The sequence below is a fragment of the Coloeus monedula genome (assembly GCF_965178545.1).
Source record: "Coloeus monedula genome assembly, chromosome: 19".
Classification (NCBI taxonomy): Eukaryota; Metazoa; Chordata; class Aves; order Passeriformes; family Corvidae; genus Coloeus; species Coloeus monedula.
Window position 1 is genome coordinate 7558700 of NC_138799.1, and position 71872 is coordinate 7630571.

General features: G+C 44.3%; 2 protein-coding genes across 2 annotated transcripts; one reads left to right on the top strand and one right to left on the bottom strand.

The window, feature by feature from the left end:
- Window positions 1-34244: 34244 nt before the first annotated feature.
- On the bottom strand, window positions 34245-41773 carry TMEM100 (transmembrane protein 100). Its single transcript, XM_082294368.1, has 4 exons — window positions 41645-41773; window positions 38807-38977; window positions 35118-35623; window positions 34245-34305 (listed from the first exon to the last, which is right to left on the bottom strand). The coding sequence occupies exon 3, from the start codon at window positions 35559-35561 to the stop codon at window positions 35157-35159; it is 405 nt and encodes a 134-aa protein (XP_082150494.1). The 5' UTR covers window positions 35562-35623; window positions 38807-38977; window positions 41645-41773; the 3' UTR covers window positions 34245-34305; window positions 35118-35156.
- An 8528-nt stretch (window positions 41774-50301) lies between these two features.
- On the top strand, window positions 50302-60149 carry PCTP (phosphatidylcholine transfer protein). The gene is made up of 6 exons (XM_082293973.1): window positions 50302-50437; window positions 53601-53718; window positions 57308-57387; window positions 57722-57893; window positions 58554-58621; window positions 59149-60149. Exons 1-6 carry the CDS (start codon window positions 50405-50407, stop codon window positions 59212-59214), a joined length of 537 nt encoding a protein of 178 aa, XP_082150099.1. The 5' UTR covers window positions 50302-50404; the 3' UTR covers window positions 59215-60149.
- Window positions 60150-71872: the final 11723 nt, after the last annotated feature.

Here is a 71872-nt window from a genome sequence, read left to right on the forward strand (position 1 = left end):
CCAGCACCAGCATGGAAGTGACAAGTGCAGTGAATTTGGTGGCTCTGGCTCCCTGGCTCACATGGGAGGGGAAGGAAGAGCAGGAATTTGAAGATGGCTGTTGTCTTGGACGTGCTGAAGTCACTGCTGATTTTAGGCCAGGGAAGAATGATCTGATCTACTGTGTTCCCTCCTTGTCTTGGCTCCCACTCATAAAGGCACTTAAAAAGCTGTCTAGCTTCAAGTATGTGCTTAAGTGCTGAATTAGTGAATTAGCATATTTACTTGTCTGCAATCTCTTCAAAAGCCAATTGGAAGCCCTGGCATTTTGATGAACGCCTTCAATGGCCCCTGGAACAGAGCGCAGGTCCCAGGTTACCCTCCCTGATCACACCTCTGGCTATGGCAGTCCTGCCCTGAGGAGCTGCTGCATGAGAAGAAGCTGAGCTTGGCTGCTCCTCTCTGGTCATCTCTAAGCTATACTGAGGTAATTTTTGGGATGGGTTTTCTCCTGTCACTTCCCACACTCAGTCCCATTTGGAAAGGTCTGGTTTCATGAAGCAGAGCTTGCTGTGTCCCTCCAGAAATGCATTGATATTCTTATGCTTGGAGTCTGCTTTTCCTGCTAACTGAGGCTCTGAAGTGCAGTGATGCTTTTCCTTTGATTTAATTAGGGGAAGCTGTTTCCAAGGAATCATACATATAGCTCACATCAAAGACTCCACGAGCAGTGATGCACCCCAAGATGCAGCGGATGTGACTCACGGTGACTCACAGGCTGTGTCCAGCTGCCAAATGAGTCAGCACTTGCAGCAACCTCATCACAGTCCTGAGACCTGTGGTACCCTGTCCATGCCAGGTGGAAGGAGGTGAGCCCCACATGTCCCCTTGCTCCTCAGACCACAGCAGCAGCCCATCCCAAGCACTGTCCCCTGTGGGACCTCCAGCTCTGCACCATCAAACTCCCCAACAGGGAACTTAAATTCTTGCCTTGTTCATGTCTTTAGTTTGTCCATGGACACTTATAACAAGTAAGATCTGAGCTTCTGGTGAATATCAAGCCTGGGTGAAGAAGACCTCAAGTCTTCTCAGCTCATTAAAAGCCAGAGAAGCCAATTCCAAAGGAACTTGAAGCCAAATGAAGTGTTGAAACAAGCCATTTCTTTTAAAACTTCTGTGGGAGCAACATCCTTGCTGCTGCAGCCCCAGGGGAGGATCACAGCCCTGGCCTGTGTGCCCATTCCCCTCTCACTTTTGCCAAACTGCAGCAAATAATGGATTTTTTCCCCTTCTGTGGAAAGTCTAAGCTGAATTCTTGATGATTCTCGTAAAATCTGGAAGCTGAACAAGCCTGACTTCCCCACTCACACCCCCGTGTAATTTGTGATGCGGCTCTGCAGGCGCAGGGGAGGACCGTGACCATCTGTTTTTCTGGATGGGAGAGGGAAGGAGCCACAGGGAAAGTTCTGGTGGGGCAGCTCAGCTCTGGGCTGTGATTTATAACTGTAAATACAACAGATCTTCTCCAACTGCCCTGGCGGTGCTCAGGAACCAGAGTCCAGCTCACAGAGCAGGCTCAGGTCACTTGGGTTTAATGACAACTGACTTGGGAAGGTGAGGAAAGGCAGATAAATTGCTGCCCTTTGTCCAAGCTAAATCCCTGCAGGCTGCAGCTCTACAGCTGCCAGTTGGGATGGAGTGATGGACTGTGCCCTGTCCTGATGACCTGGCTCATAAGATGAGGCTTAAACTGCAAATGGAAGGGCTCATCCCTCTCCTCCCCATCCCAGAGGCATCGCTAGGACCAACAGCCACAGCAGCTCCATCCTGGCAGTTTCAGCACCTCCACTTGAAAAGAAGAGGCAAGATTGAAATTTTATTTTTGATTGACTGAAAACATAGCTCAAAAATCCAAATTTTTTTTCACATTTTTGAGGTCTCCATTTTTCCTTTTTTTAAGTTTATTTCTCATTTGGAGGAAATGCTGAAACTATTTCCACCTCTGTTCTAAGATGGGGCACCACCCTAATTTTGAGAATGTTAGAAGAGGACATTGAAGTTATTTTTAGAGGAAAACCTAAAAATCTAAACAAAAGCTTCAGCAAAACACAACATAGGCCCAGAAAACATCCTGATGTCTGCAAATCTGCAATTTTCACTGGAAAAAGATGCATGAGAAACTTTTGTCTGTGTTTACAGAGAGCTGATGGGAAGAGACTGGTTGCTGCTACCCCACAAGGGCCTGTTCCTGTCCCATCCCCTCCCAGCCATCCCCTCCAAACTGGGAGCACCCAGATCCTTTCATGCACAGCTCTGCTGGTGCAAATGGCAGCACCAGAATCAAAGAGATGAGTTAGAGGATCAGCAAGGAGCTCAAATTGCCCAGAGTCTCACCAGCTGCTCTCTGAGGACAATGTTGGCTCACAGCAGAGCACATCCTTGAAACCACTGTTGGAAGCAGCCAGCAGAAGCAAAGCCATCCTGTCTTCGGTGAATTCCATGTCCAAAACAACTGGGTGTGTTATTTAGCTTAAATGATAGATTAAATGTTCTTGGTTGTTTTCATATCCAGCAAGGCAGACTAGGTAAGTCAGAGCTAGGGTATTCACAAGTCAGTCCATTGGAATAAACACCTCTTCCCAGAGCATTTTCCAAATTGCACCAGGGAGACCCTGGGCTGGGTTTCCTCACGCTGCTGCAGTTGGGTGCTTCCCTCTGTGGCTGCGTTCCCCACAGGAGACACTGGGGATAAACACTGACACTGGCACCATGAGTGCCTGGCAGCCTGTAGGGATGTCCCACTGAGAGGGATAATGGGCACACTGATAAAAACCCAGTAAGAGGGGCAAAATCTCAGACATTGCTCACTCACTGCAGCCCTGCAGATCAATCACTGCTTTTACAAGGCATTATTGAATTCTTTGCAGGCTGACCATCCAGCCCCTCCACAGCCATAGAGCACACTGGCACTGGGTCGTGCAGACAGGATATCCTCCAGGGAACAGCCTCTGCACAGCACAGAACAATAGAGCCCTGTCTTTGGAACCGCGGATACACTGCGTGCCCAGCCTCTTCTCCCCCAGCCCTCAGCTATCTGCTCTCAGCACAGCACCACGGTATCAGATCTACATCAGCATCTATTTCCTGATGTTTGTGAGAGAGTCCCACCAGTGCTACAGGGAGCGGAGCAGGCTCTGTCCTGCATCTCTGCCCACCCTGTGGATGCTGCAGGTTTTGAGAGCTCAGGTATCTCCATATTTGCTCTCTGAGCTCCCAGTGCTCAATGGCACAGCAAACTCACCAGCCAGTCCCACCCATGGCAATGGCTACAGGACCTTCTGCAACTCCACTTCCATAGGTTCCCATCCCTGCTTTGGGATCAAGCGCATGTACATAACATCATACCAAAGTCTCACATGAGGGCTTTAAATAAACCTGAGGACTGAAGTACCTTCTGGTCCCCTTGTGCACCAGGTGGAGAACATTTCCAGTGGTCCAGGGTAAAACACCCAGCCAGTTGCTCACAGTCTCCTTGTTCCTGGCAGCCAGTTGCTGCCAGCTCAGCTGCCAGGCCCTACTCTGCTCTCAATTTTATAAATTTGGCCCATTTGGAACAACTTCACTTTCACAGCATAACCTGATTTAATGGAGAGCAGCATCTGGTGTGCTTTCTAGGTTCATGCTATGTAATAGGGAACGGACTTGAAACTCTGACTCATTAGCAAGGAAACATATATTGAAATTAAGCTCCCAATTGGTAAACTTCTCTTGAGCACAATTTTTTCTTGGCCTGGCTGTGGAAGCAGTGTGACTTAGCACTGAACTTCAGCCCGATGCCCACTGCATGCAAAGGGCAGCTTCTGTAGCACTGAAAAGTTTGTCTTCTGCTCGACAGTGAAACAGAGAAAGTCTCTTTAAAAGCCATTTCAGACTTAATGCAAAGCCCTGAGATCCTTTCCCTGGAAGTACGAGCACCCAGATGGGCCCAAAGGGATGGCACAGCTCTAGCTCCAAGAGCCCCAAGGATATTTCTTGTGGTGCATCATATCTAGTTCCTCCCTAGTAACTCCACTGAAGCTGAGTTTGATTTGTTTATGTATTCATCAGAGTGGACACTGTTTATACAGGATTTTGGGAAGAAAACCCTTTACAGAGGCATTTGTTACCATGGGTTGGCCATGTGTGGGACCAGGTGGCTCCTTGCTGGCTGCCAGTGTCCCCTGGCATGCCTTGCCCTGCAGCATCCACATCTTTCACAAGCACCTGAAGACAAAGAGCACAGAAAAAAGCTCCTTTTCTCCCACAGGCAAAGCAATCCCATGTTGCCAGCACAAGCGGGAGGTGCTGCTGGGAATGTCCAGGGAGGGGCACTCAGCCTGGATTTCAGCAATACATCACTAACTGGCCCACAGCCACTTATATCCCAAGCCCTGGCCATTGCTGAGGATTTTGATCCTTTGGGATCTTTGTCATCTTGAACCATACCCCAGTGTCCCAGCCTCTGCAGCAGACAGTGTACAGCATCATGTCAGTGTGTGTGCACAGAATGGAGTGAAATCCCTGTGGCTGAGGAACATGTCTCAAAAGACTTAAAAGGCGCTCAGGCAATTTTTTTAGCACTTGTTCTTGTTTGAGCCCCAGCAGCCACTGTGTCTCAGGTGTTCCCAACTGTTTCTCCATTCCCTTGGCCCCCCAAGGGGGAGCAGCCAGACCCACTCTCCCCACAGCCCTTGCTGTCTGAAACTCAGTTTCTGCTACTCTTTATGTGCAATCTTTTAGAAAATGTCTGGGTTTTGAAAACTATTCTTCTCCCACAAACTGATTTCTTTCTATATGCTGAGTACCCAGGGTGCTATCTGCACTGTGAATCACAAATAAGAAGCAGGTCACAAAAAGAATGTTAAAACCCCCTAAATAATCCCTGGTGACTGACTCCATGACAAACAGACTCCCAGCCTGTGCTGCTGGGTGCATTTCATGGCAAGAAAAGCCTTTTGCTTCATTCCAAGCAGGAAACAGTCATCCCAACATTTGCTTTCTTTGCTGGGTACTTGTCTTTCATTCTGCATCCCTGAGCCAAGGCAGGATTTGCAAACATTTCATAATTCCAAGAACAAGCACATTAAAGTCTCAGAGCAAGGGGAAAGCCCTTTTCCTGCCAGCGAGGCACATTATTGTCAATACCCCATTGTTGTACTCACACTCACCACCCCCTAAAGCAATTAATGGATAAATCAGGGATTTTTCTGTGGCATTTCTGTGGGTGGAGATTATTCCCATCCTTATCTGAGCAGCGGATCTTTCCCACCAGTAACCTGGTGCCAGGGTGTCCCACAGTGCGTGACGCCGGCGGGCGCTGCAGAACAAACAAACTCGATTAGGGGAGGATATTTACAATTGCTGACCAAACTCTCGATTTCCTTGGTAAGCTCCTCCAGACAATGTGCTCCGGCCCCCAATTGTACTGTCAGAAATTCATATGGGCCCAAGAATGAGAAAATATTGTGTTTAGATTTGCAATAGGCAAAGCAAAACAAGGGAGCAAAGTTTTTGGAGGCTTCTCCCCCAGCCCTATGTGTTTGTTTATTTTTACAGCCACAGGATGAGTGCAGAGCCTCCACTTGCCCACTATCCTGCTGCTATCCAGAGCCAGCCATCAGTGCTGGCAGCAGCAGGGAAAATTCCCTGGGAGAACAGAGCTGCACCTTGTGCATGAGGCTTGTTGTGGCCCCAAACTCCCAGCCTTCACTGGGCTCATGAAAACAGCTTTTCCCAGATCTGCCAGGATTCAAACAGGAGACTGTGGTGCCAACATGTGGGCATTCGCAACAGAGGATAAAACAAGCCTTCACCTCTTATCGCAGCTGTAATTTCCTGTACTTTCAAGTGCCCTGCATGCTGCAGCTCCCAGCCCCATCCCACACAGCACTTACAAGCTGAGATAAAATACCCCCATTTGCAGGGCATTTCCCCCCTCTGGGAAGCCAGACTTTGCTCCCTTTTAGCCCTGGTTTGTGTCAGCATCCAAAGCCCCTTGCAGGACACGCTCACCCCAGGCTGCTCTCAGGCATCAAACTCTTAAATCCCCTGAACTGAGAAGTCCCTCCTGAATTTGAGCTACCCTGGGACAAGCAAAATGTCCCTCCCAGAGAAGGTCTGGCAGCCATCCCCAGATGAGTGGTGCCATTCCACAGAGCCTGGCCTTGAGCTGCTGCTGAACACAACCTTGCAGAGGATGATGCAACCCTGGTTTATGCCTGTGCTGGAGCAAACTTCCTGGGGCCATGCTTCCCACAGGATGCTAAAAGGTGTCACATTAGGGGCAATGTCTTTGGGATTTTTAACACAGAGGAGCTCATGTTCAGCCCTTATTTTTGCCCCAAGCAAAAATCAACTTCCTAAACTCAGACTGACAATAGAGCTTAACTCCGTGTGGGCTGATAGTTGAATGTTTGAACCAATTCTGTTTCTTATTACATCAAGAGCAAATCTTGAGTGATGGCACTGCAAGCAGTGTTTTCCATATTTTCACCAGTTTAATGAAAACCAGAATTTGGCTCTACATCTTAAGAGATAACACTCTCTGTACTCGTGGCCAATATATTAATGTCTTCCAGCATTGTGTGTCTTCCTCCAAAACCCTTGTAAGCCTTCCTTTATAGGTTATCCAGGGATCAAGGTCTGAAAATCCATAAAATATACTGGCTGTGCAAGATTTGCATTTAATTTAGCATGGCTTTTCTTATCACTAGGCAGTCTTGTTTCACTGAAAGGCTCCATTTGTTATTTACGGGATTAGGACCATTCAACAAGAGAGGAGAAGGAGCTGATAGCAGTGGGACTTGAATTCAGTAGAACACAGAATTATAGTTGTTCCTCCAGATTTACAGCAGACTAACATCAACCTCTGGTTCAGAGAAGGAATATAAATTAATTGGTTAATAAGAACTGGATTCCAACCAGCTGGATTAGGATCCTGTAACACTCATGTATTCTACTTCTCTCCTCTTGCCCCGTTAGTTGACTGCAGGCCACCCAGGGTAACAAAGACATATGACAGAAGAATAGCATATATTTATGTTGGCTCATCTTGCTGTAATCTCCTTCAGGGTATGATCTGATTTTAATAATTCAGACTTACCCTATCACTTTCTGGCTCATTTCCTTGTGTGCTTATAGCTCATATAGTGCTTTTTTTGTCTGTTCTTTCAGCACATTCAGAAAAAAAACTTTAAAAAGAAACAAGAAAATAAAAGGCGAGAGGGAAAGGGAACCTGGCTACAAAAATTTGTTAAAATCCATCTCAGGGGCTCCTACAAATATTTATTAGCACAGATCACCTCTTGACAACGTATCCCCATGGCCAGTAACAGCATTTTCAGAACAACTGGAAGATGTGAGCACTGCCATCTGTTCCACCCTCAGTGAACTGAGAACTATAAACATCTCCAAGGCTGGGTCATTTATCATTACAAGAAATTATACAAAGAGGCAGGAGTTGAAGTAAAATCGGTTACATTGTGGGAAGAAATCTGATTGTAAAGGCACACCAAAATATCTTCCAATGTATTAGCCTTCCTAAATGCTTGCAATGGCTTGTATGTTCAGTTCTCTGGAGCAGAGACTGCTTAAGTTAATTTATACCTGACTGTTTACAATTCTTCGTGTACGTCTGATACTATTCATTTAGATAGTTGTGTGACATTGATACAGTTATGCTGCTAGAGTACATTCAGAGAAATTATAAACTTTAATAGGAATTTCAAATATGTTACTGAGATAAAGAGAAAGAAAACCTACTGAACCTCAGTTGTTTAGGATGGAGCAGAGAGGTATTTGGGGTGGAAATCTGCAATCAATGATTTTACCTAAGTCGGGGTTTTGGGAGTTCCCCTTCTGTTTTCTTTTTTCTCTTGAGGAATTTTTCCCATATGTGTTGCTGGGGCAACAAATTGCTGGGAGCTTGGGAGAAACAAAAGACCTGGCCATAGAAGGAGGGGTCCAGGGGCTACTCTTTTTCACCTGGGCTTGTGGGCTGTTGTTCTCTGAGTTGGGAGGGAGAGAGAGGCTGCGAGAGGCTACCATCGTTGTGGAGGGATTTCGTCTGCTGCGGGCTTCTGCTTTCGGCTGCCCTCCTTCTACAGTGAGTGGAGCCTGCTCACTGGAGCGGCTGTTGCACCGGGACCCTAACACCCCACCTTACTAAAAGAGGGCCCTGTTCACCATCTGCTCGGGTGCCTCAGGGAGAAACCCCAGGATTCCCAAGCCCGCCTTTCCCTGTCCCGCTGGGAGCTGGGCTTTGGCCGCCCTGCCCCTGTTGCTGCTTCGAGCCTTCGCTACACTGTGGCCCTTCACGTCCTGCCTGCTGAGACATCCCGGGGTTCCCGCTGCAGCTCCGCAGTTCGATACATCTCATCTGCCACCTGGGATTTGTGCTCGTCCCTGCTGTTCCAGCCCTGCTGTTCCTGAGAGTCCGGGATCGGCTGCCCAGGGGTTTGTGAAGCCTTTGTTCCATCCCTTCCCGGGATCCCAGGGCACCAGTGCCGCGTGCTCCCCGAGCTCGCTCCGGAGCGCCCCCTGCAGCCGCGGGGGAACCATCGCACCTGCCCTGCTCACCGGGAGCCGCCAGCGCCCCTGCCGGCTGCGAGCGGAACTGCACCCGAGGGGAAAGGGCCCGACAGCCGAGAAGGCTGGCACTGGGTTTGTGATTGTTTGCTGTTACTGCCATAGTTATTGTTGTTTGTTTGACTGGTTATACACATATGGATATATAATAGTAAAGACTATTTCCCATATCTTTGCCTGGAAGCCCCTTAATCTCAAAATTATAATAATTCGGAGGGAAGGGGGTTGCATTTTTCATTTCAAGGGAGGCTCCTGCCTTCCTTAGCAGACACCTGTCTTTCAAACTGAGACACCTCATGACCTTTTAGTTTCCACATCCTCTGTTCCAGACCATTTGTTCACCCTGTCTTAAAGCAGGTACTTCCTAAAGCTGAGATTAGAAGAATTAGAGTATGAAGAAAATTTAAGATGAAGGGAAGCTCATCCCAATGAGAGGAGTGAGAACTGCCAGCCAAAGAAAGGGAAAAAGCAGCTGAGAGTAGACTGAAGGAGAGATCCACAGGCACAGTTGTGCCTCTACGATGCAACAAAGGGTTCAAAGGAGCCAAACATCTTGAGGAAAGGAAACAAAAGAACTGGCCTCACGTGAACTTTAATTTTGTCCAGAAAGAGCTACAGTGAAAGTTTAGTTGGAAACAGCATTTTCCTGCACAGAAGTTCAGCTACAGCAAGTGGAAAACTTTTCCCCTCCTCATGAAAGGCTAGTTTTGTCAAAGTCCTGGCCTGTTCTAGCCTAAGTCCAAAGGAATCTTTTGAGGAAAAAACAAGTGCAAGCCATGTCTGGACTGTTATCTGGGCAGTCACGGCAAGGCACAGAGGGAACCTTTAGCAACTACTCTGCCAAAAACCTGGAAGTTAATTGTGGGTTGCAAAGAGCCAGGAAAGAAAGTGGCTAGTCCACAGGGAGATGTGGACATGTCCCTGCACCTGAACTAGGAGGATGTGAAGCACAGGGTGACCTAGAGATAGTCATGAACTTCTGAGATGTGTCTGCTGAGTTTGGATTTCCTGTGAGGAAAGGAGCTCCTGGATGATGCTGAGGGAAGAAGCTACTGCAAACACTGAGGAGAAGAGAATAGCAAGCAGAGACAGCTGTTTCTTGTGTGCCTCCTTGGAGTCATTCCAGTACAACAGGAGTACACGGACACACCTGTGAGTTGTGTCTTGTTGCAGGATGAAACCTCACATTTCAAAAAACCAAGAGCCATACCAGCTCTGAGTATTAACCACCCATGCTGCCCTCTGATGAGGATTTAATAATTTGGTTTAAAAAGATGAGACATGATAGATTTACTACCTTCTCTCCACAATTTATTATCTATTGATATGGTTTTCTTTGCAAATTCCAGTTTCCAATGACTTGCTGGTTTTAGCACTGGAAAAGCAAAGTGCAGAATGGTGCCAGTGAGCTCTGCTAGATGTGCTGTACATCACTCTCTGGCTGCTGCTCTCAGTTCTTCTGAATAGACTCAAAAAAGTCATTGGAAACCTAAAGACTTTTGTCCAAAGCTGGAATTGCTATCACTTGAGATTTCAAGGAACTGCACAGGGGGTTCTTTATAAAAATTAACTGGCAAAAATCTGCCTTTATCCTTTGAAATAGGAACACAGCTCAGGAAGGGGTCCTCGGCACTGCAGACATGTAATTGTTCATATAAACCTAGTAAACAGTTTCTTTCCCACAGTCCTTGAATGAAAGAATACTCTCTGATGGCTAGACAGACCTTCTTCCAAGAATATTTCACCAAGAATATTTATGGCCCATCTATACTAATTTATTCTTGTGCCAGTGTTGCCCTGTTTAAATAGTTCTTCCTCCCTGGTGCTTTACCCCTCCAAAGCATTTATAATCTTCCTGATACTGTCCAGTGAGGATGGCATGTACTCAGAAAGCTTTTACATCTTTCCCATTGGTTTCTCTCTTGCTGTCAGAGACTGTGAGTACCTGTCCCAGGGGCCACTGCCCCTGGTGACTCACCCCAAGGTGACAGTGTGGCAACAACTGGATCAACTCCCAGATTAGAAAGAGTTTTTGAACATTTTCCTATAATGTCCTGTTTGTTCACTGTTAACTTCTTTGAAAATGGATACAGGAAGAGGAATCTGACTTTTAATCACAAGGCTACCATTTAGTGACTCTTCAGCTATTGGAAGTCAGGGCACAGAAAGAGTCCATGGAGATCGGCATATAAGTGCACATCTTCATCCAAATATCGTTAAAAGCCAATTTATACCTTCACGGCAGTGACCATGACTGCAGACAGGACCTGATGGATCAGTATCCCAGCCCACAACACCTCCCCAGTGTGCTGCAGATACTCAGTGCTCACACAGCAGCTCAGGGCTCTGGCAGATGTGGCATTTCAGAAGACCAGAAAGTGATGTGTCATCCTTGCAAAAATTAGGTGACAAACATAGAGAAAGGCCAAAAAAAAGTCACACCACACATATCTGAATATTGGTTCTGCCCACCTCAAGTTCTGTGGATGTTTTCTCCTGAATGTTTTTGCTCAAGCTGAGGTTGGAAAGCAGTCAGTTTGGCACGTTCACTCTTGGTGTCTTTCTTTTGCAGTGATCCCATTGTTCTGAAACATAATGGGGCAGAGTTTTCTATAGTCCCACTGGGACTGTATCAAAATTGAAATCAGCACCGAAAAGTGTGCTGTGTAATGCTGCTGCCTGCTCTTAACACCGTGATTTCAGCCAAGAAACAGCAAGTTATTCACATTTACGCCCAGTGAACTGGAAGGTCTTTTATCCAGGCTCCACATTAAATTTCAGCTGCCAAAAATGGTCTCATTCTTATTCAGGTCAATACTTTTGACTTCTTAGGCTTGTACAGTTCCCAGGGCAGCTCAGGCCTGCAGCAGCTCTGAGGAGCTCTGTTCTCATAGTGTTGTTACTTGACAGCATGTTGATTTAAGGCACTGCTTTTCTTCCGACTCCTTCAATCAATACCCAGTAAAGGAGAATAGAAAACAAGCTAGTCAAAGGCATTGTATTCTCCCCAAAATTCTGAATTCTTATTGACATCCTCACCTTTAACATTAAATCTGTACTTGAGGATAGAGCTGATTGCAAAGTATTTTGTACTTTTCACCTTACACCAAACACATCTGTACAGCTGAGGTAAAACTGCCGGAAGTCAGACTAACAGACATTCTTCAGCACCATGAGCTGTCGAGCATAAACCCTCTATTAGCATCCTCACAGTGTCTCATTTTGCAGATTACATTTCTTTAGAAAAACCACTGACAGATCATCTCCCTGCCATTTATATTGGTGACATTCACTCAGGGACTGAATTCATGCTGTGTGCTGAGGAACAGAAGAACACCAGGAGCCCAGCGAGGATGCTGGGGGAGAGATGCCATCTCCTACCCTGATGAGAAAGGGCTCACAAACCTGCAGAGGCTGCAGGTGCTGTGGATCCATAGGGACTTAAAATTAAAATCTTGAAAAATAAGGAAAAAAGTGGGTCCATGGGAATCATGATAAAAGATGAAATATTATCAGACTGCTTGGCCCTGAGGAAATGATGTTTCTTCTCAGTGATTTGAGATGAGGTTCAGGGATATCCAAGAAGCCTGACTGCCTCTTCCCTCAAGTAGGTAGGGACTGAAAGGACTAGCAGAGAGTTAGTGCGGCAAAAAAACCAAGTTAAATTGCAACCATTCAGTAAGTGCTGCCTGGTCCCTATCAGCAGTGACAGCCATGTGAGCAGCATAGGACACTGCTGTGGTCTGCACCAAGCCCTCTGAAAAGGAGCTCTGTTTGTTTTTAATTTTCCCTTCCACAGAAGTTGTGCCAGCACAAAGCTGGGGAAATCAAGTACTTTCTTTGGAAATGCCTCAGAGATAAACTGGCTCTCAGAAAGTGCTGCAGATATGGCATCTTCCACACACACCTCAGCAGAGGGCTGAGGGAGCAGCTAAATGTCCCTAAGCACTGTTCTGCTCCTGCTCCATCCTGGGGCAAAGCCTCTCAGTCTTCATCTGATGGGGCATCCAACCTCTCAGTGGGTGCTGGCCTCCTCTCTCCTGGCAGCAAATAGGGAGCAACAGGCTCTTGTGGGTCTGTACCAGAAGATTCCCTGCTCCTGGACATGCCTCATCACAGTAAAATTCATTTCACCATACCAAGCTTCCCCCTAACTCGACACAGGCTCTATCAAGGGTCATTTCCTCTGTCCCCACAGGCTCTCCTGGGAGCTGTGTTGCTGTGGCCATCACAATTCCCTGCTGGGTCAAACCCAGGGTCGATTTGGCACCTCCACATAAAGCACCAGGCCAAAACTGAGCAAAATCCAGTTCACACCAGCAACAAAGGGCAGAAGGTGCTTTGCTTCCTTCTAAAGATCAGCCAAAAAACCACACCCAATGATAGGTGTGCAAAGGATGGAACACCAACACACCTGAGCTCAGTGCTCTGTCCTCCCCAGGTTTGGGTGTTGGAAACGCTAAAGAGACACACTGACGAATTTCAGGACCTGTGGATGTGTCCACACCTGTTAGTAAATGCAGCTAATCCAAAATTAGCCAAGAGAAGTGGAAGAATCATTTGTCAGCTCCTGGTCTCCTCAGCCATCTTGAAAAAAATGTCACAGATACATTGACACTTCTGCTGTAGATTTAAATAGCAGCCACTGGCCAGGATCGGCTGCTGGGCAAGGGGGCAACGTGGAGCTCCTGTCTCAGGCTCCTCCTGTATCAGATGACTCACCAACATGCCTGAGAAACTCCCTTAGACCACAGACTCCAGTAGCAACCCCACAACAAACACTGTCCGGGGCTTGCAGCTACCCTTCGGGGTTTAGGACGTGATTCTGGCAGCGTTCAGGGAGCGGGAGGGAGGTGGCAGAGCTTTGCTCTCTTCTACTGCTGCCTCATGGCCACGGTGCTGGGCTGGGACTCAGGTGACATGGAAACCACCACTTTGCCATAATTTCCTTTGATCCCAGTAAGTTGTTCAGTCTCTCAGTCCTGTTTTTACATGAGTATATTTGTGACAGTAAAACCTCCTCCCCAACCTTTCCAACTTTTCCTGTGAGCTCCTTGAACAAGAGGACGTTCATGCTCACATTTACCAGGGTATTGCTCACTGTGTTGGCTGGGTTCTTGTGCTGCCCCATCTCTGGACTATAACTCCTTCTGTGGGGTTCCACTGAAGTGTCCTGATACACAGATGCAGCCTCAGAACACTGGGTTTATGAAGCAGAAAAAGTCATACCCTGAAGCAACTCCTGCAGCCGCCCAGTACCTCCTGTCTGCAAAACAGGCTAAGGAGGGGTTTCTATTCCAGCCCATGTTCTGGCAGCATGACCCGCCAAGCCTGCCTTTCTCACATGGAAATACAGAGCTCCTAGGAGTGACTTGGAAAATCATTTCCTCTCCACCTCTCCTATCACACTGAGGGCAGGAGTCTTGATTGCAGTGCTCCCACCCCTACCCCAGGAGAGCTGTAGCTCTATCTCAAAATGCAAGTTAAGCGTTCTGCCTCTGCAGCTCCTCAGCTCTGGAGAGGACACTCCTAAAAAAACACTTCTCATGTGGACCAAGAGAAACTACAGAGCTTCCTATTAGCTCATTGTGATCCGCACTGTGACCCTCTGCAGCTGCATCAGACACACCTTCAGCCTCCTCTAAAAGCACTTCTTGTGCCCAATTCCAGCTTTACTCACAGAAGTAATTTCTGCTCATTCTGTATCACCAGAACTAGTGGGGCTGCACACAGTGAAGGGCAGTACTTTAATATGGGTTAACAGGAACAAGCACTTAATGGTTTAAGCCATCCCAGCAAGATCTTAGCACACCAAATATTTTCTCTTCATCTGTCAAGAGAACTTGGCCAATATCCAGGGATTTCCAGCAATGCTTGGAAAAAAACCCTGGAATACAGATGATGTATAATTTTCAATGCAAGAGTGAAACTATTGCATAAAGGACTTCAGAGCCAATACAAGTCAACATCCTATGAGGTTCTCATGTATCTTCCAAAAGAGATTCTGCTCTAGCCACACCAGTTCCAGTTTTGTTTTTTTTGTTTCAGTGTTGTTTTTTTTCCTTTTAAGATACTAGTTAAAGCAAGGGATTACCTACATTTTAATGAGATACAAATAATTTTGGTAGAAAACCAATTGCTGAAATAAACATCTACAAGTCCTAGAATATAACCACTAGGCTAAGTACCATGATCCTTCTTAACAAGACAAAAAAAGGGCAATCTTTTGTTGAAAACATTATTTTATATGTAATTTTAATATTGAACTTTTCCTGCTGTAACCTCACTTGTTCCATCTTGCCTCCGCTAAATTTTAATTCTCTAAACACACAGTAACTTGAGCTATTAGAGTTAGAAATTTACTTTGTGGGAGTTTTTAATGCTCTGAAGGTAATGCATGTTTATATCTGAAATCATGTCTTTATTTGAAACTGAACTCTTCAAGCACATAATTATGTAAATAGTTCTTGGCCAGGCCAAAAAAAAAAAAAAAAAAAATTGTGTTCAGGATTTGTCAGCTGTGAGCCAAGACCCCAAATCTCCTGTGGCTGTGTGAGGAGGGAGCCTACACAGGCAACAGGGCAAGAAATGCACACCCAACTTGGACTGGGGGGGCAATATTTGGCTGTATTTATTCCCCATTCAATGCTCACCTTTTTTCACACAGTTAAGGAGTCTGGTGGAGAGCCAGCCACAGCACCACTGAGTGTATTCCCTGACCAACAGAAGTGCCATCCTTGTCCCAGGGCAGACACAGGTTCTGCCAGCCCAGAACCCATCCCCAACAGCCACTGGTACCAGTGGCTGTGGGATTTGATGTCAGCAGCCCAGGAGCCAGCCCTGTAGCACATGATATATATAATTCATTGTTCTCACAGACTCAGGAGAGGGCCAGGGCTGTGTGTACATCCAGATGGAACCACAACCCTTCCCCACTGCTATCTACTGCACAATGTTTATCAGGGCTTACAGACCACTTCCTTTTCAAAACCCTTATTGAAATTCACACAATAAACAATTTACCCAATTTGGTTTAGGAAGCCCTCAGCCCTTTTCCTTTCAAGGCAAAAGAAAACAGATTTATTTATTATATAGAAGCAGGCTGGACTCTGGAGGGGCTGGGGGAGGCAAGCGAGAAAGTTCAAGGCTCTGGATGTGAGCACAGACATTAAGAGGGGACATACCTGCCCCAGGAGACGGTAATACCTCAAGAGACAAGAATATATAGCACCTACTCCCCAATCTAGACAGTAAAAGTCACCCAGATCACAGGTTAAAGCCACTTTGCTGAAGTGTGGCAGCAGCACAGGTACCAGGGTACCTGCAGGTACCAGGGTCAGGAGTCACACACACCATGGCCTTGGCCACTCCCTTCACACAGGAGCCTGCCCAGCAGGAAAGTCTGAGTTCCTGGAGACCCCATGGCCCATGTTTGCTGTAGTCAGAAACAGCTCTGACCTCAGTTCTGGTTTTGGTCCCCAGATTTTTGTTTTGTTCCCGAGGAAGCTGTGGAAGGCATCCCTGGGGACACAGGAGTTGCCAAGAAATCATCTCATCATATATGGGTGGCACAGCAGGGAGCACAGACACTTTCCCCTTACTGGGTTTGATTTTCAATTGTCTTCCACATCTTCCAGGGCATCACATGGGAGGCTGAGAGAGGAAGGAAGAAGGAAAAATCTTTCTGAACAGAAAAAGTACATTTTTAACACCATCCCTCCAAGAAGAGGGGCCAAGAGAAGCAAAGCAGTGCTTGTTCCTTGGGAGAAGATGCCCATTCAAATGAAGTTTTCTGAAAGCCACACAGATATGGGGAGGACTGAGGAAATCTGCTCCCAGCTGAGAGCTGCTGGGACCAAACCCGCACCCTAGGTGAGCTGTTATGGGGCAGTGATGCAAGTACAGTAGCAGGGGAAGCTTTGAGCCTGCAGCAGTCACCAGGTACAGAGGATTCTTCAAAGGGAGCAACAGCTTCTCTTATTCTTTTGACAAATAAAGGATTTCTACCAGCCTGAAGCCTGAACAGTTCCCTCTCCTTTTTCTAATATGAAAACCCTTCTGAAAATCCTCTGTTGGACTTTTGGTGGGATTTTTAGTTTTTCCATCTGAAGCTGCTTGTATTACAGAGTACAGAGGGGAGAAGACACAGTTATCACCCAGGAACAGTAGCTTTGATGCAAGATAGAAATAATTTATTTTCTTCTTTGAAGTGTCATCGTCTGCCAGGGGCAGAAGAGCCAGGATGCCCTTCCTACCCTGGGGAGGGCAGGCAGCTGGTTTGGGCAGTAGCTCCCACACTGCCTGGAGATTTTGAGCCTTTGACCAGCCAAGCAGTGGGAATACTTTTTCTGGGGAAATGCTGACCTTTCTGCAAGGCAGGAATTCATGGCAATGCTGTGAATATGAGAAGTGCAGCAGCACTTGGTATGAGATGCCACATTAATGATCCACATAACGCTGTCAGAGGGCTTTCATGTTAAAGAGCTCCACGCTTCTTTTAATGAACTTTATGCCACTGGCAGATCTGGAATGACATGCAGCCACATCTGGGGCAGAAGGAGTTAACCAGCCAGCATCAGGCATGCTGCAGACAGACAGAAGTCAGGAGTCAGGGATGGATACAGTGGCACCAGGCATCTATCAAGTGCAAAATCATTAGTGCTTCCAAAAAAAAAAAAAAAAAGAAAAAAAAAAAGGGTAGAGCACAGATTTTTGCTGCAGTGCTGGGTAGGAAGTATCCCAGCTGGAGCTGGGATAGCTCAGTCTTGCAAAATTCTGTTTGTATTCTCTCAATGCAATGAACACTTGCTGGGCAAGCCAAATGCAATTAATTCATGGTAAGAGCTGGCAAGTACAATTCCAGGACCAGATTTCCACCCTTCCTTTCCATCCTGATACACACATTCTGCCTCCAAGAAATATACTCTCATCAGGAAAGAAAGTGAGGAGGAGTTCTGTGTTCCGGGCTCCAGATCTGCCTCCCAACACTGAGCTCCAATATCCAGCCTTCCCAGGGCCAGTCATTTTCTCTCTCTGCTTTGGCTGTGGTTAGTTTCCTTTGGGGAGGGATGGCAATTAAATTCACAATTAATCACAATTTTAAAGCACTTCTCTACTTTCCAGAACAGAGATGCTGCAGATGGGGAAGTGTTAGAAGGGAGCAGTAAAAGGCTGTGATTAAGCACCTGAATGTCAGGGATGGCCTCGGTATGGAGGACGGAAAACTTCCTCCCCAGTACCCCCATCCCTTCTTGATAGCACAAATTAAAAACAAAGACAGCTGTTCAGTTGGGAGTGACTTTAGCTTAAATCTTTCTGTTTCTTGCTCAATAACTCTTTCATTATAAGCTTCCTGCTGGGGAAGTTTGTGAGCCAAGGCTTGCTACTGAACACGCAGCACTCTGGGGCTGCAGAGCACAAGCAGCCAGCCCATCCCTGTCCACACATTTCTGAATCATTACAGTTTCTAGATCTAATGGGGCAAATCCACAATTAAAAAATAAAAATATTTAGATACAAGCTGTTCTCTGAGCAGCTAATCCCATGCTGGAAAGTTCTCTAGCCGCTTAATGAGGAGTCAAGAAAACAGAAGTGGCTCAGGGATTTGTGTGCAGCAAGTTGTTCCTAGCCCTGCACAGATTACATTCATAAAATAACTTTTCTAATTGAAACAGTTTGATTATTTATAAGCTAGCTCCAAAGTCCTTTGAACTCTGTAGGAAATTCCCAGGATCTTGGATGGGCTTTTGCTCAAGTTCTCTATTGTTTACATGGAGGGAAAAACATGAATATTGTTATAAACCCTGCAGCTTGGAGGCCTTGCTAACAAACACTGGACCTGAACAAGGGACGATGAAGACAAATAAAACACAGTCAGAAAACTGACCTGGTCTGCTAATGGAATGCTTAAAACTGCTGTTAATGGCTTGGAAACACTTAAACCATTTATATTTGGTAAGTAGGTGCAAATCAAAGAGCATCCCACAGTGCCTCTAAAAAGCCTTCTCTGAAGCACTGCCCTCAGAAGTGACTTTATCAAAATCACTCATGAGTGGCTGGGTGATGTAAATGTACTGAGCAGTGTTATGTTCTGTGTCACCTGCCTGCCCACATAACTCCAGGGGAAGTTCACAGTGCCCAGACACCCCAGTGTGGGCTGTGACCTGATGGATGCTGCAGGCAGGGAAAGCTGCTTAGTAACACCCAGAGAGTTCCCCCGGGCTGGGAGCATCCAGATTTCTACCTTTCAAGTACCCCTAGCTCAGATATTTCTTCTGCTGAACCATAAAGTCAATGACTTCTTGTAAGCTTCAGACCTGTCCACGCAAACTTTGTTTATTCAGACTTGTCAGCAGTTTAGCAAACCATACTTAATTGGGCTGACTCCATCCCCACCAGAACACTGTGGTCATTCTTTTCTCTTCAAACACCTCTCAACCCCAACACGTTACTGACACCAGAGAGCCCACACCAGTCCTCCTCCCCCAAGCACTGCAGTGTGTGTTCCATTCCAACAGGTTCACCACCTTTATCCCCAAAACTTTTACTAGGTTACTCATTTTGGGTATATTTATTTGCCCGGGGCTGGAATATCCAGTGTCTGCTGACATAAGTGATTGCACAGCAGCAGAGGCTCCTCTCCCACACACAGAGTGTGCTTAGGCTCTTTCGGGGTTTGCTCAGACCTCACAGGCAGCTGGATCTGTGAGCAATCAATCAATCTTTCAGAGCAGTGGCTGACAAATTTGTTTTAACCCAAGTTTCTAAACAAAAAACCCTACTGCTCTTCTACTGCAAAAATTAAAGGGGAAAAAAATCCTTTTTTTTTTTTTTCCCTACAGTGAAACCTGAATACCAGGCCTGTTTCAAATGATAGAAAACATAAATGTTATGATTACAGAATTTAGCATGAGAGTGGAAGAGGACACTGCCTTCTACCTCAGAGTGAGATTCCACTGTGCAGCTACAAAAACACACAGGGAGGGGAAGGTAAAGCCAGTACCAAACCCTAATGACTTTCAGTAGCTCTGAAGTAGAGGCAGACTGTTACTCCTACAGCCATGATCCCTTGGGAGGGTAACACACCCCTCTAAGCTGAGCACAACACCATTCCCAGGGTTTCATCCAGTAACTTCTTCAATTTTCCTAAGGCCTAAGATAGAAAGTAACTTACAAGAGAATCAATCCTATAAAAGTTTTAGAGCAATAGCCCAGTCAGTTTAATCGCTCATCTGAGAGGCAGAACATTCATTAAATGAGCTCGTAATGTGCTAATTCAGGGAATATCTTTTTTCCGAAAGGCTAGCATTACAAAATAGCGTCACTAGGCGCTACCAGGAAAACAATCCAGTCCTCTCTAAAGTTCAGCAGTGTTCATGACGACATTCCTGTCCCGAGACTGCCACCAAGATGTCCTCGGACAGCCCAGGCATATGGAAATCATAGCTCCCACAGAACAGCTGTGTTTTTTGGAAGTGACTTCATATTTTTGGATGTTGTCTGCCACATGGAATCTAGCATCTTCAACAGCAAATAAAGCTCTTCCTTTAATCGTCTGCCATGTTTCCTTCATGTAATAAAAGTGGTAGATGATTTTTTAACTCCACAATCACTTTTTCCCAGCCTTTCCTTAGAGCACAGGGACTGTATCTCTGTAAGTGCCTTTGCAAGTTTCTGGTATTTCTAACAGGAATTGCACTGAGATTTTACCCAGGACTGGAAGGATTCTTCTTCCCACTGGCCTTACATCTGGGCTGATCTACTGACTCACTTCCAGTCACTCTGGCAAGTAAGTTCCTTTCCCAAAACTACGTTTCATAATGACAGTTCCACCACATGTTTGCCTGGCAAGCCACACACATTGTTTGCTACCATTTTCAGGAGAGCTCCAGACTCTGGGACATGCTAAAACACACCCTGGGCCCTGCCATGCAAACCAGCAGCTCAGAAGGCTCAGGGGCTGCTGATGGTCAACACTTTGGCAGCCTCTGGTTGTTAAAGGGGTGGTTGGCAAGTCCTGTAAGAGGGCAGCGAGAGAGGAGATGCCAGGCTGCAGCAACGGGGAGGGACGAAGGGCTGGGTTCACCTTCTTTAGAAAAACTTTGCTTTTCCTTGGCATCTGCCCTTTCCCAGCCACTCCCTGCAGGTACCATCCTTATAAGAGGAGGCAAAGCATCCTGGAGGCAACAATTTGTCCCCACACACTGGGACAGACAAGCACATGTACAGCAGCAGCCTGTGGAGTCACAGCATAGTCCCCACAACCATCAGCCAAGGCAAAAACAAACACTCCAGTCATCCCTCCTGCCCTGTTTTGTAAGATAACCAAGTCCCTCCTCAGACTTCCCTTCTTTGGTAAACAGTGCTCAAGCCTCACTACAAACAACGATGGAGAGCTGTCCTTTTGTCTGCTCAGGAACACACTTAACAAATAAACCCCAAACATTTCCATTTGAAATAATAACCATCTGCACATGCTGCTGCAGTGGCTCTGCCATTTCATCTCACCAGTCAGTTACTCACCCCTGGAAAGCAGCTGGATCTTCACAAGAGCCAAATGGACAAGCACCAAAGGCAGCTAATGAAGCACAGGGAATGCTGCTCCCTGACCCTGCACCCAGGATCTGTCCCAGCTTTTCTGATTTGAGAAGTTGTGCCAGTTGCTCCCACATCTATTGGCCTATGAATCTTGTCAGTTCAGTTCCTGTAGGTGACCATATTTACTCCTGGTGTGCCAGGAATTGATAAAAGAGCATCTGACTTAAGCATTTTGAAATAAACTCCAGACATACAGCAGGATGTTCAGCTGTTCCAGGCTCAGCTCATTTTTCCACTTCACCCAGCTCCCTCAGGCAAATTGCAGATTTCACAGAAGGGCTTGAGGATCCAGATGCTCAAAACAGCACCAGGTTCCTAAGGGGCTTTAGCAAAAAAATCCTTTTTGAAATTTTTAAATCCTTAAAGGCCATGTATGTACTTTAAAGTACCTTTGAAAGTGGGAGGTATGTTGGTGTAAGCAGTTAAGGCACTAAAGGCCTTCACTTCAAATGGACAGACCTAAAACATGGTTTTCCCTCGACATCTCCACTAGCTGCCTTTGCTTTCCAGTTTCCTTATGCTGAGAGCACTGCTCAAGGTCACAACTTGGTTAATAAATCTGGGTTTACATTGCAGTTCTGCATATAATGCTGGAAAGGTCCAAAAGTGATTATATATGTACATTAAAAAGAAAACAAACCCACACATAAAACATTTTTTCTATTAGCTTAAAATTAAAGGCAGCAAGAGAGTGTCTTAACAAAAGATAATAACTCAGTGAGGTAAATAAAATTATCTAACAGAGCCCAGGTGAGGAGTCTCAGACAGGAATTTGGAAGAGCTACAGACTGTTTTGTTTCCTTGGGTAAGCTCTGTCTGGAGTTGAAAATTTGCATACATACAGGAATATACATGCAAGCTGCTGCTAGTCAGGAGGGAAACAAACAAGGAAGTAGTCAGGAGTTGGGAATAGCAGGGTGTCTTTTAGTTACTTAAGGTATTAGCTGAGCCAATGGGCATGCTTTTCCTGTTTTAAATAAACACAATAAGATAAAGGTCAGCAGGGGAATTGGTTACATTTCTCTTTCCCACGTATAGGTATGGCTGTGGAGGATGTAATCCTGCCAGAACTCTTAAAAGATAAAGAATAATTCGGAGATTTTAGAAGCCTCACATTGGCTTCATCAGCCCAGAGCAGGGTGCATTACAGGTACCAATTCCCTGGGAAAGCCACAATAATTTGGGCCTTCTGATACTAAACAGCAAAACTAAATGTTATGCAAACTGTTATGCAAATAAGGGATCCCATAGGAAAAATTACTTAGCATCAAAGATAATTACCCTGTATGCTTATCTTTATAAAAGAAAACATCACATTGTAGGTAAAGCATATTTTCTAATCAGCGCTTCAGTAGATAATTGAATTAGAAGCCAAGCTCCTAGTGCACCAAGAGGCTCAATAAATACCAACAAAACCAATAATCGCTTAGGCCAGGCAACAAGATACTCCGTGACATTCTTCCAGATCTATTAACATGCAAACTTGATACAGACACCAGCCCACCCACAGAACCCGCCTTCATTTTAGTGACTTTCCTTCTTAATTTGTAATGAAACACGTATTTTTTTCAGTTCATTGAACAGCTCTTTCAGACAACAAGAAATAAAAGATATCAGTCTTACAAACCTGCATATCCCACTGGGATCAGCAAGAGCCTTCAGCTTACTGAGAGTTCAGGCTGACTTGAAATTACATTTTTAATGCATCTGGGTTCATTAGAAACCAGTTAAGGACACTGGCAGCTGAAAACAACTCAGTTAATCAATTGCTAGTTCTAAAGTGCAAAGAAAGTAATGCTTCTTATTACAAATTATTTTTAAAGATTATATGATTTCTTAAAGGAAGAATGTTAAAGGTTAAGAATTTTATATATATATATACACACACAGGTACACATTTACACACAGGCATGTAAATAAAAGCCCAAGAGAATTTTTCTCATGGGGAATTGTAGAAGGACCTTTACAATGGGCACAACGGGCATTCTGAGTGCTGCTTCCATAGTCTTCAACGTGAAATCGAAGACTGACAAATACCCAGCACACTGGCTGAGGTCTCAAGCACACTGTGTCTTGTATCCAGGTCCCTTTTCAGTTTCCTTATTGCCTTCAGAATCAATACTCTGGAGAACTCGTTGTTAACTCAGCAAAAGGCAGAACCCTGCTGTCAGGAGCTCAGGGAAAAGCTATTACAGAAGCCAAAGCATAAGGTGGGATTGTATTGGAATGTTCCTGAATAAGCAACTTTAAGCAATCAATTTGTTCCACTTTTGTTTTGGAAAGAGAGTAATGAACTATTACTCTTAGGGCCCAAAAGGAACAAGAGATCCGTTCCCTCACTTTGTTGTAAAAAGCCCCACATCTTGCAAAATCTGCTTCAATGGCTTAATTCTAGTCCAGGGATTTCAAAATGTATATGGCTGTCCTCCAAACCTTCCTTGAAATAAGACTGTATTTTGGTTTATGTTAGAAAAAAATATTCTCATTGCATGCAAATCCCCTCCCTGGCGTGCAGCAAAAATATGCCAGAGAGAGCGAGAGCTGTGAAACACAGTGGCTGGAAAGACACCTCATTGCCCCTTTCCGCTTGGCCACTTCAGCTGTCACTGAAGGGCAGAGGTGCAAGGATTTGCACAGGGTTTGGTTCAGGAGCCGCTTGCATCAGCTCAAGTTTGGTCCAGCAGAGCATCAGCATCCCAGCAGCCTTACCCACCTCTGGATTCTTTGCTTAATCCACAACAACAGCAGAAAGTCCCAAAATGCAGCCTGTTCTGTGGCTTTTATCAGAACAAATGTATTCAATGGTTTCCAAATCAAATACGTAGGCCAGGGAATAAGGGGATTTGATACTGAGCTTAACTGCTGTTCTTTGGATGCACTCAAATATTAGTTTTTGGAAAGGCTGCTTTTGCAGCTCATTGTGATACTACCAAGAACCCCTGGCATGGGAACAAACAAAAGGAGTGTTGAAGATGCTGGGGCTGGCTCTGTGAAAGAGCAATTTAAAGAATAATGGACCTCTAGTGACAAAGTCTCCATGCTGTGCTATTCTGCTGGCAATTATCGAGGAAGTTTGTTTAGGATTTAGGCCCAAATGTTCCTAAGAGAGGCTAGTAAACAGCATGGAAGTTGAGTTTCCTGTTGGTGATAGGAAGATTGACAGCTCACAGCAACCTTTTGCGTGGCAATGACAACTGTGATTACTGTGCAGTTCTACTGCAATGTGATTAGATTGTAATCAGACTGTGGCTCTGCTGGATTTCTTGATGGCTTAATTGATGGCCCCAAACCAAGTGACTTTCACCAGAAAGAAAAAGCCCTGAAACTTGAATTCCTTGACACAGAGTAGGTTTAATACACTCTAGTGCAGTTTCACACTTGTGGCAAATGAACCTTCTTTCCTTAGGTACTTTGAGTATAACCTATAAAAAGCATGGAAACATCCAGTGACAGATTCAATTTGATTTTGAGAATAGGTATAAATTTCTTTTCTCAGTTCCATAAAGTTGTTATGAAGATGAAACTCCCTTTAGAATTAAAAAGTAGTTGTCAACACTTAAACAACTGTGGGTACAATCTTGGGTTTATGGAAATCTGAAGGTTGGATTCTTATCACCAGTGAGACAAAGATATCATTTGGTGCATTAAGAATAAAGTAAGTGCTGTAGTTTCTTTATATTATATAATTTTAAAGGCGTTGCTCAGAGCACATTTCTAAATTTGGAGAATTAATATTTACAGATCATCTACTTTAGTCAAGAGTAAGGTGTAACAGGATGATTGTTTATATGCACAAGGATAATATGTTTAATTGAACAGATGTGAAAAACAAACAACAAAACAAATAATGTCTGTAAAAATAACTTTGACAAAACTAAATCAGAATTAATTTAATCAATTAGGAAAGTGTCTCATGGAAAGTGTAACTAATAAGCCCATCTTGGAAATTTTTAAATTATCCAGAAACTTGAGCCACAAACTTGTATTTGGCAAACACTACCAAAATGTTCCAACATCATATGGTAAGACTGTGTTATATAAACACAGCCCATGCATGAGAAAGTTTCCTATTTATACTTCATAAATCAAAAAGTATGATGGAAATATACCAGTATTTAAGAGACGCTATTAAAACATAAAGACTTCTCCACATTCTCCATGAGAAAGAGCAAACTCAGAGATGGAAGCTGAGTTCTCTTCTTGGGCCCACTATCACAATTTCCCTTCAAAAAAACAACACAGCTTTTTATTTTTTCCCTTTCTCACATCGAGGTTGCCAGTGATCACAGGGGAGTAGGCCACTCTGTGGGTGTACATGTTCATTTACAAATAAACTTATAAACCCTATAAATGAGCTGATGTTTTAGCACACGTCCTCCCTCTGTGGGGAGCCTGGAGTGTCTCTCTCCACTTCAATGCCTTCCATTAGCAGCTGCCAGCTCTGCTAGGCCCCTCTCTAATCACTCATTCCATCATCACTTTAGGACACTTGTAATGCTTGACGGGACTTTAATATAAAACTTCCCAAGGCAGTTGTCAGATGGCCGTAGGTCCTGACCATGACATAATTCACATGTTCAGGAATGTAATTTCATGCTATGCGTGTTGCTGAGCTGCAAGCTTTTGGTCCTGACTTCACGGTACTTAATGTCTTCCATGCCAAAAATTGCTTCAATAGCATCTCTTATGTTCAGCTGAACTGCTGCACTAGCCCAAAGGGAAAACTTTGTTTCAAGGTGGATTTAAGCTTTGCTGGAAAAAAAGAAAAATCTAATTGGACTATTTAATATAATTTACACTGTTGCTCCTTCTGTCTGTGATGTGCAGGGGATGTAAAAGGGCTCTGCCCACCTCAATGAGCAGACTGTTCAGCAAGGCAGACCAAAAATCACCATCTTGGCTGTGTTCCACACACCCCACGAAGACTGTAAGATCTAGAAACTAGATACAAATCCCCAAGCACTGTCATAGCCACAGAGCAACCCTCCCACTGCCACTTTTGAGCTGGAAAGAAAGTGAAGTCACTTTGCAGGGTGTCCTTCACCTGGCTCCTGCTCAGACTTGTCCCTGTGATGAAATGATCCCTCTGTACAGAGTTCATCCCAAAGCAGCTTAAAAGAGTGGCTGAAGGAGATGGAAATAGCAGCCATCCCCCACAGGTGGTGTGCCAACATCAGGGGCTAACAGTGCTGGAGTCTGAAGAGCAGCCCTCTAACTCCTGGGCAAAACCAGCCACTTTTCACAAGTTATTTGGAGAGCAAGCTGTGACTGCAGCTCCTCCCCCAAGCACTTCTCTGCTTCAGTCTCTCCAAATCATTCCTCAACTGGATGTCTGCTGCCCTGTGACCACACTGCAGCTTTCTGCAACAGAGGCTGGGCCCCCAAAGCCTGCTGTTCATCGAGGGCATGAAGCTGGGGAGACTGGTGGAACATTTACTTCTTTCAAAGACAGATCTGCGCAGATGAGAACTCTCCAAGTGCTCTGCAGAGCTGATGCCAGTCACATTTTCAGAGTTCCAGTGTACAACAAAGACTTCACTCTGGGGACAAAAGCATTGTCCAGCAGAGGAGGTGACAGAGACGTCAAATCTATCTGCCAGATGTCGGTGTCGTAACTTGTACCGAGCCTCCTTTCTCTTTGTACACTTGGCTCTGCCGCCTGCAACGTGCATTTCCCAGCTGGAAAGGCCTCGCACACTTCTATTACTGGGAAAAAAAGAAAACTGCCCAAAGGGAGAAAGTACAAAAGGTTTGCCTCTGCTACAGGAAACTGGAACTGCCAACAGTCTTGCTGAACTGAGTACGTCGGCAGAATTAGGGTTTAGCAAGGTATCAGCAGTGGGACAGACATGGAGAGAAAGAATTTCCCACGTCAGGCTATTTTCTCTCAAAACAAACTCCAAGGTTGTTCTCATTTTGTTACCTTCCCAAATCAGGATGCAAATCTCAGCCTCAGGAGTTTATCTGTGTATGGATTTAGGTACAGAGCTTTCATACTTGTGCATATTTCATTTCAGTAAGATGAAAATATTTCGTGTTATCTTGCTCTTTCTGATTTTTTAAAAACAATGCAGTTGAAAATTAAATGTGCTAATCCAATGATTACAACTTCCTGTAAAAATGAATAAGCAATAAAATTTACATTTCTGTGAAATGCTCTGACTTAATAAGATGATAGTCTTTCAGTGGAAGACTATTCCCTTGGGAGCTTCTGACCAGCTGTAACTGTAGCATTTGGAAATCTGTCACCCTAGGAAATGAAGGACTATCAGAACCGTGGGAGCATGACTAAGAGCTTGTTGTGAGGCTGAGGGATGCTCTCAGTTGTGGGAGCACCAGGGTGCTGAAGTCTTCCTTTGTCATTCTTCGCAATTTTAAATCCTTCCTAGAGGTGAACACAGAGTATTGAATTATTGAATCGATGTGCGAATATAGTGTGCAATTAGAAAACAGATAAAACTCCAGTAGATGGCGCTCAAAAATATCCCAAATTTGTGTGCCTGCTCGGCTCTCGGGACCTCGGTGCCGTGCAAAGGGCTTGGGGAGACAGTTCTGCCCTGGACAGCCTTGTAACCATCACTCTGGGAGACAGGGGATGCTCAGAGCTGCAGGGCCTGTAACAAAGGTGGGCTCAGCAGTGGCTGGGAACACAAATAGAAAATACACCAAAAGTGAGTGGATTAAGAGATATGGGTCCTGTAAAAACATAGCAAAGTTTTAGAGAAGGACTGCGAGCCAGGGCAGTTGTAAAATGTGATTTTCCAGGGAGAGGAATGCCTGGCTGCCAGTTCCTGTGCAGTTCTGTTGTTCAGTAATGGCCAGTTCTGGGGTCACTTTTAAATTTTGTAGCTCTGACTGGAAGGAGCCTGTTGTATTTCAAAAGCTGTTGAGTAGTTATTCTTCCACAAAAGCACAACTGATTTTACCACCACCAGGGGAATGGTTTTATTGACCATTCTGACCAAAGACCAGAGTGAAAGTTTATACCATCTGATTGAGCCCCTGGTTGGTGGCCTGTGGGAAATGATCTAATGGCCAGTTCCTCTGCGGTCCCACAAAGCCACTGCCAGAAGAGCATCAGCAACTCCACGCTGTGATTCAGCCGATGCTCCGGGGTGTCTGGCAACGCTCAGTGCGGAGCCCAGAGCTGCTGGCTGTCCTCTGCTTTATGCAGAGGAAAACAAAGCCCTTCACCTAGCCAGGGAAGAGAAGTTTCCCCAGGCTGGTTGCCAACATGCTTCAGTCCTCCTCTGCAGTACTTACCTCTGCTTTAGCATCAGTGTGAGCAAAACACACATAGACACAGGGATTCTCCCTGATTTTTCTGTCCCATTCTGAGCTCCAGGCTTCGTGCTTTCACTTCTGGTCACTTTAGACCAACTGCATTTTTCTGTGTCTGTAGCTAAGTCGCTCTAGTCCTGTCTGCCATGATGGAGCAGCCCAGGCTACAGTGAGGAAGAGGTGGCTGTGCAGAAAAGCCACCTTAGTTCCACTGATGTCAGCACACAGAGGGGCAGAACACGAGCAAAGCAGTGCCTGTGATGTGAATGCTGTGCCCAATACTGATGGTTCATATCTTTCACAATACTTGGAGCTGGTGGCAGTTGAGGCTACAGCACCTTTCGCGGCCCAGCTGCTGTGATGGAGGAACTGAAAGGTTTTGCCAAGGGAAGAACAGCTTGTTCTCTGAGTTGTAGGGGTTTTTCTTATACACATTTAGTCACTCATCTTGCAAGAGCTATAACATCAGCAATAACTTGACCATCTTTATGATCTTTCATATGAATTACATTATTCACATCAGCATTCTTGCCTTCAGGGAAAAAGGGAAAGGGGCGACAGGATGCTTTGCTTCAAGTCTGCATTTCATTAAACTTCTGCTGTACCACTTTTGTTCCAGATTAGGAAACAATTTTCTTCCAGACCCAGCCATTAGACTTTCTTGAGAAAACTGTTCATAGAGAAATGGTTAAGAGATCAGGATGTTTCTTTACAAGTTCCTTTTGCAATCCAGAGTGAAAAGCCCTTTGCTTATGTGACAGCAGAGGTTGTTCTTTGAAGCACCATCAGTTGGTAGGCAAAGAATGATAGTTTCTTTATCTAAGATAGACGCAAAGCAGAAGTGGCAACAGAGATGGTCATCCGTAACATACCCCATGGATTCCAGGGAAATAAGTCTGTTCAGGGAAATCTCAGCTAATTCACATGGAGGCCTACTTTGTCCTTTTTTACTGTGTGAAGCAGCAGTTTTCCCTCTGCAGCACAGCGAGGGTGCAGGGGAGAGAACAAAGAGCAGGCAGGCAGTGAGAATGTGACACCATCCCTTCCCACAGCACTCTGGGCTACAGCTCTGCTGGCTGGATGTTATTTTAGTGGCTGTGCCTCCCACCCATGCGCGTCCCAGGGCCCAGGAGCCGCGCGGCTCTGACGCCCGGTGAGCTCGAGGCTTATTCATGTTCAGGAATGGGAGGGTCAGGGCCATCGACACACACCAGCATCCTGCTGCCTATTATTTCCTGCCAGCCCTGGCGTTGCACCAAGCCCTAACATGACAGGTGGATGGAGTTCACAAGGAAATAATGTCATGGGCCAGTTTTCCAGGAAAGCTGTTAACTCTATTCACAAACTCGGGCCTTCAGATGGAAAGGGAACGTGGCTGAGAAGAGGCGGTGAAGGGCTGCTCTGCTGTTATTTACCTTTTTGTCACAAATTATTCACTGACATCTCTTGCTGCAGCACAGAAATCTTTACCTCTGCACAGTGCCTACCCCTTCAGGAGCAGACTGTGGCTGAATGCCTTTTAACTTAAAAAACCATGGGGACACTGCCTCTGCAAATCCCATGTGGCCATTTGATGTCAGTCAGGCTGCAAAAGATGGTAAAAGAATCTGCCTTTTTCTGAGCTAAACGGTTCCTGGGAAACAGAAAATAAATATGAGGTGAGTATCTAAGACTGATGTTAACCTGGGGACTTCAGGTATTTTGTAAGAATGAAACTACAGGATACAGTCCAGGATGTATCAGAAACAAGACATATACTTTTAAAATTCTCCATCAACAAGGCACATTTACTATCCTTCCATTCTCTATGCAGTGTCCAACATCTGCAGTTGTGTGTTTTTCTCTTTCCTTCCTCTTTTGAAGTTTTTAAAGTTTAATAATTTTTCTACTAGTATAGAAAACACGGAAGAATTAAGAAGAAAAGCAATCAATCCAAAAGAAGTGTTTTTCAAAATTGCCATGTTTACTACAAATGCAAATTTTAGGATGCACAGAGTCAGGACAATGGGACTCCAACTGGCTGCTCACAAGAGGAAGGATTAGGTCCTGTGTCATGTTAATAGTGACATCAACAACCTGAATAAAAGCCAAAAATTCAAGTTGATTTTGCAGTTAAGACCATTGTTCTCCCACATGGTTTAGCCTGTAAGATTTAGTCCACACATAGATTTCTGCAGAATCTGTATTTTTCACATCATACAGCGCCATTCTTGATATGTAATGTACTTCAATATATAAAAGCCCTTCATGACTGGCAAATATTTATATTGATATAGCTAAAATATCATACAACCTACAAGCATCAAAGGTATTGTAAATATAAAAGCAAAATTAAGTCTGTCAGTGCTCAGAGGTACTGGTAATATGTATGTAAAATGATGGATGCCAATATTGTTCTGCTATTATTATTATTATTAGTTGTAAAAACAAATTAGGTGAAACCTGCAACTTCTATCTCAGCTATCAAAGGAGCAGTAACCCTGGATTTGACTCTGGATAAGCAGATCTGAGGCAGAAATACGGGATACTCCAGAGGGCTTGTTCCAGGCCTGACTCTTCCGGATGCTGATGAGACTCTCAGGCCTCTCTTCGTTCCACACTCCAAGCTGGTTCCTGTTCTGTGGAGCTGCAGTAATACTGTACATTCAGTGTTTGGTAACAGGACCTCTCCCAAGTGTCCATGGCAGAGAAACTTAATTCTTGACACAAGTCCATGAAACTAACCTTTCTCTCTTTCTCTCTTGTTCTTTTTTTTTTTTTTTTTTTAACCTGGAAAATTATGATATTAAAGCCAGAGTCACGTACAAAACACAACACGTGAAATGACTGGGGAATTGTAAATTGGGTGTTTTAGCTTGAACAAAATCTAAGCATTGTCATACCAAACTGAGTAATATTTTAAAATACTATCCCCGGCTATAACTGTCTTTTTGTACAATAGCAATACAGGGTGTAGTTACAGACACAATTTCCTGTGCTTAGGTTTTGAAATTATTATTTAAGATCGTTGTAACATTTGCCCGGAGCACCAGCGCAATTCCTCCATTAGATAATTTTCTATCCTTGTGAGGGCAGTTTTGCTTGTGCAGTGCTGCCAGGGCTTTCAGGAAGGGAGAGACAAGCAATTGTGAGAATAAAATTTGCATCAGCTCCCACCCAGCCTCTCCCAGAACCGAAACACCATTTGTCACATTCAAAGCCTTTTCACACCAGAAGGAAAGGTGTTTCTGAACTGGAAAGTCACTTTGATCTCCACAGGGTTGCATCCTTCTGCTTCTCAGATTCCCATGAGAAACACCAAACAGCAATCGTGGAGTTCCAGATGGCTTTGTATGAAAGACTTGGTGCACTACAGCACCCAGCATCCAGGCATGAAACCTCAAATCAATCCAGATTAGGTCTTGGGGTTCAAAATTTGAAGCAGAAATTTTGGTTGGGCTTTAAGGGCTGAAAAGGGTATGTTGTTCCTGGGTGTGCAGAGAGAGAGGATAATAATGAAAAAGTCTGAAATATATAGATTTGCAAGAAGAAAAAAATATAGACTGTGAGACATGGGTCGGATGTCATCGCTGGTCAGTCAGAAAAGATGCTACTACTGCTTTAGACTGGCCCAAAATCAATGAAAACAAATCATGGGGGAGCAATCAGTTTCTAAGGCCATGTGAACACTTAGTGATGGAACCTTTGAAAATATCTTCAACAGCATAAAAATCTCTGCCTGAACTGCTCACAACCTCTGCTTTGCTCCTGCAGGACACCAGGATCAGGTGCTGGGATTCTTCCACAAAGGTACTGTTTTGCTCCTCTGAATAAAGACAAATAAGCCTGAATTCCTGCACAGCCTTTCATTTGCTTCTTGGTATGAAGATGCTTGTGCCATGTACCTCATCTCTAGAGGATACAGACGATGCTGCTGAGCTCAGCAGCCCGCTATCACCCAGAGGCCTCCCTGCCAGTCAGTTTGGTACTGCAGGAGATGATGGTGTGTCTGAAGCTTTGCTGTGCCAGGGGTCACTGCAATGTGTCTGTCACTGCTCACAGGCTGGGTAAGGCCCAGGTGCCTCACAATTGCCAAGGCAGAGGGTGGTCCAGGAACTCTGCTGTGTCCTTGCCTATGCACTGCAGATGTCAAAGAAAGCAGAGCAAAGGAAAGGGAAACCATCTCTAGTAGTAGCAGAGCAACTCTTACTCACTGTTATTTACCCTTCCTGAAAAAAGACTGCTCCAGAACCCCCCTTGTCTCCATTCCACTGAGTTTGGCTTTTCTTTTTTGACTTGGAGCTGAGCATCACCTTGTACTTCTACCTTCCTTCCACAGCAAGCTCAGCTGTATCACAGTGATGGCCAAAGGACAACCCATGTGTGGGAAAGACTTCTGGAGAGGGCAATGGGCTGCTCCTGCTTTGGGGTTAACCAAGGAATCACGGAGCCAAACTGCTACACAGGTAGTGGAAATCACTGCATCTCTACAGCCCTGCAGTTCTCTCCTTAGCAGCCCCCAAAATTCTACTGAGGAAAAAAAGAAATGGGGAGGGGGAAGAAGGAGTCAGAAAAACTATTGCGTTCCCAGGGAGGGAAAAAGATGAACAGCTCTATTTAGCTTATCTAGCTTTGCTGATGTCAATCACTTTTCTCATTTTAAACAGGAAAGACACCACTTTAGTCCACCTGTTCCATTATTTATCATGCTATGTATTTCCCATGAATTGTCACTCATGCAAAACCTGTACATCGTAAGGGGACACCCTAATATTTTTTATGACCTTAAGCAAAGTGATTGACACTAGACACCGGTGTCAGATGTTCTGGTGACGCAACATGTTCTCCTAGCAGCAGGAAAGCTTCCTGCCGTGATTAAGTGAGGGCTATGGAAGTGCTAAAATGTGTTGTCAGCTTTCCTCTGATGCAAGTGATTTTATTATAGCGTCTGGTAACCACGGAGTGTGGCAACGCAAATACTGACCCCAAACATCCCCTGCTGCACATATAGCTCACGCTATTTAAAACATGAGTGTACTTTGCAAATCCAGGGATAAGTTATGGCTGTAACAAGCTTAAACCATGGAGGGCAGAGGAAATGGTAGCACCTAAGCCAGAATTCCTTGGTGGTTTCAGCAGGAGAAGTGTAGGGATCCAGGATGAGCTGCAGAAGGAACCCCCTGCAGCACCTCTCTGGCAGGTGGGCTCTGCAGCAGCATCACCAAAGCTGTCCTGGCTGCCAGAGGCTCTGGGGGCAAAGAGAAAGCACAGGCCTGTCTCACCTCGGTAGTGGAAAGCAAAAGTCACACCCAGCACTATTGAGTCTGCAGAAAGTAAGGGGAAAAATAAAAGAGAGAAAAAATAGAAAAGGGCTCCATGCAGCCCCTCTGCCTTCTCATGTGGAAATCTGTGACTCAGCTCAGCACCACTTTTCCTTCAAGAAGGAGAAATCATGTTCTGGTTTGCTTCAATTTGGGACAAGCCCCTCAATAATCCATTAACTGAGAAAAGCTGGAAGACCTCTAGAACACAAGAGTTACAGAATCAACACCTCAGCCATACACAGGGGACACCTGGCACCTGCTTTTCATGAAGATTTGTAATCCCAAAGCTCAATCAACAAACACTACACATAGCTTTGCTTCCACAAGTTATTATTAAAAGTTGTGTCTCAGAACTGACTGTGACAGTGAGTGTCTGCAGAACTGTCTGCTGTGATTTTTCAACAACAGAGCTGTTAATCAAGCTGCAGAGGGTTGGACTATCAAACCAAAGTCCATAGGCTGCAGAGGTTTTTGTAGATCAGCAGTACATGTGTTCACAGTTATTGTCACAGGGGTTGTTCTACAAAAATAGAAATATAGAGCAGTCAGAGTTGAAGATACAAGCTATCTTGATAGCAATAAAGAAATATTTTCTAAAGGTCTAGCAGCACTGGATATTATTTTAATGAAATTTATTTTTTAGTTTTATAGCAAAATAACCGAAAGTGCTAAACCTGACCACTTTAATTTGCAAAAAAAGTCTCATGTTTTAAGCTATGATCATACCTCGTTATTTAGGTTAGACAATACACTTACACATTTCTACTGATTTCTATTCAATAATAAAACAAAATTAATATTAGTTGGTTTAAAAAAAAGGGGAAAGTACCACAGGTATTGGGAGGGGAAGTTACATAAAATATTAGAATCAGCTTATTGAGCAATTTGCAGTGTGTTCTTATTGCCTTTTTTTTTTTTTTTTGAGCTACAGTTTAAGTCCCAGATACTCTGGCCATAAGCTCGTAGTCACTTCAAATGCTATGACTTCTCCCTTGGTCAAATGTCAGTGTTTTAAGGAGATCTCTGGCATTTCAAGTCAGTTCAAATTATTTTCTCAGTTCTCACAAGCTCCCTTTCCAACACGATCAGCATGTTGGAGAACACGGTCAGGATGGTTGCAGTTATGATGACACAGTTTTCTGTGAAGGAAAAATGGGTTTTCCTCTGTCTTGGAAAGAATCACTACCAAGTATGCAGGAAGAAAAATATTAAGAGCACTTGCAGAGTTGTTATGAATATTTCTTAATCCATTCCATTTTCATTTCAGTTCATTTCCACAGTTAAATTAGAACCTGCAATCTCTCCCACTGATAAATAGCCAAGTTGACTTACAAAGGTTCTGCCTTCTGTCCAGCCTTCTCTTGGTTGTCTTTAACCAAACAAGGTTCGCTGGTTTGCCACGAGCGCTGTCTGGCTCTCCCGCCTCTTTGCTTTCTTGTTCTGCTCCCTGATCTTCCAGCACACTGCGCTGGAAGCCAGCAGAACGAGTCCTGAGGACAAGAGGACCAGCCCAAAAACGGAGATGATGGATCCATGGGAGTTGAAGCTGTATGCCACGGCAGTCACCACAATGCCGGCTATCAGGATGACCACGCCGAAGGGAATGGTGCAGCGGTAGCACGAGAGCTCTGCTCCCCCCGTGGCTGCTGTCAGCTGGCACTCGCTGACCAGAGGGATGGTGGTAATCACACAGTCATTGTTGTTACTCTTCTCTGTGGGTACAGAATCAGGATGTTTTGGAGTGCCCAGGATCTCTTTGATAGGTTCGTTTGTCATCTTGATTGTCTTGACTCAGTCCGTTCTTAGGCTAGAGCAGGCTCTGCTGAGCACGTGCTGCACTGTGGAGAAAAGAGCACGAGTTCAACCACTAATTACCAATTATTTATAAGACAAATGGGGACACAGAAGTATCCCCTTGGGATCACAAGCAACCAGACATTCAGACCCCACAAGGATTTATGCACAAGATCAACAGTGACACGACTGACTGTGAAGGATCTGAATCAATCCTTACAGTAGTATGTATGTAAGTGCTAGAAAGAACAGAGTCACAGACCAAGACAAACACCAACATTCAAGTGTTGTGGGCCAAATCCTACATTAAGTTACATCCTGAAGTCAGTATTTCTGGATGTAATTTAGACTTCAATGGCATTACATTTTCTCACAAAAAGGTAAAGTTCACACACTATTTTGATTTTTTCTCACAAACTTTTCCCAAACTGTTTCTTTATACACCTACACACAATACATTACACAGATTTGCTCCACTGCACATCACAATAACATGGTCAAGGTACTAGCCAGCAAAAACTAGGATGAACAGTGAGCCCTTTCCCAGTGCAAGTGCTACTTAGGGAAAAAATACAAATTGTCATGACAAGGTGGAGACGTGGGAGGAGTGGGGATGCAAACAGTTTCCCGCACTCAGCTCAGCTCAAGGTTGGTGAACCTCCTGTTACAGCAACATCAGTGCCAGACTGACAGCTTGCCATTTACACTGGCTTCATGCAAAAGCAATGGGTCTCTTGTAAATCCATGAAATTACATCCCTGTTACTGTATGGGAGGGAGATTTACCACCATATTCACTCATCTCAGATACAGCAGGTTGTTTTCCTCCTGTCTTCATACTATAAACACACTCTCAGTCCTGACAGCATGCACAGTTTGACTGCATCTGCACAGGACACAAATACCTTTTGGCTCTGGGGAGCCCAGGGAATAATCAGAGTCCACCTGATCAGAGCAAGAGGAGCCCACGGCTCTCCACCATTCCAGGCTGCCATGACAGACCTCAGCCTTACCTCTGGGGCTCTGGTGATGTGGGGTCACTCTGGGGCCTGTAGTGAGCTCTGCCAACACTGAGGCTGCCACAGATGTGCTGTCCTGGACCCAGCTCAGTGCACCCCAGCACACGCTCCAGAGACGGCGACACTGGGACACTGGGGAACCACTGGTTTTACTGCTGTGAGTAGCTCCCAGGACTCCTCCACCACTCTCTGGTGTGGGCTGTCCTGCTTTTGCTTTCATGAGCAGCATGATATACAGCTCAGAGAACAAAGAAGAGTGCTGGCAATGCAGTAATGCTTTTATCACTTTTATCACCTTCACATCTGTGACTAGGAAGTTAATTGCCAGATACTTGTATTCTCCTTTTCCTTTCCCACCACTCCACCCTTGTTGCTAAGATATATTCGTTCATTGTGGAGAGCCCTTGGTTTTATACCTCAGTACCTCCTATAACTGACCCTGGGTTACAAGAAAGAGGATTTCACTCTGTTTAAAAAAACACAGGCACAAACAGGCTAAATGCTGGATGTAGTCAGAGAGTTTGTATACAAAGTCTCCTTGAACCCTCAAGAGAGAAGGAAAGCTCAGGTCTGGTTTGCCAAAGCTTTAGTTCTACTGCTCTAGGGAAAAGTGCTCAGCTCCCTGTTGTATCTGCTGTGCAGAGCTGCCTCTGGGCTCAGCCCTGCCAGAGGAGCCTGTCCCTGCTGAGCACACACAACACACCCAAGCACATGCAGTGACAGCACAAGAGGCAACAGGTACACACTGAAACCCACTGATCATCAGGAAAAGCTTTTGTACTGTGAGCGTAACTGAGCACTGGAACATAGTGAGGTTTTGGAGTCTCTAACCCTTGGAGATACTCAAAAGCCATCTGCACAGTCCTGGGCAGCACTGTCTAGGTGACCCTGCTGAGCAATAGGGGGGTTGGACCAAATGACCTCCAGACATCCCTTCCAACCATAACCATTCAATGATTCTGCCTGTTTCTGTGAGAGTACTCGGTATCTCCAAGGGCAGGAAAGGGATTTCTTCAATGCTTATCAGACAAAGCAAATATAGCTGGGCTGACACCTTAGATATCCTGAATTCTCCTAGGTTCAGTAGCTTTGTTCTTTGAATCATAATGCGTGATTAAATGTCTTTTAAATCAGAAAGAGCCCAGGAAAGCCATGGGTTTGCTCTCAAGTGCCACTGATCTCTTCCTATGTGGATCTGAGCCCAAGTTCTGCATTTTCAATAACGACTGACAGAGCAGTGAGACAAACTGGTGCCCTTATGTTGCTGCATTTCTTATCCATAAAACATTACAGAAGTTCAGCACAACATAAGAATGTGGTCCCCAAATGTCACCTTTTTCCAATCTTACCATTAGCCATATTCAATTACTATAAAATTTTATTATTTGTTTGAGGGAGAAAAAAATTAACTATTTTGAATATAAAAGGTGTATTGGCTCAAATACACTGTAACAACTATTCAAAAATCCAACTACTCTAACAGTCACTGAAATAGGGAAACTTCCCAGTAACTTGAAAAAGCCCATAACAAGCATTATTATTCTGAAAAATTCTAACCTTCAATCAAAATGTATTTACTCCTGTCTCTAAAGTCCTTGTCCCTCTGCTTCATATACATCTTCATTGAGCATTAAAATCTCCTAGACCTCTTGGACAGAGATCTATGAAAAAAGAAGATGTATTTATACAGTCAAATCTAACAGGAATTAAAAAAAAATATTCTAATCTCTAATAATTAAGTAAATGGCAAAATACCTGTTGATTTCTGAGGAGAATAATTTTTGTCTGGAATAGGATGCAAGAAGGCAGGCATTCATATAAAATAAATACACAGCCCTCTATTGAAATACTACGAAATTAAATAAACAACAGAACCTATTTGAAGTGTGAGCAAAGGTATTCGTCCCTAGAAAAAAGGGCACTGGATCCTCATTGTCAGCAAAGTCACTTCTGACTTAGGCCAACAGGTGATTTGGTTCGAATTTCAGGGTAAGAAATTTAGGCAAAGATACCCAGCAACACCAGCATCCTCTCACTAATCATACCACAAGTACTATCTTAAGGAGCTACTTTGAGTTGGAGGAAGAATGTGCTTCTGTGGCAATCTGTGGCTAACCCTGGATAAAGGGGAGAGGAAATTCTTAGCCACTAATAAGTGTAAGTTGAGATTTATCAAAAAGAAATGAAATTCATCAGCATGTGCACCTACCAGATCCGTGAGAAATCCATGGTAACAGATCCTTGGCTCAGAAAGCAGAGGAAGAGTGCTGAAGATGTCTTGTGTGACAATTCAAGGCAGAAAGAGCTGCTCAAGGCTTTGAAGTGTCAGATGTTGCTGAATGATGAACTGGAGGTGACAGTATTCTAGCATGGAAGTTTCCTACAAGGAAAGTTGTTGGATATTTACCAGCTTCTTAAGAATAAAAGTCATGAGTGGAAAAGCTCCTGCTGTGTGCTGACTCCTGCTCCTAACCTAACCAAAGCAGAAGATTTCTCCCTCTGGCTCTCCTAGTGGCTTCTTTTCTTGGAACCAGCCACCCATTTCTGGCCCTGTGTAACATTTTCCTTTGAGGATGTGATGTCCCAGTAGTGAGTATCATAACCCAGTCAAGTCCCCCAGAAAGAGCCAGGCAGGAAAAAGCAATGCACTAGAATTTCTGTAGATAAAAGTCTCATTTAACTTAATTTCTATTACTCACTTCACCTATGGGAATATTGACTCAGAATATATGGGGGTTTGTCTCTTCTATGTGTCCAATTTCTTTGAGCAAATCACTCAATCTCCCTGTTCCTCAGATTTCCTAGCTGTGAACTGACTGTGACAATACACTTACCACTACAAAAACCTTTAAAAACTATTCCACTATAAAAAAATCTACGTAATATAATCCCAAAAACTCTTCTCAGAATAAAAAAACCAGACTAACAGAGTCCAAGAACTCTCTGTAGTAAACGTAAGTCCATTATATTTACTGTTGTTCATTTCTGTTACTGGATTTTTAAAAACAAGATTTGTAACTCCAAGAGGGACAAGATGGACTCTGCAGCAGGGCAGTGACGACTCCGCAGAAAGCAGAGCGATGGAAATTGTTATCAACTGCAGAAACAGCTGTGAAATCACCAGGCAGCTGGGTAAAACTCATGAAGCAGCAGAGATTTATGTTGCTAATCTTACTTGACATTCCCTTTCTAGAAGAGCATGATCATGGAAGATCATTTCAACACAGAAGCAGGAGTCTGAAGTGGGGATGAGAGTAAATGTATGAGAGTAAGTTTGTATAATGATAAACTTTGAGGGTTTTTCTGGTTTTAAGTTATTTAGACCTTACTAACATTTCACAAACGCAAACATTTACAGGTATAAACTGCTGCTGTTCTCCAGAAGATCCTTGGAATAAGCCTGGGACATAGCCAAAGAATATTTAGCTGATTATTGAAGTTAGTTAATAATAAGGAAGTCTACTTTTTTATCTCCTTGACTATATTCTTTTCCACATGACCTAGCAATTAGCTTAACTTTTTGAAAAGTTTGGAGGGAAATGCAGGAAAAAATCCTCACTTCAGATGAATAATTTAGATTTCATTAAAACAAACGCTGACCTCTGAAATGTGCTTGGAGTCAACTTCCACTTGGGTTACAGCAAGGTTACATTTGCTCGAAAAGCTCTTCCCAGTGCAATTGTGCCCCCTAAGCCACTCTGCCAGCATCTTGCTTGGAAAAGATTAATTGCTCTGTCAGTTATTTATTTGTATTTATCCTTGACTACACTCAGTTTAGGTATTTTTCTTTAAATGAACGTCTTTATCAAAAAACCTGACAAAACAACTTTTTAGAGATGAAATTTCTTCCCGTCTCCTTCCCTCCCTCATCACAAAACTGAGAAGCAGAAACACATGAAATCTCTACATGAAGCTTCCAGTGTTTTAACTCTGAATCATTTCAATGTTGTGCTTTCTCAGGAGGCTTCCCACATACAGAATATCTCTGTGCAAAGGCAAAGAGCCACTACAACCCATTCCCCTTTTTCACATTTTACTCAGAACCGGTGAGAAACATTTGAGTTTTCCGCCTTCAGGCTCTGAGCCAGATTCTCTCTGTCTTGCACAATGCTTCAGACACCCTTTTTTGCTTATGTAAAATCCCAATAAATCATAATGCTCACACTTCACACTATGGCTATGCATTAAAGTGAGTATGGCAAATAGCCTAAGGAGTCCTTCTGTCCCGAGAGGAGAGCCTGAGTTCATTCAGAATTCAACCGGCTACAGTAATCCTCAACACAATCCCGCAGCTCTGCCCCAGGTGAACACTCCTGGAAATACACAACCAGAATTTGTACTTACAAGATGCCAGGACCATGCCCTGAGCTACAGAGGCAGGAGAAGCACACACCACCTCCACCCCAGCTGCCTCAGGATGCAGTAAGTTTCTCTCACCAAGTTTTTATGTAAAATCACGAACAGATTTAAAGTCTCGCACCTTTTTCGTTTTCCCGACACAGCCGGGGGGTAGGATGGGAGCCACCCCATCCCCTCCACAAACCAACTCTGTTACGTGCCAACCAGAAAGCTTTCAAACGCGCCTGCTACACGCCACACGCACACCTGGGGTAAAACCCTCCGCGGCACGCCAGTCCCCGAGCACCTCTGCAAGAGAGCAGAGAGGCGAGGAAAGCCCTGTGCACGTACAGCCCTGCAGTACCGGAGAGGCAGCGCTCCGCGGGACACCCGACCTGCGCCCGGGCAGCGGCTCCGACTGCCGAGCCCCCGCGACTGCTGTAACCGGGGGAGCCCTGTGCCGGAGCGGAGGGAGCAGCGGGTCCCTGGCGTGCCCGAGCACCCCCGGCCGCCCCGGGGAGCCGCGCACCGGGAGCCGGAGCCCCGCGGGCACCGGGGGCCGGCGGGGGCGCAGCCGCGGGGCGTGCGGGTCCGGGGCTGCCAGCGAGCTGAGCCGTGCTAGTCCATGCCATGGGCTGGGCTAGCGTGCCATAGCATGGGCTAGTGTGCCATAGCGAGCCGTGCCTAGCGAAGCCGAGCCGTGCCTTACCTCCCGGCCGCCCGGCGGGATTGCGGCGGCCACCAGCCCGCAGCCAGCATAAGAGGGGATGCAGCTCGCCGCACAAGGGACTGTAAACAAAGTTCTCCGTGAGAGAGAAACAATTAAGGGACCGGAGCAAATTCAGCGGCAGGAGCAGCGGCGGGCGGGGCGGCAGCGGGACGGTCCCGCTGGGCGCGGGGGGGCCGGGAAGGGTGTCCGGCAGCGCCGGGCTGGGCCGGGCACGGGGCGGGCCTCCTCCCTCTGCCCCGCACTGCTTACACCCCGGCACAGGGATGCGCACGGCGGAGGCGTGCACGAGGGGAGGCTCCGCATCGCGCCCAGCCTGCAGCAGGTCACACACACGGGGCCGGGGCAGCGCCCTGCAGCCCCTCTTCTGCCCTCCTGCAGCCCCTCTTCTGCCCTCCTGCCGCCCCTCTTCTGCCCTCCTGCAGCCCCTCTTCTGCCCTCCTGCCGCCCCTCTTCTGCCCTCCTGCCGCCCCTCTTCTGCCCTCCTGCCCTCCTACAGCCCCTCTTCTGCCCTCCTGCAGCCCCTCTTCTGCCCTCCTGCCCTCCTACAGCCCCTCTTCTGCTCTCCTGCAGCCCCTCTGCCCTCCTGCGCACCCAGTCCCGTGTCGAGTGTTCGGCCACATCCCGGCTGCAGCAGTGCGGATGAGGGTCACTGCCTGTCCTGAGCCCGCTGGGGTGTCAGACGTGGCCGTGCTGGGTCACTTGAAAGCACAGTCCATGCCGAAATCCAGATGAACCCCTAGCTCAACTGCTCATAAATTAAAGGAGGAGGAATATAGCTTTGGATGCCATTCTTAGAAGATAAAGTTTTATGTGTGGTTTAGAAATATTTTAACTGGCTTTTCTAAGCTTTAATTGCTCATTTCTGCATCACATCAAATATTACAGGGGTTTGAAGTGGATGGGTGTGGGGCTGTGTTATTTTTTTACCATGATTTCTGTTATTTCAGACAAAAAGCAGACAAATTATGCTTTTAAGTCTTGTAAAAGGACATGTTTGAATTTTGCAGTAAAGCTCACCTAAAGTTTATATTTAAAAGACACTGTTTTATCAATGATTGATAAAAGAGCAGTGCACCAGATGTATTTAATCAGCCACTCTGTCTCTGAAAGCATGCATGTACTTTTGATTCTGTTTCCAGGGTGAAATCCTGGCCTCCAAGAAATTAATGGCCAAACTTCCATCAACTTCACAGGGGCCAGCATTTCATCCTGTGTATTGTTAAGAACTGCCCCGTGATGGAGACCCTACCAAGGGTTCATCTCCTCCAGACAAATCAACCAGGTTCTGGAAAAGCTCCACAGCTTTATGCAAGAAACTGTCAGTTCATTTTCCCACTTTCTGGTGCTTCCTTCAAATACATCAGCATTTGAGCAGAAATGACAAACAGACTGGATCTGAGGGGAACTTCATTAGGCAGGATCTCTTGGACCATTGTCTGGTCCTTCCCAATGCAGGCAGCTGTGCCAATAATATCTTTATTCGACTTGACAAGTTCCACTTCAAAAAAACCAGGTTTCCTACTCCTTCTGTTGGATACTACAAGCCTTATTCTGTTGATATCTAGGAACCTTGTTTCTAGCTGCATGGATTCACAGACAATTATATGTGGACAAGTAAGCCTTTGGCTGAAGCAGGCTACTCTTTCTTTCGGCAGTTAACCCTCTAATGCCCTAAGAGGGAGAAATTAAACTCTTTCAGGCTTATTTTCAATCATTTTTTCAGATGTCTTACCAACTTCCTGCATGGAAGTGCAAGTATTTTCCTGGCTTACTAGAAATACTAACATTGCATAATTTTCTTCTGATTGTTCAGGATGTCTGGATTTTTCTCCAGTACCAGTTTCATTTTTCACTTTATATCAGAAATTCTTGCTGTTAGCACATATGTGCGTGACCTAAATTTCACCCCATTCCTATTCCATCAGTTCCTCTCTAGTCATTCCAGTCTAGTATTTGGTCCTCCTATGCTGACAGAGAACCTCCCTCCCAGGCTTACACCATCGACAGCTCCACGAGTACATTCTTATTTTTCCATGCCAATTTCATTACTGAAAGTATTACATAAAATACTGAAAGTTTTACATAAGATATCTCATGAAACTGATTTTTTTAGGAACTATTCTAATACACATAAACAAGAACTGAAGCTGGGCTTAGAATTCATGTTTCTGTACAAATAAATGCCCTAACAATAGGCTAAAAAGTCGCACAGTATCCTAGACCTCATGCAATTCTTATTTCTTGCTGTGAAGCATAAAAGCTGCAATGAAAAGTGATGGGAATGACATCTCCTCTAGTGCTGAGAGATCAGTGGGCTCTCCCCTAGAAGGGTGGGTTTGTAGCACTCAGGCACTGAAGGGTTGAATTCAACTTGGGCACCAGCCCTCTGGCCTTTAAAAAAAAGGGATGACTGACTACCTCTGCCTTTTAAGGTTCTGCTGTGTTCTGAGCATGGCTCTCCAAGGATGTAAGGAAAGAAGGACCAGACATACCCGGGGCAGCACGTTTGGCACCTGTAGAAATTCAGTGCAAACAGCTGAGAAGACTTCAGGGCTGAGCAACAGCTGCAGTGAGGGGTTATAGGTTCACAGTTTTGGACTGCCAGGCTCCAGTGATACATAGCTCCCCTTTAGGACCTGCCCTAAATGACAAAATCTCCTTCCTGGGGCCTGAACACAGCTGCTTGGAGGGAAGTGCAGCCCCAAAGCTGGGCTGATAAGCAAGAAGCCTGTGTGATTCTGGAACCCATGGCGCCTACTGAGAGAGCAGTTTTACTCCTAAATTGAGCAATGCTGTTGCTTGCCGACTGGACTGAAACACACTTGCAATACTTTATGGCTTCCTTTGAGTTTCTAACAGTCTCCTGGGCCTTAACAGCACAGCAAACAGTGACTCACTAATCTGGCAAAGTACAACCATTGTGGGCTCCCTATTCAATTAGTTTTTCTTGCCTTGTCCCTAACCCTCCACTGAGTTTTCTTTTTATTTATCCCTAAGCCCACACATGGACACCACACGTCAGTTTACTGCATTTAGTGAAACTTTCAGAAAGCACTCTTTCAACATGTTTAATATATTATAAATTGTCCTTACCATGCCATGCAGTGTATGTGTTTTGTGATGAGGAATGGAGTCCAAAAGGAGTCCAAAGCCAGTTAAGCCAGAGAAGCAAATGATTCCACATGAAATGCTGTAGCTCCCCTCTCATTAACACTGTTCACAGCACAGGGGAGTTCAGCCCAATTGGTTGATTGCTTTGCAAACCAGCCACTCTGTGGGTAATCAGGCTCATGGAATGGATGTGCTTATAATGACTGTGAGAAACCTCTTTGGTGGCTGGGAATATGGAAAGGAATTTTCTTTGAACTCCATTAGACCCTACTAGTACTTTGGTCATCATCAGTTATCCTGCTGTGCATGTGAACTTTGTTATTGCCCTCCTCGACTTTCACTTAATCTTCCTGCAGTGCTGAAGAAGACAGGATATCTGGAACTGAAAACAATTATTCTTATCTCCTACTGCTTTCATAATTACATGAAGTTCCCATTTGAAGAACTCCTTATGTGGACATGTGCTTTTAATTAGCAGAGGGATGCATCACACCACCAGAAGCCAATTCCTCAACCTTGCATAAGTTGGTTACAGAACCTCTGAATCTGTGGCCACCGTGGCAGCTTTCTGGCCAAGTTGGGGGAAGTCTGGGAGCAAACTCCAGGCACTGTAATTTCACCATAACCAGGATTTTTGTTAGAGACTGTTGCAGTAGGATGCAGCAGATTCAGCTGAGATTTAAGTTCAAAATAGGAATGATCTCTTTTGGTTTTCCACCTGCACTGAGTAACCCAAAGAATTTACAGGGCTCAAAGACATGAAGGGAAATGCAGACAAAAAGCTGAAAAAGTGTCTTGCCCAAGCTAGTGGATAGTGTCAAGAGACATTTTCATTTCATTTGCTTCCCTTCTCAGCAGGTAGGGTATATACACTGTTCCCCCTGCAAATGGTCTGTCTAATAGACATGGAGCATTTCATCCAGTTGTTACTGACTCTCCAACAGTAGAAAGAAATTATGAGTTTTAAACTAAATTACACAGGCCATTGGCTGAACTACTTCCTGTCTGATGAGTCCTTCTTAGTCCTACTTTACTACAATCCTTAGGACTAAATTTACACACAAGAGCTATCTAAAATACTGCACAAGGTTAAAACACACAACTTTTCTTCCATGTAATAGATGACTTCTGTGAAATTTATAGTAAGTCAAGTGTCTGACCTAAAGGGTAGGTAAAAAAGAAAAAAATATATTATTGCAGTAAGACCAGTTCTTACTGCTCTCACAAAAGAGAGCTTTTCATATCTATCATCTTCTTTGGCATCACCTGCTAAGGGAAATGTTTAGAAATATTTCTACATCCATGTAAACAAGTTAAGAAAGTAGAGGGTGTGGTAGTGACAACCATACCAAACCAAGTCAAGATCTAAATAGGCTGTCTTATCTTTTGAATGAGTCATTTTAGGTCATGCACGTAATGGTGATATCCCTTCTTTCCTACTGTGAAGTTTAAAAAATTACTCCTCTTTCCTCAAGGCCAGGTAAATAGATCGCACCTCTGCATCTCCAGTTTATTTGCACTGGGAGTGTGTTACTTTCCAGAAAAACTGTGGCTAAAAGGTGTAAATCAAAAGTAAACATGGCCAAATGAAAGAGATGGGTTCTGACACCAGGAGTCCAGCATAATAAACTATCTACCAAAGGTAAAAAATATTATCAGAAAGCAGAAAAACAGCAGAACTCTAGTTACTCTCTGAATCCTCTTCTATTTGGGTGGAACTCTGTTGAAACTAGGCACTCAATAAAGAAACAATCATAGTTTGGGGTTATATTCAACTCTATGAGGAAGGCCACTATAAGCCAGTATTTAATGGCCACTTACGACGTCTTTTGACAGTTCAAGCAATGCATGTCTTGTGCTAGTTCTTTGCAAAAATCACCCTCCCTGCCTAAATATTTAGGAATAAAAAATATATTTTATATATAAAATCTATAGAGGTTTTGATGTAGTAGACAGGCTATATTTTCTGTGTATTCTAAAAATGTTGAGAAACAGATTTCGCTTTGACTCATACAAGAGAGGAGAATACAGACTGCCTTCCACATGCATGGCTGTGATGGGAGATGCTGTTGTTACTTCTCAGCCTTCTGCATGAAGAATTTTCTTCTTGCAAACTGCAAAAGTCATGAAACAATTTGTGAGAAAGGCTTTTACATTATGTAGTCAATAATAAAGCAACAGCAGCAGAAGCTTATAATTGCTTTGGCTGTGTATACTAGAAATACAAATGTATATATTGTATAAATGGTGGGGCAGGACTATTCAGCAGTTTTGCAAAGTTTTTGGAATGCACTGAGTAAAATGGAATTACAGTAATATATAAATGTCTGCAAAGCAGTTGAATCCATCAAAATCCCACATCTTTAGTGCATCTTCAAGAATTTCTCAAAGAGCACCAGTGCCACACAGAGACAGATAGAGGAAAACACAATATAGCTGGGAACATTCTCCCACATATGGACACCCATATCTAAAACAAACACTGAAAATCACCTGGGGCCTGTAAACATCAATGTAGTATTCATTGCTGTTTTCACTTCTGGCCACATATGATTTTCTGATGCAGGAGTTGTCCAGTTTCCTGGTTTTGTTCTACACCACAAAATTAATTGGATTACTCAACATTGACTTCAGTAACAGAAAGGTTAGGTGTTAGGGGGGAATTCATACAGATTATTTCCACTCTAAAAAACAGGTGGGAGATTTAGGTACATTAATGCCACTGATAGCCCAGATCAGCAAGTTGCCTTGAGGTATCATTTCCCACTCAGAGCAGCAGCAGCTAAATAGAATCATAAAATCACAGAATGATTTGGCTTGGAAGGATCCTTAAAGATCATCCCATCTCATTCCAACCCCTTGCCATGGGCAGGGACAGCTTCCTCTAGACCAGGTGCTCAGAGCCCAGTCCAAACTCTCCTTAAACACCACCAGGGATAAAATCTAAACCTTCCCATACCAGAAAGCCTGGCTGAAAACCAGGTATCCTAACTACTGCACTACAGGGTAACTAACCTGAAGCCTGAGATCTGGTAAGTATGTAGATCAAGTACAGGCACTTTTGAAACTATTTTCATTCCGATGGTATTTAGGTCCCTGATCCATGTGTGAGACTAGATTTTGGTGTATCCAGGCTGCCTTTGGGTTCGTGTTCCCAGACCCAGCTGCCCTGGAGCAGTTGCTGTCCTGCAGTGTTGGGGCAGAGCAGTAGAAGATCAGTCCTGAGCTCATCCCAGCCTACAGCCAGTACCCAGCAGTGCAGGTTCTAAAGGACTTGGGTTCAAACTTTAGCTTCTATCACTAAGCTAAGGGCAATACATGGACATACAAGTGATAAATAATAACACTTACGTAAACATACAAGAAAACAGAAAATAAACTCTCTTTTCAGAACAGCTTGTGCTTTCTTAGTAATCACCACTCCTTATTTACCAAGAAAAAAGGTCACATAGTAATGCCTTTTTTGAAAGCTTTTGTCCCTAGAGTGGCCTTGTGAGATAAATCTCTTTTTCCATGGAAGTGCTAGGGAAAGAGGGAGTGGCCAGGCAGCTGGAGCCAACTTACTGATGCCATGTAGACAACCATATAATGCAAAACATTTACCCTAAAACAGTAGGCAACATTGAGCTGTGATCACATCAGTCCTTTTGCACAAACAAGGAGATCATATAATCTCACAGGCACATGTCCTTGTTGCATGTTAAAGATCAGTTGTTGACTCACAACTCCTCCTTTTTCATACTGGGTCAAAGTCACCTCTGCAAAAGGGAGCTACAAGCTCTTTCAGTTTCACTGAGCCCTGTTTCAGAGAATGAATGGGACTTAAAAGTGAGACTGCAATCTGATAAAAGCTTTCTGCAAGCTTTTTTCTGCAAGTTTTTCTGCAAGAAAAACTAAATTAGTCTCACCTCCAGGCCATTCCTCATACTCCATTTTAAAGACCAGCTCCACAGCTGGGTGGGCAGCACAGCTCCACTCACGGCTACTTAGCCAAGAATTTACTCATAAGGGATCAGCCATAAGAAATGCATTGCTGTGATATTTGGAGAACCAACTGGGCTGACTGAAAACATGCCATTTTAATTCAGAAAGTACAAAAGTAAGCCAAAATATTTATACCTATTGTATAAATATTAGTAATAATAATAATGATACACATAACATTACTACAAAAAATAAAAGAACTGAAATGTTTGCCTAGCAGTCTCAGTGGGGAGGTGAGAGCAGGTAAGGTATGAGCAGACATTTATTATCATTACTGACATTATTTTATAAAGATGGTAGAGGTCAAGTTCTGGCATCAAATTTACATACTGGGAGAAAGTTTGTGAGATACAGTCTTGTCTTCTTCCAAAATGCTCTCTCCAAAAGTTTTCTGGACTGTGCAAGGATGATGGTCAGCCTGTATGTCCGAACCAGTCAGCCAGAAATCCTCATGCTCTGCTTGCAAACCAATTGACTGCAACTGGAAAGGACAGCTGACATAAGCGAACTCTGTCAAAGAGCTCAGCTACTTGGCAGGGAAGCAAGAAAACACTACATTATTCCAGCCTTGCACAGAGGTTACCACCAAATACATTGGGTGGTGCTGCCAGACAGTAGGTTTGATGACATCCCACCACTTAGAGCTGCTTGTGTTTCATTCTGAAGACAGGGTTCAGCAGGAAAATCTCACAGGAATTAGAAGAATAAAGCTGTAATGAAAACAGATTTAGTTTCCGGGAGAAAACCTGCCTTAGTCACATTTTGAAGGCCTTAATGCTTTGGCTGTGTGTGATAGGTGGTGTCACTGCAGAGCCTGAGCAAGATGCAAAGTGTGTCCCTGCCAGTGGGTTCCTCCTGCCCAGGAGCTCATCGCAGTGGAAGTTTTCTGTCCCCTTCCATCCTGTCCACCCCAGTGCACCCCAGTCTGCCAGGGGCCAGAGCCTGCTGTCCCCCCCTCTTTGCCAGGCTGGCCGGGCCTCAGTGGGGTGTGCCAGGGTCACGCTCACCTGCCAAGCAGCTGTATAGCAGTTATGGGGTTTTTATATAATACTCTCAATATGTACAGTCCATAAGGAAAACTGCCTTTCAAAATGTGAAGATAAACAAAAATACACAAAAAATACATGTCCCCATAATGTTCAATCTCTGTCCTTGGGGAACACCCCAAAGGGAAGGCCCTGACCATCACACCCACGGAACCTGTCCCCGTTCTGGCACCAGGCTAATGTCACAGACATTTAAAGGCACCACCATTGAGACCCCGCCTAACCCGAGAGCGCACGGAGCGCACCTGCAGGGCAGGGATGCCCCGTGAACCCACTGTGCCGCCCCCGAGCCCCCTCCCCCGGGCCCGCAGGCTCGGCGGGGCGCGGCGGGGGCCGGGCGGCCGAGGGGCGGGGCGGCCCGGACGGGGGTTGTGCTCGGCCGGGGCTTGTGCCCGCCCGGCCGCCGCCGGGGATGGAGGGGCCGCCGGGGATGGAGGGGCCGCCGGAGGCGGAGGGAGCGGTGGGGATGCAAGGGCCGCCGGAGGTGGAGGCGCCGTCATCGCGGGGCTTCTCGGAGGAGCAGTTTCGGGCCGCCTGCCGGGAGCTGGACCAGCCGGCGCCGGCCGCGGCGGGGCCCTGGCAGCTCCTGGTGGAGACCATGGGCGTGCGGATCTACCGGCTGTACCACGAGGTGGGCGGGCACCGGCAGCGCGGCCCGGGGCGGCCGGGGGGGTGGTGACGGGGATGCGGGGCCAGCACGACCCTGCCCGCAGCCGCCGGTTCCCCGCACAGGCCTGGGCTCGGTTTCTCCAGGCTCCCAGAAAGCAGCTTTCCGGATAATGCCATTAACTGCTGATGGGAAAGCTGCTGGGCCGTAGTGACCCCTGCCCGCGCACCGTGCCGGGGAACCGAGCTTGTGAGCAGCTGGATGGGGGAATTCCCGGGGAAAGGGGCTGTCGGCCTAACGGGGTGTTCGATGTGCCGCCCTACCGACCCCCTCTGAGGGGTTTGTGGTCGTGTCCCTAAATATCTGCTCCCGAGCCCCGCCCATGTCACGGCACCGTGGTCTCCAGGAGTCCTCCCTCCCTCCTGCCTCTCTCCAGAACTCCCTTCACACTGATTTTCCACCGTTCGCCCTCTAAAATCAGGAGGTAGTTCATAAAGGGTTGGAATGAAGTTTTCTCCCCTTTTGAGGGGACTAACTTCTTTAAAGAACTTCAGTAGTTTAGGAACTGACTTGTGATTGACAGTGTTTTCATTCTGACTCAGATTTATGATTCAATACTGACTTCTAAATCCATATATAAATATATATATATATAAATATCCTATTTCTTTAACTGAGTGATCATAGTTTCCTCTCAACTACTTACTGGACTTCATGCTGTTCTTTGCATGACAGATTTGTATTCTGAGAAATCATTTCAGACATGGTAATGTTAGAAAAAACAAGCAAGTGTACAGGGCTGTGCTAAAGGCACAGTGGGGTAGGGAAAGCCTCTTCAAAAAACCATCAGTTCATAGACCTTGGGATTTTTTTCAGTGATAAACAGCTCCTGTTTACAATGTGAATGTGGTAACTGGCAGTGGCAAGACGAGCTTATCAATGAGTGCACAGAGCACAGGCGAGGCTGGGGTGCCTGCCAGGTATCCATGCAGGATATCCATGCAGTGTGTTGATGGAGCACAGGGTGCTGAGGGTGTTCCTTCTGGAGTGGATGAAATAGAGGCTTTAGGATCAACGCTCAACCCAGACCTGTAAACGCATCATGCAGTGAATGAAGGCAAAGGAACTTTGGGAAGCTGGAGGCTGGATTTAGCCAGGCAAATGGGACCAGGGAAACCCTGGCTTACTGCAGTGGCTGTGCTGCTGCTGTATGAATGGCAGCTGGTGCGATGGAAAGTAGCTCAGGCTTCTCCTCCTTATCCTCTCATGCTTTTATAGTGTAGAGCCAAATGGACTATTTGAAACAAACAAACAAAAACATTTATAGGTGTCTTTTTTTAAAATGTAGTATACGATGCCCTTAGTTTAGGCTGGATGGACAGACTACACAGGATGCAAGGGACCTTTTCAAGTCCAATTTTCTGATTCTACTGGGAAATAAATTTCCTGTTTTCTCTTTCAGTTGCTTCAGATTGCTACAAGTGAAGATGAACGATGTCTAGAAGGAGGGTCTTAGTTTTAAGTTGTTACTGGAAAAATTAGTTTTTAGCACTTATTGAACTGCAGCTCCACTGTAGCAACAGTAGTCCAGGAAGCTGAAAGCAGCAATTATTTTTCCTGTTGTGTTCTCTTTTTGCCTTGTCTTTCCACGTTCTCTGCAGGCTGCAGAAGTAGATCTGGGCCTTCCTGCTCAGTGCTGTACTCTAACGCTGTCCCTGCCCGGCTCGGTGGGGTCCCGCGTGCCCCCACAGGCGCACGGGTGGGTTCCGTGCTGCAGTCGGTAGCAAAGAGTCGAGAAGGGCATTTGTGTGCGCTCTGCCAGGAGCATTTATTGCTGCTACACTGTCAAAGGTTACAGGGGCAAATACCAACACAATCCCGAAGCTCACAGTTTTATCCAGGGGTGGGGAAAAGGCAGGACCAGGGAACGAGGACCAGTGGGGAGCTCTGGGGGAGTGATGAGGGGTAGAGGCCAACAGCCAACTGGGGAATCCAAACTGGGATAGATTAACACAACAGAACAAGCATCCTGGGAGAAGCCTTTTTGGCCACCCCAACATGAAGTGGTTCTTGCGGTAGGGACTTGTCTTCCTGAAAACTCTGTGTCCCTTGTAATGAATGTTCACCGGCCAGCACAGTACTCCAGCCAAGCTGACTGACTCTGTGGAAACAGGCCTCAGAAAACTGAAACATTTCACTTTTGTTTTAACTTTCTTACTGTAAATTGCACTTTTTCTTCTGAGAATTAAAATGTTGATGCCTCTTACAAAGATGATGAGTTCATGGGGTTACACAGGTGCTGAATAGTTCAAGTTTGAAGCTGGTGATTGGTGCTTCAGTGAAGCCACAGTGAAGATGAGTAGCTTAAGCTTCTTGCTCGCATTATTGTTTTCTGGCACTTCAAATCTTCATGTCCTAGAGTTGATTTGTGAAGGCGAGCAAAAGAGGAAAATTCGTTTATTCACTAACAGAATGTTGTATAATCCTTCTCTTGTTTCCTTGGGAATGCTTTAATTTGATTTCTACACTGTATATTTGAAATACTCTCATTGTTTTACTTTAGTCCTGAACTGGTACTAAGAATGGTACAAACATTGCTCTATAGGCACAGATGGAGTTACCATATGTTGAAAGTAACATTAAAACAGGAGATATCCTGCACCCCACCCCTTCAGTGCGTACAGCTTTCTGAAAGAAAATAGCTGATAAATATTTAAGGCAAATCTAAGAGTGCATTGTATATAAGCATGGACATTGTAACGCATTCTTGTATCCCAGCCTGATGTATAAGCATAAATAACTTGCTACAAGAATTTAATGCTTCTGGTAAACCTCGGTGTGGGCAGGATTTAGTCCACACTGACCACTGGAGATGAAAAGGGTACTGTGTTTGTGAAGAAACATACTCCCTCTGGAACTCCTGATGAAGTAAAAGGGTACTGGTGTAAGGGAAGAAACAACCATTGTGCAGGGCAGGTCAGCCTGGCTGGATTTAAACTTTCATGTATAGATCAAAAAGTTGAGAGGTTAAAGACCGAATCTTGCATTGTTTTTTGAACACTTGCTTTCACAGCTCTTGAGCATATTTGTAGTTTGTGCCCCACCTAACTTCCTTCAGCTGTTCTCCCTGATGCAGAGTACTTCCCTTTCCTGTGTGACTTTTCCTCTCCTCACTCTGTTTCCACAGCAGTCAGGACTTTATGAGTATAAAATCTTTGGTGGTCTTGCTGACTGTCCTCCAAAATTGTGTGCAGATGTCTACATGGACTTGGATTTCAGAAAAGAGTGGGATCAGTATGTTAAAGGTAAGGTCATCTAGGCAGTGTAAAAGCAAGCTCGAGTCCACTTTGTTCCCCCTAAAACTTTCCTCAAAGGTATTTTGAAGTTACTGCCTCCAAAGACTTCGGGTCAGGCTTAAATATCTTTTGGGATAAGGTTGCACTCTGCAAATATACAAGTAAACGCTGATATGGAGCAACTAATGTCTCAACAGCATTTATCTTTCCTCTGGAATGAATTCCTTCCATGTTGGTTAAAGCATATGATTGACATCACTGGTTATGCTGGAGCATAACCTTGTAACTTTTAGTTGTAATGCTTAGGTTAAATTTTAGTAGATGTCTTGGGGAGAAATGGAGGTGGTACCTTTTGTGCATCTTTGCATATGGCAGTGGAGCAGTGCATCGTAGAATAATAGCAGGTTGGAAGGGACCTCTGGGATCATCTGGTCCAAACTTCATTCGCAAGAGCACAGTCAAGACAAGGTGGCCCAGCACCCTGTTCAGCTGAGTCTTAAAAGTGTCCAGTTTTTCTCCCTGGGGAGATTATTACAAAGGCTGATTGTTCTCATTGTGAAAATTTTTACTCAGGTTTCCACCAGTTTGATGCATGATGGAGTATCTTTTCCTAAAAGCATTGGTTGTTCTTGGTGCCTTTTACAGTCAGGAATGGGTGTATCGAGAGAATACTTGGTAACTTCAGGCTTTTACAGAGAAAGCAATAACTAATTTAGTTAAGTTTATTTAATGTTGTCTTTGAAAAACGGTGTTGAACCGGAATATCCATATGATGTTAAAACATCTTAAGTCAGCAGTAACAAGGTAAAGATTCAGCTGATGTAGACATACAGTAATCCATTTATTTTAGAGATGGAGAGCCTTTGCTTTTTAAGCCTGTGATTGAAGTCAGTTCAGGCCAGTAAAACTGAAAAGTGGTCAAAGTGTTTTGCTGAACAAAGAGCAGTGTTAAAAACCAAAGACTTGTTAAATGTTGTGCTTGTTAGGTTTAGGACAGCTCCACGGTGAATGATTGCTGATAATGCCTGTGGCTGTATTGGTACAGGGGACCATAGATTTAACTCATTTCAGTACTTGGTCAAATTTAAGGAGTAGTGTCTTCATTAAGAAGTGTTAATTGTCAAAACAGTCAGTAGCTTTCTTGTAGCAAAAGCCGTTTTGCCATTAATGAAACAAAGAGCCAGAGTGGGACTCAACATTATTGTATTGGATGTAAAAATATTCTGCTGAGTTACTTCAGTAGTCTTTAAGTACATTTAGGAGAAATGAGTCCTTCTTAAATAAACACTTCTTTTTTTTTTTTAATTCCTTCATAGAGAAAAGAAAGGAAGCCGTTGGGGGAAGCTACACCCTTAAACTACAAACTAGATAATGTTGCAGTGCTGACATTTATATCCTTGCTGACCATGGTTTGTTCTTCTGTTAATTTATACTTGTGCTGGTGCTTTAAGTCCAGCATTTCACAGAAATTAACTCTTAAAGGGCATAAATACAACATAATGCTTTCCTTCCAGCTTAAAAATTGACACAAGGCCACCCATTTTTTAGGACTGTACATATGATGAAATAGTACTAGCCAACATTTTAAATGTAACTCCAGTTAAGCCTGGGCTTTTTCTTTCACATTTAGGAAGAAACCCCAGAAAACTTACATTGACAGCCTTCTTGCTCTTGGTGTTATTGTTCGTACTTCTTGGTACTCTTACAGCCATGCAAGTGGCAGTCCAGAGGAGAGTTCTCTGCTGAACTGCTGGTTGACGTTGAAATAAAAGCCTGACTGGAGCAGAAGTAGCTGCCTTTTTAGCCAAAAGGGCAACTGCTCCTGAATGCTTCTGAATATCCACGAGGTGTGGGCATCCTGAGGCCTGGTTTGTGTTGCAGCTGCCAATTCAGCAGGGAAGTTGTGACTAAACTGTAGAGTAGTGACTGAAGTACCACATGCTTCTGTGGCATGATGCAGAATGGTTGGGCCTGAGCAATACTGAAACTTGTTACTCCTGATTGCAACACCTTCCTGATTGAGATTAGACTTCCCAACAATTTAACAGTAATAACTGACTGTTGAAGCAGCAAGTGCTGCTGTGCCTATTATGGATAGAATGGACTTGTAATCTCTTGTAGTTATGCTAAATGAAGTCAGATTATTGATTAAAATGCACTGTATTCTGCTTTGAAGTGAATGAAGGTGGGATGTGTTTACCTATTGTGTGTTTTTCCTGGGTTTGCAAAGATACACAGGTAAATGGGGTAGCTAATAACAGTTGTATTGGGGTCTTTAAAACTATCATGGTGCCTTTGAAAAAGGAAATCTCTGTGGTTAGAAGTGAAAGTAAAGTGAATAATCCAATGCTCCAGTGACCTCTGGTGGAAAGTGTAAGTGTTGTGGGTTATTACACCAGGTACATCCAGTACCGCTCCAGCTGGAGAAGAGGAGAAGCTGTTTCTGTGGGTGACAGCTGATCTGCAGGCATACTGACAGAAACCTGGTTTGGAATATATTACACAGGGAAAGAATCTCCCATCTGGGGCACTGTTCTTGGCTTATCAATGAGATTGTTAGTCGATTCTGGCCTCGCTTTCAAAAATCTGCCTCTGGAGTATATAGAGCACCTCAAGCACAAGTCTGCCCTAAAGGAAGAAAAGACCATTCTGACTGTTCAGGTGAACCACCTTTCTGGATCAAACTACTCTTTACTCCAGGCCCTGAGCCAACAGGAGTTCACCCTGGCTCAGCCCCATGGCTTGTCAGGTCCATTGCCCTCATAGTGGCAGTTGCTGCCTCTATGAAAGAAGAAAAGAAGCTGTAATGTAGATAGGTTTTCAAACTATTCAAAAATCAAATGTGGTTTGATTTGAACTTGATTTTGATTCTTCTCCTTCATGCCACACTGCTATCTGACTGAGTCACTGCTGTGTTTTAGGCACTATTCCTAGGTTACTTTTTTCATGTTCTGCTGTCTTCTGATTTGAGTTTCCAGGCAGACTGAAGATGGTGTAATGAACTGCTCAAGATTTTCGTTTGCTGTTGCGTGTATATACTGCTGTGAAATTTCTTACAGCTTTTCCAAAATTTCTTAATCCCTCATGTAAGATGTCTTCAGGTTTTTGGAAAGCTGCACTCATCCTAGTTCCATGTTAACTCAGTATCATTTGCAGGGGTAATGACATGCTGGTGAAAAAGCACATTGCACTTGTGACTTAGAATTGTGCAGGACATGCACAGGTGAGGAAAAAGCTTTGAGATGGAAAGGCTTTGAATGAGCAAACTGTTGGAAAAGGAATTTGACTCTGCTTCCCCCAGAATTTTTCTGCTTTTATGTTCTGGAGCTTTTTCTTTGGGTTTTTTTTTCCCACCAATTAATCCAATAGCCACAGAAAAAGAGGTCACGTATTTTTGTGTATTTGATTCCTGAACAATCCTGGTACAGAAGTTCTTAATGACTCTTACTGCTAAAATTTTACATACATATTAATTTTGACATCAGGGTTGCATGTAAAATGTGTTCATGTAAGAAATCTTAGCAGCTCTTGATGCCATCTATAGTTCTGTTGCAGTAGAAATTAAAAATATCTAACAGTCATCTTCTTTCAACCGTAGAACTGTATGAGGAAACATATGATGGTGAAAAAGTAATCTACTGGGAAGTGAAGTACCCTTTTCCTCTCTCAAACAGAGATGTATCCTTTTAAGCTTTTGCTCCTCTGGCAGTTTTTGCCACTTGGTCATCCAGGAATCCCAACAATGATCTGATTCCATTGCTCTGCTGCACTTGATCTAAGGTCTTGCAGTCCTCGTGTTACATGAATATATATGGCATGAAGAGGAGTGTGGGTGTCTCTTCTCACACAGAGCTAGAGCTCACATAGCTGAATTATTGCTCTGCAGGATTGAATCCTGTAGGGCCATGAGAAATAACTTGAAGGAGCTGCTGTTTGTGATGGAATTCACTTGTCAACTCCTCATCCCTCAAAGTGACATTGTTTTGACGTGCCTCCTCAACTTGCAGTACAGTATGTCTATATTCGGGAATGTCGGGAGATGGATGTGGATGGGAGGAAGATCTGGGTTGTGTTAGCAAAAAGTGTGGCTGTTCCTCAGTGCCCTGAAAAGCCTGGTATTATCAGAGTTAAAAGCTATAAACAAAGCCTGGTAATTGAAAGTGATGGCAAGGCTGGATCTAAAGGTAAGAGGTCAAGAAAATGTGTGACAAGTCATGTAGCCAGGGAATGTATGTATTAGCAAAACACACAAAGAGGGGGGGACTGGAAATTTTAAGTCAAGGAGTACTTTAAAATGTATGAAACTTTTGGAAATGTTCAGTGCAGTGCACTACTGTGAAGAATCTTTTTAGTTAGCAGTTGGGCTGGGTAGTCAAGAATAGTCTGCTGACCACTTCCTTCTGCCCTCCCATCCCACCACCTCCCCCCCAGTCTATACTTCTTTTCCTGCCAGACAGTTCAGCTGGGGAGAGTCTGCTGCAATTTTCTTAACTCAGCAAGGATTCAAGTACTGTGTTTTACAGATGTATAGATTGAAGGGTTTGTCTAGAGCTTGACTCCTGTTTGAGATTAGTCTTTTAATGACAGTGTTATGTTATAAGACAGGGTGCCAAAAATGGTTTGCAGTAATCTAAATTACTGTTGTGGTTGTGTCAGCTTCCCAGAGGTTAATTGGGAATGTCTTTATTTACTTCACATTTCACTTCAGGACAAGTGAATTTTTTTGTGCATAATTTAGAGTAGAAATGTTGTAGTTGGTGTGTCAGTCATGCACACCGTCAGCTTCTGTCACAGTGTGTTAGAGCTAAGTCTCAGGTAACTGGTAACTTCTCTCTCCTCTCTAGTCTATATGTACTATTTTGATAATCCTGGTGGCATGATTCCATCCTGGCTGGTCAACTGGGCTGCCAAGGTAAGTAAAGGTTACAGACAGTGATCTTTGGCTGATCTGTTTCAAACAACGAATTCACTGCATTCATACCCATCTTCTACGTGTTGGACAGAATTAATTTTTTCTGAAACAGATATATCAGCCTTCCTAGCTTTTACACAGTCCCATATTTACAGTCTCACTATTGTGTGCTCTTGTGACAATAGTCGTAATTAATTGATTTATTTTCATTCCTGTCAAATTCCTTTGGTTTGTAAACCATGCAGGTAAATTTCTGCAACAAACCCCAGATAATCTGTGTTTCAGAGCATATATGAATAGCCTCAAGACAAGCAAACTTCAACAATGCAGTTTGTTCCCAAGGTATTCAAGGACTAGTTTGATGCTATGTACCAGATCTTGGAGTTGTATCTTAGACAATTGGATATTAGATCTTAGAACTGTATCTGTTTGAAGGCCTTGATCTATATAATGGGAATTCTCATCTTGCTTATAGTTTTCATTGATTTCATTATGCAAAAATGACTTTTCTGCTTTTGTCTTTACAGAGTGGTGTGCCTGCTTTCTTGAAGGATATACAAAAAGCTTGCCTTAATTATTCTAGGAGCACATAGGTGTTGAAATTGATCTTAAGTGTTTAATTCCTAGATCTCTGCTCTTACAGGAATGGCTGTTATATATTACACTGGATAAAATCTACCTCTAATATTGGAAAGAATTTTATCTTAGTTGAGTTATGCCTTGAGTTTTATTAATTGTTTTTTCCATCTCCAACTGAAGAGCTGGCCACTGACAAGGTAACACCAACATCAGCTGCAGCTTTTGAAAGTACTCAAGTTTAGCCTTGTTCCCCATGCTTTGCTTATGCTGGTTGTCAGGTGTCCAGCTAGAGGAGTTCTGTGATGGATATGTTACATCCTTGCAAAACAGACAATAGTCTTACTAGAAAAAATGTCTGAACTTGGACTGCAAATTGTCTGCATGTGTTATGCCTGGATCTGCCTTTGTAGGGTGGCTTCCTCCTGAATCTCAGTAATGGAACTTGCATTGCATGGGAGGAAACACTTTTGCTACCCACGTTTGTAATTCTTAAACTCTCTGCCTGATATAAACCTAAAAAATGCAGGGGGCTGAGATAAATTGCTAGAAATGTGCAGTAGGAGCTGGAAGTCTGTGATGCTGAACTTCCTTAAATCCAGATGTAAAAAGATCAAGCCTAAAGCCTTGCATTCACAGCTCTATACTTCTGTATGAAAAGTAAAAACCCTTATCTGTGTCCAGCTAGACGAAAAAGGAGGAGGTGACTTCTTGCTTGACTGATTTTAGGGGAACAAGTTTTATCTTCGGAGTCAGTAGCCTTATCTATAAAGCAGCTTGGATACCAGCTTGAAACTGGAAGTAATTTTAAACTGGGTGCCTGCCACTGAATGTGGATGAGCTTGATGTGGAACTTGGGCTTGCTTGCATTTCTAAATTTCATGCTGATATAAAGAATGGATGGTGACCCACTAAAAGCTTAATTGATCAGAAAAGTAAATTTCCAGCACCTTTTCAGGGGGTGGGGCAGGGAGTGCCCCATAAAAGAATGAGAGGATATCATTCTCAGGGATTTAAAATATTCTACATTGTTCCTAAATCTAATCCTGTTTCTGGATAAATCTGGTAGTGGAGTACCTTTGTCTTGTTAAAAAGGAAACGATTGAAATGATTGCCTTTATACCTTGTGTGAATATTTGCTTCCAATAAATCATTATTTTATCCATGTAGTGTTCTTGTTCTGTCTCCTAGGTTTAAGAGTGCCATGCTGGGCAGGTCACAAATGACAGGCTGATACTGTGAGCTGCCTTACTTTTAAAGGATTTTGAAAGAATAAGTTGGATTAGAACTAAGCAGGATTTCATGTGTTCTGCTAGCAGTTTAGTCATTTTTCAATATCTTTGACTTGGAGACTGTCACTGGATTGAATATTACAGTGTTATTTAACACGATATAACAACATTTTAAAAGGGGACTAGCTGAGGATGAATCTTCCTGGAACAATGATGCAGACTAATTTCCAGTTCTTTCTGAACAAAACTGACCTCTGTGCCACAATAGTGCAAAACTTACCTGTAATTGTAAACCTACCTTAAAATTTGAGTTGAAATGTTTACAATCAATATGTACCTAGTGAGCTGAGTATGTGCACAGAGATGAATGGTGGACAAAAGAGGTAATTTTTTCATTATTTTTCTCCAGACAATCTGTAATTTTGTTTCTTCTTTAAGGAAATGAAAGCAGGAGAAAGACTGAAAGCATTTTATAACCATATAGTTGTCTCCAAGACAGAGTATACATGTGTGTGCAGTGTGCTGAGACACTGAGGCTGAGAGTTCAGGAGGCTGAATGGCTCCATTGTCAATCCAGCTGAAAATTTGATTTCCTGCAGACCCCGCCCTGAGTGTGTAGAATACATGGCCTTTGCTCACATATCCATATTGAAACCATTGCACAGGCAGCTTCTAGTGCTGTACACAACTTTCTAAATTAAAACACATTTGATTAAACAGCAGATACTAAAACCAGCTTTTCCACTGTTTACAAGGAACTAAGCAATGATGTGAGATGAAAGCAGCATCAGATCTTTTCTTTAGTTCCCCATGGGCTTTTAAAGTAACAAATATGCAGTGACACTTCAGTTTAAGTCTGGGTTACTACACCCATCTTGTATTAATAGGGAAGAAAAGTTCAAGCGGCTTTGTGTCTGAATGGAAGATTTTGACTAGAAAGAGTTGGTATTTTCAGTCTTTGGATGTAAAGTCATTCTTAAATCATTTTAGAGCATTATTAATGACTGATTAAATATTGATCTTCCATAAATTATACATGTATCCTGTGAGTCTTTCTGGACAGCTTGAGCAGGAATTTATCTGCAGTGAAAGTTGTTAAGTCATCATGCGTTATGAGTTCTGGTGCACAGGGTTATAAAACATGAAAGCCCCTTCCCATGCTGTTTCTTAATGTAGCACCTCAAAGTTGGTTTTGTTTCACCAGCTTGCCTAAAACTGGAGTGCAGAGTTTGTTCTTTTAGTGATCTGTTGTAAGCAAAGGGTTGTTTGAATAAAAAAAAATGAACATTTCTGTTAGGTGAAGACTGAGCCTCTCATCTTCTCTATCCCACCCCAATTAACAATTTGGTAGGTATCCCAACAGCCAAATAGAACTATAAAAATGCTGTAGTTTCAGTCAACAAACAGGCATCTGCTCCAAAGTGTAATATCAGAGTTTCCATAAATCATAATAAGCTTTGGATCTATCTGCATATAGAACTTGTGTTTTAAATTTAGCAGCTCTTACTGAAATGTGTTCTGGCTTCTTCACAGAAGTGGTGGAATTTTTTTGAATGACTGGTTCTCCATCCCCTGTTTCCATAAGGAATGATGCTGTAACAAAATGAATATAAACCATTCTTCCACAATGTGTTCCAGCCATTCAACTCCATTCTTTCCACGTGATCTCTCTGTAAAACTAATGTATTTGAGTTGGAAGGTAAAGTAAAGGAAAGATTGTCAGTAACCCAAAGTCAACATAGAGAATGATGTCAGATTTGCAGTCACTGGTGCTGCCTCTTAGAAGATGATGTGCAAAGGGAAATGTAAGTTGTCTTTGCTCAGGAAGCATCTGGTTGATGCTTCACTTCTCAAGCAGGTCATTGTCTGTTTTTATAATTTAGTGGAACAGAAGAAGTGAGAAGACAGGGGGATAGATTTCGGATGCTAGTCCATGCTAGTAGGTGATGTGTCTTCCCGCCAACAATTTTGCTTCCCATTATGTCAGTTTTCTGTATACAAACAACATTTTCAAAAGGGATCTAATGATACTTAAATTTCACTTAGCTGAGAGTGATTTCTCCCTGAGCACAGATTTGGCTTTTTCTACAGAGAGGATAATTCATAACCAAATTTGCTGTCTCACTGTAGTTCTCTAATCAGAGGAAACTACTACACTTTCAGACAAAAAACTTTCTTTTCACTCATCTAAGTTAAAAGACGCTGAGAACTTCCATACAAAAATAGAAAAGAAGGCTTATGGCAGGAGGAAAGTTGTTATAAATCCAGTTGGATTGTATGAAAGAGAAATGCATTTTGAGGAGCAATAAAAAAGAACAAATCTCTATAGCAAGATTGGTTTTGCTGGGTTTTTTTCATACCACTCTGCTTTAGAACTGCAGACTTAGGAGAAATCCTGATCAATAAGGTAAATAAGACTGGTGTTAAAGCATCCTACTAATTCTCCTCTGCAACTGCCAAGGAACATATTAATTAGGATTACATATGCACACATAAAGAGAATGTCATCCTTCTGTTAGCTCAGTATTGCCTGTTCTTTGTAAACTTGACCATAAACAATTATTCTCATTTGGAATCTGAATTTTAAATGTGTCCTGGAGTCCTTCTGTGAGACAGAACATTTTGAATGGGAACAGCTCTCTGCTGGAAACCTTCATTTCCAAAGTAAGGACCGCATCCTGTGAAAAGGTGTTTTGGTGGAACCTGCCATAATAATCATGTTGAAAGACCTTGAACATACATATTAATTTCAGTTTGTGAAAAATTTCCTGCATCCCAGCTGTGAAACAGGTTAAACTGAAATCTGTTCCTGCAGTGTAAGCAGAAGAACCTGTAATACTAGGATTTAGGTGAGTTTGCCTTTATCTGTACTCTCTAGATTTCATACAAATTTTAGTATTTTTCTAAGGCCTGTTTCAGCACTGGAAGCAAAAGAGATTCTGTGATGGACTGGAAGAATCAGGTTTTGCTTCGACCCTAATTGTCTTATTATTCCTCATTTATGGAAGAAACCCATGAGAATTAATCATTTTATCCCTAGAATTCCAAGTTTGGGATTGAAGCAGTTCTTCTGCAACACGTAAGGCCAAGGGTTCCCTCTGTGCTGTACATACTGTGAGCAGAGGCCTACTGTGAGTCACAAGGCTCACTGCATTTCTGCCTGAGCGTATCTTGGAAGGTTTTAAGTCTTTCCCTGTTTTGGTCACTTAGAGCCACAGGGGGTTTGGCTTTTACTGTTTCTGGTGCATATACATGTCTTCCAAAGCATGATAGAAATTGTGTGTAATTGCCTGGAAATGGATATTTCATATTCAGCTGCAACTTGGAGTTATAGTTTAGGAGTGGATTTTAAATATTATTTTTATTGAGACCAGGCTGCTGCTGTGCATTTTAAAGTTAATGTGTTTTCTCAGCATGGAAGCCATATAATCGATTTGTACATTTGAGTGGATCTCACAAGAAGCCAAAATTGCCTGGCCAACCCATTTACCCTGTGAAAGGCTCATGATGCTGTTCAATTATTCAAATTAAAAGGAAGAGTAGGAACATGCCTTCAGCAGGAAATTACGGTGACACTAGAAAGACCTATGGTCTTGGAGTGTGAGGTGGGTATGTGAAAGAGTACGTTGCCTTCCACTCATTTTTTTCTTGTAACATGGGAATAAACTGACCCTTGATAACATTTAAGGTGTGCTTCTAGGAACCATGAAACTGAGAGCATTATCACTGAATAATGAGCTTGAATAATTCACTACAATGACAGACAGGCATTTAGAAAAACAGCTTTTGCAACCATTTGAAACAAGTTAGAGAATAAGAATAAAGAATTAATCTGAGGGCCTTTTACGGTTTTTCAGCAAAGACAAGCCTAGAAGTACCTGCCAGGTCACCAAAAGCAATTATAGGCATCACATAATATAAGTCCTTCCCTTGCATAAAGAATGTTTCACAATTTTGTGCTTAACCCATCCCCTCTGTCAGACTCGTAATTCTGTATGATCAATATCTTTGCCAGTAAGTTTGTTGTGAAAATATGACTTGAGTAGAGAACTAGTATTTTTCTCTTCATCTTCTTTTTTTTTTTTTTTTTTTATGGCCAGTAGATATCAGAATGTTTTATGCCAAAATAAAGGAGGTTTTTTTCTCAGTGATGATAATCAACAATGAAACAAGTTGCTTTGAGAGATTCTGAAATCTCTGTTTTTGGAGATACTCAAAGCTGAGGCAGACAAGGCCCTGAGCAATTTATCTGATCTTGAAATTAGAGCCAGTTTCAAGTTTGGTTCTGCTCTGGGCTGTGGGTTTGACTGGATGATGAGATGATCCCATGTGTCCCTTCCAAGCTGAATTATTACAAGAATTTTCATATTAATAAATCCAGGAGATTACAGTGTGAATCCTTCTGAGAAGGCAGCATTATTTTCATTCCAAATGCTGTTATTTAATAGACTAACTTCAACTGAGATACAATGAGATGCACAAGTGTATGAAAAACCTACAATCGAGATCTGTATTAGAAACAGGTACATAGACATTTTTGAAAGGATGCTTGCTGTAGGCTGCTTTATTGTTTTAGTTTCATATTTTAACTAAAATTATTGGTATGAGAGTGGTGAGAAATCTGGGAAATTTAAACTAAATTAAATGGAAGCAGACTTTCTGAATTTTTGTTAGTGAAACTTAATACCATGATAAGCATTACATTACACTACATAAGCAATAAGATTATTGAGTGGAAGCATGGTGACTAAGCTGGGAAAAGGACAGCAACAGCAGACAAACTGAGGCTGAGCTGCACACTCCCAGAAATGTTACTGGTGCCAGTTGTTACTGTTCATTTCCTATTGCATCCAGCAGCTGCAGGTCATATCTGAAAGGTTAAAAGTTGGGAAAGGGCCAACTGGGCCAGGTTGAGATCTAATCAAAAGAGAAGATGAAATGCAGATTTAGAATATCTAAGCATTCCATGATGATCCTCTAGTTTTACCTTATCATGGCAGTCTTTTTAAAGACAGCATGCTGAGCCAAATAGCACTTGCAAATTTTAGCCTTATACATGGTGTGACTCTTTTTGTCAGATGGGAATATATGTTCAACCACATTTAATTAAAATTAAATTCATATTAAAGGATATTAACTGTTAGTAAGTAGACTCTTCTTCACCAGATCTGATGCTTATTACCAGCCCAGTTAGATACTTAGCAAAAGAAGAAAAAGAAAAAGAATCCATAGTGGACTTTCCTCTCCCCAGCCCAATGATGGATATTTCCAATTAACATTTACTGCTGAATACAATGTCCTTTACTGTCACATGTCTTTCCCTTTCCCTTCCCCCTTCAATACTGTGTCAACATTTGGGATGAGCCCAAATCCTAGTGTGTGATCTGACCTTCTGACATCGTAGCCGAGTGAGCTACCAACCTGGCTATGCTTCCTGCTCCAGAGGGTGAGCACAAACGTCACTTTCAAGGATCATCTTCTGCCCATCTATTATTTTTATGTCTGTTGCTGCTTGTGTAGTTTAATGTATTATAAAAGTTTTTTGCATGGGTTCTTGGTTGCCTTCCCAAAACATGTATGTGGATCTGTGGATCTGTATTTATGTGGGAATAGGAACTACGTCTTTTGGAATTTGTAACTGTTGAAATTAAGAAAAATGAGGGGGAAGAATAAAAACTGGACTGAAAAGACAGTAGCAAATATGAACAATTATGTTGGTCAGTGTTAAGCAGGGCAAGCAGCATTCTGAGAACAGAATATGGTTTTTGTTTAAAGTTATTAGTAAAGTATATTCAGTATATTTTAGAATAAAATCTTTAAACAACAGGGGAGTTTTTCAGATGCATTAGTCCTTTTTCATTTAGCAGAGACATGTTTTGAAATATGCAAATTGCATGTTTTGGTTTGCTGGACCAACTAAAGAAGGAACACAAGTGTTTGCCAGAGTCCCAGAAAATGGGACTGTCTTCTGACTTGTGAAGCTGCAAAACTGTGTTGGTTTAGCACAGTGGCACCAATGGAAACATCAAGTTTTTAGAGCATTCTAGATAAGATAGCTTCAACTTTTGCTGTTTCCTGTTTCTCCCGATATTTTCCAAGGTAAAAAGAAATTTAATAATCTGCATTACTCCACCCTTGCCTTGCAAAGAGGCTCCAACTCAAACATTATTTTGTTTGGGAGTAAGTTCATTGCTTACAGCTGCAAACAAGGAGGAAAATAAAGAAGGTTCCTTTTTAACTCTTCAGAATGGCAGTTTCTGTAAAACACCTTCAGTGGTTTCCCAGCAGAGATCAAAGGAATGAAATCCCAGCGGGCTGGGACAGTGGGATCCATTTTTGGTAGTGATATAGCCACACAGTTCCTCTGCTTTACTGGGGATATCAGAGGAAATCGCAAGTGCTGTAGAAGCCTATTCTGATGTCAGGTTTTTGGGTGGGTTAAAGGGACAAATATTGATCCTTTCACTTTGGATTCCTCTCTGTTGCTATTTATCAAGCAAAATTGTGGTTTTATCTACCTCACCTACATTGACCACAAACAGCAATTACTTTTTTTCAAGTATTGGGGGAATCTGTAATATGGTAGAGTACATGAATAAATGAGTTCTAATTTTTCACTTGGTTTTAAAACATACATTAAAAAATTAGTTATTGAATTTGTTTCAAATGCAAATACAAAAGATTTAAGCTTTCCCCACCTCATTTTCCTTCCACTTTTCAATTATTAATTACTAAAATTGAAGTGGAGCTAGAGAAACATGCTCAGAAAGGTATAACAGCAAGGAAAAGAAATCTTCAGGTTTGGGGAGAAAATGGGGACAATCCTCCAATTGTCATTGAAAAATGAGGAAAACAGTGTTTTTGCTTTTGTGAAATAATTTAGCATTTTTCAATGACTATCAGCATTTTCCACTGTTGCAAAGCAGTTAATACTGTGGATAAAACAGAGGCAAAGGATTAAACCTGCAGAAGCAAATAATCCCTCCTCCTCTCACAGCTGTGTGGCAGCACCTGGTACTCATCCCCTCTCACACTGCTTAAGAGTTTCAACACTGGCTCCTGCCTCTTTTCCGCAGGTTGATTCTACCTGTGTTGAAGAGTGGCTGTACAGGGCAGCACAGTCCAAGTACAAAAATATCTATCTCTTCAAAGTGTTGATGATGCTTGTCTCAGTTTTGAAAGACAGGTGTCTGCTAAGGAAGGCAGAAGCCCCCCTTGAAGTGGCAGATATAACCCTTTTTCCCTCCAAGTTATTATATTTTGAAATCAAGGGCCTTTAGGCAGAGATGTGGGAAATAGGAATAACAGTTCTTTACTATATATATATATATATATATATATATATGTATATGTATATAACCAGTCAAACAAAACAACAACAACTATGACAGTAACAGCAAACAATCACAAACCCAGTGCCAGCCTTCTCGGCTGTCAGGCTATTTCCCCTCGGGTGCAGTTCCGCTCGCAGCCGGCAGGGGCGCTGGCGGCTCCCGGTGAGCAGGGCAGGTGCGATGGTTCCCCCGCGGCTGCAGGGGGCGCTCCGGAGCGAGCTCGGGGAGCACGCGGCACTGGTGCCCTGGGATCCCGGGAAGGGATGGAACAAAGGCTTCACAAACCCCTGGGCAGCCGATCCCGGACTCTCAGGAGCAGCAGGCTGGAAACGGCAGGCAGGAGCGGCAGGCTAGAGCGGCAGGCTAGAGCGGCAGGGACGAACGCAAATCCCGGGTGGCAGGCGAGATGTATCCAGATGGGAGAACCCCACGGATGCCCAGGCAGGCAGGGCGAGCAGGGCTACAGCGTAGCAAAAGCTCGAAGCAGCAGCAGCGGGGCAGGGCAGCCACAGCTCGGCCTCCAGCAGGGCAGGGAAAGCGGCTTTTGGGGTCCCGGCGTTGTTTCCAGCAGGAAGAGAAGAACGGCCAAAAAGAAAGAAGCAGCAGCTCCTTTCTCTGCAGCTTCTCTCTCCGGACGCTCAGAGCGAACTGCCCCCACACCCAGGTGTAGACAAGAAAGTAGCCAGGCCCGCCCCACTCCCTTTTTGTCTTTCTTAAGTACAGCTATTTGTCCCCTAGCAACATGCATATGGGAGAAAATTCCTTTAACAGAAAAAAAAAAAAAAACCCTAAGACTAAACTAAAACCCCAACATTATCCACCCCGAATTTTTTCCCATACTAACATGTTACATGAAACTTAACTTTTTTTCTTAACCATATAAATCTATGCATTACCCAAATTATATACAAATATACATGCTGATAGTGATACAAGTACAGAGCCATGGGTAGTTCACCCTAAAACAAGGTCCCCTTGAGGTAAGCATCGGGTCTCTCCATCCTTTTGCATCACCCACCAGGTGCAACCTGGTCCCTGAGCAAAAACGACCCCACGGATGGGTTTGTCTTTGCTCAAGGCAGACTTTACCCAAACAGTTTTTCCAAGCATACCTCTCATGTGCACCACTGGAACCTTATCTCCGTCTGTTGTTTGTAGGGGTTCGGATTGGGCAGGGCCTGCTCGGCTGGTGGAGCCTCGGGTGTTAACTAACCAGGTGGCTCTTGCTAAATGCATCTCCCAGTTTTTGAAAGTCCCCCCACCCAGTGCCTTCAAGGTGGTTTTAAGCAATCCATTACACCGCTCAACCTTCCCAGCTGCTGGTGCATGGTAAGGGACGTGGTACACCCACTCTATGCCATGTTCTCTAGCCCAGGTGTTTATAAGGCTGTTCTTGAAATGAGTCCCATTGTCAGACTCGATTCTCTCAGGGGTGCCATGCCTCCAAAGGACTTGCTTTTCCAGGCCCAGGATGGTGTTCCGGGCAGTAGCGTGAGGCACAGGGTAGGTCTCCAGCCATCCAGTGGTGGCTTCTACCATTGTGAGCACATAGCGCTTGCCTTGGCGGGTTTGAGGCAGTGTGATGTAATCAATCTGCCAGGCCTCCCCATACTTGTATTTGGACCATCGCCCACCGTACCACAGAGGCTTCACCCGCTTGGCCTGCTTGATCGCAGCGCATGTCTCACAATCATGGATAACCTGGGAGATACCGTCCATAGTTAGATCCACCCCTCGGTCTCGTGCCCACTTATAGGTGGCATCTCTGCCCTGATGACCTGAGGCATCATGGGCCCATCGAGCTAGGAACAGTTCTCCTTTATGTTGCCAATCTAAGTCTATCTGGGACACCTCTATTTTCGCAGCCTGATCTACCTGTTTGTTGTTACGATGTTCTTCATTAGCCCGGCTCTTGGGGATGTGAGCATCTACATGACGGACCTTCACGGATAGCTTCTCTACCCGAGTGGCAATGTCTTTCCACTCTTCAGCAGCCCAGATTGGTTTTCCTCTGCGCTGCCAGTTTGCCTTATTCCACCTTTCCAGCCAACCCCACAGAACATTGGCTACCATCCATGAATCAGTGTAGAGGTAGAGCTTTGGCCACTTCTCTCTTTCAGCTATGTCCAGAGCTAATTGAACAGCTTTGAGCTCAGCAAATTGGCTCGATCCACCTTCTCCTTCAGTAGCCTGTGCAACTTGTCGTGTGGGGCTCCATACAGCGGCTTTCCATTTCCGGCTAGCGCCTACAATTCGGCAGGAACCATCAGTGAAGAGGGCGTATTGTCTTTCACTCTCTGGTAGCTCGTTATATGGTGGGGCTTCTTCAGCACGTGTCACCTGCTCCGCTTCTTCTTCAGAAGATAACCCAAAAGTCTCACCTTCCGGCCAGTTCGTAATTATTTCCAAGATCCCAGGGCGACTTGGGTTTCCAATTCGGGCGCGCTGCGTGATGAGGGCAATCCATTTGCTCCAAGTAGCGTCGGTGGCGTGATGCGTGGAGGGAACCTTTCCTTTGAACATCCACCCCAGCACCGGTAGTCGGGGTGCCAGGAGGAGTTGTGCCTCTGTGCCAATTACTTCTGAGGCAGCCTGGACTCCTTCATAAGCTGCCAGGATTTCCTTCTCTGTGGGAGTGTAGTTGGCTTCAGATCCTCTGTAGCTTCGGCTCCAGAATCCCAGTGGTCGGCCCCGAGTCTCACCAGGCACCTTCTGCCAGAGGCTCCAGGACAGACCATTGTTCCCGACTGCAGAGTAGAGCACGTTCTTCACCTCTGGTCCTGTCCTGACTGGGCCAAGGGCTACGGCGTGAGCAATTTCCTGCTTGATCTGGGCGAAGGCTTGCTGCTGTTCAGGGCCCCAGTGGAAATCGTTCTTCTTGCGGGTAACCAGGTAGAGAGGACTCACGATCTGGCTGTACTCGGGAATGTGCATCCTCCAGAAACCTATAGCGCCTAGGAAAGCTTGTGTTTCCTTCTTGTTGGTCGGTGGAGACATTGCTGTGATCTTATTGATGACCTCAGTGGGAATCTGACGCCGTCCATCTTGCCACTTTACTCCCAGGAACTGGATCTCTCGGGCAGGTCCCTTGACCTTGCTCTTCTTGATGGCAAAACCAGCTTGCAGGAGAATTTGAATTATTCTCTCTCCTTTCTCAAACACTTCGGTCGCGGTGTTCCCCCACACAATGATGTCATCAATGTACTGCAGATGTTCTGGAGCCCCACCCTTTTCTAGTGCAGTCTGGATCAGTCCATGACAGATGGTGGGACTGTGCTTCCACCCCTGGGGCAGTCGGTTCCAGGTGTACTGCACGCCCCTCCATGTGAAGGCAAACTGAGGCCTGCACTCTGCTGCCAGAGGAATAGAGAAGAATGCATTGGCAATGTCAATAGTGGCGTACCACTTTGCTGCTTTGGACTCCAGCTCGTACTGGAGCTCCAACATGTCCGGCACGGCAGCGCTCAGCGGTGGAGTCACTTCATTCAGGGCACGATAGTCCACAGTCAGTCTCCATTCCCCATCAGACTTGCGCACAGGCCAGATGGGGCTGTTGAAGGGTGAGTGGGTCTTGCTGACCACCCCTTGGCTCTCCAGCTCGCAGATCATCTTGTGGATGGGGATCACAGCATCTCGATTTGTCCGATACTGCCGGCGGTGCACTGTCGAGGTGGCAATTGGCACTCGTTGCTCTTCCACTTTCAGGAGCCCAACTGCAGAAGGATTCTCAGATAGTCCAGACAGGGTGTTCAATTGCCTAATGCCCTCTGCCTCCACAGCAGCAATACCAAATGCCCACCTGAGTCCTTTTGGGTCTTTGTAATAGCCATTCCGGAGGAAGTCTATGCCCAGAATACACGGGGCCTCTGGGCCGGTCACAATTGGATGTTTCTGCCACTCCTTCCCAGTCAGGCTCACCTCAGCTTCCAACAGGGTCAACTGCTGTGATCCCCCGGTCACCCCAGCGATGGATACAGGTTCTGCCCCCACATGTCCCGATGGCATTAAAGTACACTGTGCCCCAGTATCAACCAATGCATCATATTTTTGTGGCTCTGATGTGCCAGGCCATCGGATCCACACCGTCCAGAAAACTCGGTTCTCCCGTG

Coding starts and splice junctions, on each gene's coding strand:
- TMEM100 (XM_082294368.1), bottom strand. CDS start 35,561: ATGACAAACGAACCTATCAAAGAGATCCTGGGCACTCCAAAACATCCT.
- PCTP (XM_082293973.1), top strand. CDS start 50,405: ATGGGCGTGCGGATCTACCGGCTGTACCACGAG. Junction 53,719..57,307: donor GTGGGATCAGTATGTTAAAG/GTAAGGTCATCT, acceptor TTTCAACCGTAG/AACTGTATGAGGAAACATAT. Junction 57,388..57,721: donor TTCCTCTCTCAAACAGAGAT/GTATCCTTTTAA, acceptor CTTGCAGTACAG/TATGTCTATATTCGGGAATG.